Source organism: Rhamphochromis longiceps, linkage group LG14, assembly GCF_057381845.1.
Source record: "Rhamphochromis longiceps isolate RC_006_pf linkage group LG14, R_longiceps_female_GT1.1, whole genome shotgun sequence".
In the NCBI taxonomy this organism is placed as follows: Eukaryota; Metazoa; Chordata; class Actinopteri; order Cichliformes; family Cichlidae; genus Rhamphochromis; species Rhamphochromis longiceps.
The window spans coordinates 26650697-26716127 of record NC_140570.1 but is presented as its reverse complement, the minus strand read 5'-3'; the positions used below and the strand labels follow the sequence as shown (position 1 = coordinate 26716127).

Sequence of the window (65431 nt, the reverse complement as noted above, 5' to 3'; positions counted from 1 at the left end):
TTTTATAAGCTATTTCATAGGGAAAATTCTGAAATTGCTTAATTATATATTATCCGTGTACAGCTAACAGTTATTTTGAAACCAAATGACAAGAAAGTAGGAGAAAATTTAAAAGAGGCTGCATGAGGCTGCAAAAGCATAACGTAAAAAAACAAAACAAAACTGCAATATCAGAAACCTTGACCAGAAGCTATTCCTGATGTTTTCATCAGTTCTCTCTGATTCAAGGACTTTCACCTCCCACTCACAACCTCACTGTTTATGCTGAAACAATAAGGTGCAGGTAAGCCTGCATCAAAATGCAGCATCAGTGGCACTGTGTGAGACCTCTAGTACAATATGTGCACCTCTAAAGAGCACAGCACGATTTCTGAAAATGTAAAAATCCAGAAGGAGATAAAACCACTATATTAAAACCTGAGGCTTTTTATTGGAGGTTTTTGAAATTCATCTGGTCAGGGATTGCTTGTATGGATTACAGCTAGCCCCTAGGGTAACAAACATGGTGTATATATGAGCTGTACACCTGCTACAGTGCTGAAAGGTTCAGGGAATGGAGGCTTGGAGCATATGAAACAGTGCTTTCTTCTTTCATGTCATTTGCTTTCCACAATCCCTCTACTACTCAAAAGGCTTTACTCCCAGTATGTTTTTTAATACCTTCCCCAAGTTTAGCAGTATTTTTTCCTGTATCATTTTCTCTCTGACATCCCTTCATTTTGAATCCCCCATCTGTTCTCTTTAGAGTACCCAGCTGAGATACTGATAGTACTCACAGAGTTCAAAATAATGACAAAGATAAAAGAATTGGCAGCTGAAGCAAAAACATGAGTCACTCCCAACTTAAAGTTTACCCGATCACTGTGGAATTGTTTTCTTTTTTAATGTCCAAAGACACAACTGAATATATTTCTGTCAAAGCTGAACAGGGAGCCTTTGTACAAGCAGGTCCAGTTAGTACTTGATGAAAATGAGATTCTCAAATACAAACTGAAAATAAGATTTTACACAAATTAGTCTTTCACACCAAACTGCTAATAAATCGTTTCATCGTCACAAATCACTATTCTCTGATCTGGGAAACTGTCTTCTTTCAAATGCATCTCCTTAATAACAAAATAGCTGATTGTGGAAGTACTGTGTAAGTATTCATTTCACTGATTATAAAAGGAAATCGTGTCTTTGATGGTTCTGATGATCACAGTGGGCGTGAAAAGAAAAAATTAATTTAAAAGTGGCAAAGCATGATATTTCCTGACAGGAACAGAAAGATTAAGGGTGGGATCTACCCTGTCACCTCCCATGAACATCCTGCACAAATCTTTCACACCACTCTTTCTACTCTCTCATCTGTGAAATGTGCTTCATGGCACAGATAGGGTGTCTATTGCTTTTAATTTGCAGGGCAAAGACACAGAGTAGAGAGAGGTAAACAATAAGGAAAAAGCACAGATTTTCCCCATATGGCATTGCTGCTAATTTGAAATAAGAGAATGCAGAGTATAATCCAATTAGATTTGGAGCATTCAGAAACAGAATCAGTGAACGGTGACGTATGGAAATGTGAAAACACTGTTTGTAACCGCTACAAAAGTCAGATAAAGCCAAAGCAATCAGTGACTGAGGAGATACTTAATAAGAATGTATCACTACTACTACTAATTGTTAATGTTTTAGTTTTCACTTTAAATCTGACAAAAAATTATATTAAAAAACAGTGCTGAAGTGTAGCAGAGAGACCCTTTAAGGTGACAGTCAGCAGTCATGGTGAATCTTTTTCATTTGGCGGCAACCTTTAAGGCCCAGATAGCAGGTCATTCCCTAATGTTCCTTAAACTGCAGTGTACCAGTGTGAACCTGGTACAGCAATTACTTTGACAAGACAGACTGTTTTTGTCTGTGCACAGAGACCCCAGAAGATATTTAGCAATCTAAATAGTCAACAAAAGGTTATTTCAGGGCCGGAACCCTCCTATTAAACTGGTGTTTAATGCATAAACAGATTTAGCAAGACTCTAAACAAATATTTTCTACTTTGGATAATAGATAAAAGTAAGAGGGCATGAGCATCCTCTGTCAAATGACAGAAAAGTACGTGGACAAGTTCAGACTATCGAACTTTGCAACTTGCTCATCGTTAATGAGAAGGTTAATGTGCCAGGGCACTGAGTGAATTAAATTTATTTGCACTTGAACTAATTAAATAAACATCAAAATGAAAAAATGACATGTAAAGAAAACTCATGAAAACTTATGGAAGCATAATTTGTTTCCAGAAAGGCCACTCAGATCATCCGGGGGGGGGGGAATCAATCTTCTATCTTATACAGATGGATATATTATAAAGGATTCTTCAGATTTACCTCCAGATACACAATATAACCATCCCTCCCAAACAGTGGTCACAAATCAGTCCAAATGTGTGGTAGTGGGCACATCTGCCATATTGAGATAATCCATCCCACCTCACAGGTGTGCCACATCAGGATGCTGATCTGACATCATGAGTAGTGCACAGGTGTACCTCAGACTGCCCACAACAAAAGGCCACCCTGGAATGTGCAGTTTTGTCTCACAGCAAAATGCCACAGATGCCACAAGCAATGAGGGAGCGTGCAATTGGCATGCTGACAGCAGGAATGTCAACCAGATCTGTCGCCCGTGCATTGAATGTTCATTTCTCAACCATAAGCCGTCTCCACAGGCGTTTCAGAGAATATGGCAGCACATCCAACCGGCCTCACAACCGCAGACCTCGTGTAACCACACCAGCCCAGGACCTCCACATCCAGCAGGTTCACCTCCAAGATCGTCTGAGACCAGCCACCCAGACAGCTGCTGGAACAATTGGTTTGCACAACCAAACAATTTCTGCACAAACTGTCAGAAACCGTCTCAGGGACGCTCAACTGCATGCCCGTCGTCCTCATCGGGGTCTTGACCTGACTCCAGCTCGTCGCCGTAACAGACTTGTGTGGGCAAATGCTCACATTCGATGGCGTCTGGCACGTTGGAGAGGTGTGCGCTTCACGGATGAATCATGGTTCACATTGTTCAGGGCAGATGGCAGCTGAGAATGTCCCAGTTCTTGCATGGCCAGCATACTCACCGGACATGTCACCCATTGAGCATGTTCGGGATGTGCTTGACCGGCGTATACGACAGCGTGTACCAGTTCCCACGAATATCCAACAACCTCGCACAGCCATTGAAGTGGAGTGGACCAACATTCCACAGGCCACAATTGACAATCTGATAGACTCCATGCGACGATGTGTTGCACTGCATGAGGCAAATGGTGGTCACACCAGATACTGACCGGTTCTGGGTCCCCAGACCCCCAATAGCGCAAAAAACTGCACATTCCAGGGTGGCCTTTTGTTGTGGGCAGTTTGAGGTACACCTGTGCACTACTCATGATGTCAGATCAGCATCCTGATGTGGCACACCTGTGAGGTGGGATGGATTATCTCAATATGGCCGATGTGCCCACTACCACACATTTGGACTGATTTGTGACCACTGTTTGGGAGGGATGGTTATATTGTGTATCTGGAATGAATTTTAGGTCTCTACGTCCATCCCATGGGGAATGGGAGCAGTAACAAAGGTGTTGCGTTTATATTTTTGTTGAGTGTAGATAATGGATATTAAATACCACAGAAATGAAAGTAAAAATTAATTAGAAACTCTTCCTGAATTCTAAATCATGGAGGTGGGAATCTGAGAGTCTACAGTAATATATGTGAACTTGTATTAGTAGTGATGAATTCAGTCTAACTTCATTTCAGAGAAATTTTGGAAGTAAAAAACTTGGCATTCTGCACTTGCCCTACTTCAAGTGTACATCTTCAAAAAAAGAAGCAGTTTTTTTTTATGTATTTTAATTTGTCACATGACCCCAGAGGTTATGCTGAAAACACACTTTTAGTGTGTTTTTAAAATGTATTATGTCATTTTAAAATCTGGAAAAGAATAAAATTATACTTTTATGCTGTTTAAATGTTATTCAGTGAATAATTTACATAAATATTTTATGGATTCCCTGAGAGACATCCTGTTCATAATCTCTGGGGTTTAATAGCACACCCTTTGCAGCTATAACAGCTTTAACTCTTTTCAAAAGGCTTTCAACAAAGTGTGTTTGGGAGTTTTTGACTATTCTTTCAGAAGCGCATTTATGAGGTCAGACGCTGATGTTGGGTGAGAACAACGTATTGTATGTAAAAATGCATAGGGTTTAATAAATGCATTAAAATGGCACAATAACCTATCATAAAAACAAGAAAAAATGTCAAAAAAATGTTTACAACTAAAAATTATATTATTATTTATTAGGTACATAGCAAACTGAACTCATGTTTTTATGCCCAAATTTGAGCTTCAGGAATTAATCAAGCATAACACTTAACTACAAAAGTTTTTTTTTTCACCTCTTCAGGAATGCAAGCAAATAGCTGTAACTTGGCATCTTAATCAAAAAATAATATTAGCAATACATATATATTTTGAGTGACAATTTGATTAACTATTATAAAAGCACAAGTATAATTACCAATACTATTAATTTTGGGCAGCTCTGATATAACTCTTACATTCGGTGATGGTCTAATAAACTTGTTAAGCACTGCTAGAAATTATACAAGTAACAGGACTGAATGCTTTAGTAATACAATAATTCAGAGGCAAATAGTTATGTTTAAAGGTTAGTGGTAAAATGTCAGTGTCCTGATCTACACAGTAAATCATAACAAATTGCATAAAAAATAAACTGGAAATTTGAACTGAAATACACATTTGTATGCTAATTACTATGATAACTTCGTTTGAAGAAGTCAGCTAGATTTAGAAAGCAGCGTTTAAAACGGTAATATGGAGAGCAACCAATCCTAGAGCGCCACGTCAATATCTAGTTGCTGAAAATGTTGACGGCATTATTATGCGACATGCCAGATGGAAAACAGCAAGTATCTCGGATGTGACACTTTTTCAAGGGGATGTTGTTGTTTAATAAGTGAGTTAGAGGGGCGCAATTTAGGTTTGGGGTGTAGTTATCGAGAACCCAACTGTCAGTGGCTACGTGAGTGTCACCGCATATTTTTGAAGTGAAATATTTAGTTCGTAAATCCACTGAATATTGCTGGTTAGCGAGTAGCTGTAAGCCGTTAATTGAACGCAGGTTAACGGACGTTACCGTTGCCTGCCTCTAACCGCAACATGAGCTATGGATATGGCGGCGGTGGAGGAGGAAGAAGAGGTAGAAGAGGAGGTCGCGGGCACAGAGATGACAGCAGAGAAAGATGGGAAAGGGGAGGTGGAGGAGGCTCGAGAGGAAACATGTCCGAATTTGACCCGGATCGGGGAGGAGGTGGGCAAAGAGACCGTCCTCCTCCACACCTGAAGGGCCGTGAGATTGGACTGTGGTACGCAAGATATGGAGCCGTTAGGAGGAAGCAAGCTGACCGGAGATCGGTATGGACTGTGCTTGAAGTCATGCTCATTGTAAACATGGAAGGTCTGTCTGTATAACTGCAGTCACCCTGTTAGCAGGGGCGGATCTAGAGAAATTTTCTTAGGGTGGCATGAGGGTGGCAAAGAAATCAAATGGGGTGGCAAAATCAAAGCCTTTCCCCCCCCAAACACATATGCAGGTGGTTACATATGGTTAAAATGACTTAAATGCAGTAAGTATACACATTTTTCATATAAATATTTTCTATAACTTAATTATTCTCTGTAGTCCACATAATTAAACACTTTAGTTACATAAAACATGTGAGTTTTGATTGTATGTACTGTATAGCCTGTATAATAAATAAATAAATATGTAGCCCAATAAGTATAAAATCCAGAAAGCTACACAACATGGGGCGGTTCATTTACAAACACAAGTCTAACTTAAGTTTCACACTGTTTTTTGTTAGAAAACAATCACATTGTTAGATGCTTAAATTACACAATATGTCAGAAATCTGCACTGTCATGAACAAAAATGTAAACCTAATTTTTCATGATTTGTTGGATCAACCCACAGAGGTCTGTAATACAACAGCCGTTTTTGACTCCTTTTGAGTTTATGTTTGTATTTCACCCTCAAATTGTTTCATTTTATTTTTTCCCCCTTGCCTTGTTTGGTGTCATTCTTTTCAGCTCAACTGAATTTAGTTGTTCTTTCACTGACATACTGCATTAGTATTACTGATCTGAAATCACACAAATAACTTAAAATCCTAGTAGCATTTTTTTTTTACTGTAAAAAAAACCACAGACATGTTGAGTAAATTTTTATAACCTGAAATGCAAATATAAATTGTACATTTTGTAAATGTATACAACTATTTATCTAAAAATGCAGCCAATACACCTGCTGGTTTTTTTTTTTTTCATTTTATGCAACCATTTAAAAATATTACTAAAACTAAAATGAGAGAACAATCAGGTTTCGCAATAAGATGCCCCACAAATGATGTGTGCCAGTAAAAAAAAAAAGTTTGTCCACCAAAAGACAGGAGAGCAGCACGGATAAATCTGCAGGCCTGACAGCAGGGCCCTATTTCAGGAAGCCGGTTTAGAAAACTCAGAGTGAAAAACGATACTCAGGGTTGAGTAACCCCGAACTGTCCAACTCGGAATATTCGGTTTCAGAAAGGCTGATAACAATTAGTTCAATCAACGCGGAGTTGCTTTAACCCCAAATTAAGCGCGCGCACGAGGATACATAAAGCCCTGATTAGTGGAGCACAGATTAAGCGAGTCACCATGGAGACGGAGGGAAAGAAGGCGCGGTCAATGTATTTTACAGCGCTTGAGGCCGAAATTCTGATGGCAGTATATGCCGATAACATGCAAATTTTGCAGAAAAAAAGTAACACAGGCTCAGCTGCAAAAGAAAGGGAGCATGCATGGCAAAACATAGCCGACAGAGTCAATGCGTGAGTGTTAATTTAAACATTGATCTAGGGATTTCCCACCCATTTAACACGTTATTTTATTATATTTTATTTTTTATTTTATACATTTTATTTTGTGATGTGATGTGAGTGCAGGTGCAACCCAACAGGCCCCAAACGTTCCTGGCAGCAAGTAAAAATGAAATATAAAAATATAGTCCAAACAGGTATGGTGTAATTGTATTATGAGCCATAGTGTCTGTTTGTCCGATGTAAATCAATTGCAGTTAGAGGCTACATTAATTTCCCCTCTGTAAGCACTTATTGAAATTATCTGAGCATTACAAGTACATATTTGCTTAGTCTGTATGCTCAAATGTGACCCGTTATGGCCACTAGAAAAAAAGCGGAGGCCCGAAAAACAGGTGGGGGTCCTCCACCACCACCACTCACAGAGCCTGGCCACTTGGCTTCCACATTTGTGATAATGTTGGCAGCATCACATATGATCTTCACAGTGCAGAGAACACAAATTAGCATCCATTACTAATAATGAAATAATTTGTTAGTTTGAAATGCTACAGGGAGCTATGTACCTGCACATTAATGCTGTGGAAAGACTTCCTGTTCACATAGTCTCCTTCATTTACTGAAGGAGCAATGATTGGAATGCGAGTGCCATCTATACAGCCAATCACGCCTGGGAACCGTGAGAATAAATGTAAAATTTAAGCAGTAGTTTAAGTATCACCACATCATGAATTAAGTTTTGTTCATCCTGCTACCTGCAATTTTGTGGCATCCCTCTTTGATAAATCTTGTGGGTCTATGACCGGGGAACACCACAAACGAGTACAGGAGACGTTTCAGTGCAACTGTAACATTCCTGACTGCCCGACAGACGGTAGCCTTGGAAACGTGCTCAGCGTCACCAATATTATACAGAAAGCTCCCGTTTGCAAAAAACCGAAGTGCGATACAAATAATATGTACAGAACTGAGAGGATGTCCACGATGTGTCACATGAGCAATATATGGCCTGAGGATGTTATTCAAATAAATTGTAGATTGTGCTGAAAAACGGTAACGTTCACACAGGAAATCATCAGGAAATGATAAAATGTCCAAACGCGCTCTAATCACTCTCTCCCGGCGGAGAGCTCTGCGGAGAATTTGGGCTTCAACATCTACTGGCTCTTCAAGGAAGGGACACGCCATGTCTGACACTTCCTACAGTCAGGTTTCCGACAAAGAGGCGGAGAACGTCAGGGTTAGTTGAAGTAAACCTGCTAGGGGGCAGGTTAGCTTCACGGAGTGTGTCGTCATAGTAACTCACTCAGAATTAATCTAAACTCACTTTGTGAAACCGAAAACCCAGAGTTTTCGTTAACTCAGGGTATACTTACTCAGAGTTTGCACTAAACCGGCTTCCTGAAATAGGGCCCAGGTGTATCACTCCGCTGGTTTTCTACTTAGTGACAGTGTTTACACTGCAATGTGCCTTTGTGAAATTCATTAGTGCCCTCACTGACACACAAAACAAAACGACTACACAACAGAATGCAGAACTACACAAGACAACCCAACACACTAAGTATACACTCCACACTAAACGTCACAAATGGCCACATCTAAAAACTCTCTCTAACTCGCTGTCTCTCTCTCTCCCTTGCTCGCTCTGTCTCGCTGCCGTTACCGTCACTCCTAAAACTTTTCCCTCTTCCTAAACAACCAAATCCCACATGTTGACTTTTTTTTTTTTTTTTTTAAATTGGTCGACATGGTACATATTTCCAGCGATAGGAAAGAGGTGGCTTTTTTCCTTTCTTTACTGTTTTCGCGCTGTCCTTACAAAACGCTTAAAACACACACACACACACACACACACACACACACACACACACACACACACACACACACACACACACACAAACGTGACGACAGTATTTAGAAAAAAGCGTGGCTTATATATATTATTGTAACTCTGGATTTACTGGCCTGTAATTAAAATTTAAAAACTTTGAAGTCCAAACTTTCAATGTGGGCTGAAATAGAGACCCAGCGTGGCTGCAACTTGTTGCTATGTCAGCTTAAAATAGTCATGTGATTTAGAGGTGCAGCGTGTCGGTGGACCACAGGGGGTTCATAACACTCACCTTCATTCCATTTCCAGAGTGTAACATCCACCCACCTGTGTAAAATCCGAAATTCCCATGGTGTTGTTCAGAATGTGCTCTGGCACAATCATAAGCATCGCTTGCTACTGAAAACAAGGAAAAAGCCGGTCCTGTTGTGGGCTGAACCATTTGTTAATGGTGGAGCGGGGGGACACTATGCAATATATACAGTTTTAGCATTTATATTCACTGTTGACTGTAACTACGCTCAAACTGTTAATGCTATCGTATTGTAATTAACAACACTGTCATATGCAAAACTGGGGTGGCAAGGGATCATTTTAGGGTGGCACTTGCCACCCCATGCCACCCTTCTAGATCTGCCCCTGCCTGTTAGGAGCAGATCTTTGAGCACATCAAAGTGTGGGAAGCTGATTGGAAAATTGCTCACTGTGTGCACAGAAAGTATTCACACTGATCTGAACATGGGCAGTAAGTCACATTTTCCCCTGCTGGTTAACAGACAGTTGCTTGTACAATATATAAGAATGGTAATAATTATATATAAAATATTATTAATAATAATACTAATAATACAAACACACCACCACCACCATCATTATATACTGAATAAATATCCAATCTGTCATTGTGTTTAAAAAAAAAAAAAGGATTACTTACACAGCACAATTCAAAACTACATCTACAACAGTAAGTATTTCTGTTACATATTTATCTTCTTACATCAGGAATTAGTCCGAGACAGGTCCCTGTCTTCAAAGTGTTAATGAGTAGTATTTTCTTTTTCAGTGGTATAAAGGGAAATTTGGAAAAACACTGTTGCAAGGTCATAGCTAACTTTCCTTTTCCCATTTGCTTGTGCAGCGGGCAGTGGTCCAGATGGATGAGGCAAGAGAGCAACACATTACCAAACTGCTTAACTCTGTCCAGAATGACCAGCTCGGCCCAGAAAGGGGCCGCAGGGATGAAAGAGCCTCGACCTCTGACAGCTGGCAAACAGCTGCCAGGGATAGTGCCCACTGGTGAGAGAGGCTTGTATAGCTTTATCAATTGTTGTTACTAACTTATAATGAATTAATAGGAAAGCTAGACAGAATAGTAAAATTTCAGTTATTTCTTCCCCTTTGACTGCTGACATCATGACTAATTTAGTGTGTTTATCATCATTAGTTACTTTGATGGGGATTTGCCTGAAGAGGAAAAAACTAAGACTGAGGTCAAATGGGAGGAAGAAGAAGGTAGTCCAGGCCAGAAGAAAGCAACTGGCAAATCACAAAGGTAACTTTGTGTAAAAATGTGTGATTTTTTTATTTTTTTATTTTTTTTAAATCATTTAGAAATTCTGCAGAACAAATAGTAATGTAAGGTTTTCCAGGTAATATTGGATGTTTATACCGCTGAATGTTTTTTTTTTCTTCTAGTCACTCTACAACAGCGGTTAAAGATGAGCCGCCAGATCAATGGGATGAAGAAGATCAGGAAGAGGAGGCGGCGAAACCAGTTATTAAAGATAAGGATCTGGAGTTCTTACATCAAGAAGTAGTCCGAGACAGGTCCCTGGATGACTACTTGAAGAGAGATCTGCAGAGTAAGAAATCAGATGGAAAGTACAAAGAAATGCTGGTAAGAGTTTTCAGTGGTATAAAATCTAGGTTTAAGTTTCTAGCATGAACATATTTATTAAAATAGCTAAGGTGGGGACAAGGTGGGATTTTTTTGGTAGTTTAGCATGTTTAGTGCCTTTAGATAACAACATTACTACTATACTAGTCATTTGTTGTCATTTAATGTCCAAAAGTCCAATTTAATTAATTAATTAGTGTTTTTAATAAGAAAAATAAAAAGTAATGGGTTTCATTCAGTTGAAAGGTTCTATGTTTGGGGAAAAAAAAAAAAAAAAAAAAAGAATGTTGCCCAAATGCATTGCTGCATTGGCTGTATGTAAGTAGCTTTTGTTTATGTTTGTGTAAATAAGTAAATGTTTATTATATTTATACATTTAAATTGTTTAGTGCAAAATTTTACTGTGGAAATAGGTGTGCAAAGTTTAATTTATGTACAAGATGATGTGTAATGGAAAAGTCTTCTTACCAAGTATTCAATCAATTTATCATAATGTTATCATGCTACATCATTTCAAGTGGTTACCACTGTATTAGTGAGGTACTGCGCAGAGTCAGTATTTATCTTTGGTTATTAGAATTGGATAACTTCTGATGTGCTAGGACTGTTCCCATTATGGAATTTTTCTTTTTAAAGTATCTGTTCCTAATTTTATTGAATTTTTATCTCATTATTTTACTCCTCATCTGTTCTTTTTGTCTTCAGAAATTCAGGGAAAAACTACCATCTTATGGGAAAAAAGAGGCAAGTATTTCACATGCAAATGTGCTTTTATCATGAATCACTAGTTCTGCTAAGACTTCATTACTGGTTTTCAGATTTGATTTATTTATTTTTTTGTTATTGTTTGCTTTCCTGCCTCATCTGTAAATCACTCCTCTTCAACCTCCTGATCTCAGGAGCTGGTAACGCTGATCAATTCTAACCGTGTCCTAGTGGTGAGTGGGGAAACAGGATGTGGCAAAACCACTCAGGTCACTCAGTTCATCCTGGATGACTATATCAACAGAGGCATGGGCTCAATGTGCCGTGTGGTCTGCACACAGCCTCGACGCATCAGTGCCATCTCGGTATGTACTCTGCTGGCCTCTGAAGGATTATATGTTGTTGTGTGCCTACTGATTTTAATGTGGTTGCCATGGCAATGCTTCTGTTATGCTGCTTCTCTATGGGATAGGTCAGGCAGTCATTTTTGATTCCTAGCAGACCTGTTGGTTCTCTGTCCAAGGCTAGCTTCTCTGCCATCAAATGTGTCTTTATAACCAATCAGAATTAGGCTTATGCATAGAGGCATCACTGTTCAGTGTTAGCTGTTAATAAGAGTGCATGCACATGTGCCTCTAAGCCACTGCATAGGTTAAATACTAAGAACCTTTGTCACTGTGAGCCAGAGAGCAGTGCAAATTTACACAAACACAGCACCATGAGTCCAGCCACACACACACACACACACACAATAACAGTAGAGAACCTATGAAAGAATGTGATCTGTCTGTGAATGAATGCAAAGTACAAACTTCCACACTTAACTAAAATTAAACAATGAAATAAAAGGGCAAAATAATTAGTTTGATTAAAAAAAGATATGGATATATTTTTAAAATCTTTTTATTGTGGAAAATATTTGTCTCCTTCCTGATTTCTTGCATATTTATATTGAATAAATAAATGGCAAATGCACTGTTTCCTTACATCGCCCTTTTCTACTCTACACAAGCCTACATGACATGTCTCATTCACCTAAGTGCTTTCTATGTCCAAGGATACTATGGCATGCAGACTGGAGTAAACAGGGAACGAACCACCAGCTTTCTGACTAGTGAATGATCTGCTCTACTCCCTGAGCTATATTTCATAAATACAAAATGCAGAACTTGAGTGATGATTTTCTTTAATAAGGGGAAAGCTTAAAACCTCCATGGCCCTGTTCGAAAAAGCAATTGCTCCTTAAACATAACAACTGGTTGTTACTTTGATGACATAAAAATAATGCGATGCATTTGCATACAGCAAAATTTCGGCATCGCTCATATAGAAATTATTACTTTTTTGCAATACAATGCTGTCTCTCCTCTTAAATCCTATTTGTGTGTGTGTGCTCTTCCTATCAGGTTGCAGAGCGTGTAGCGGCTGAGAGGGCAGAAAGTGTTGGGAATGGGAATTCATGTGGTTACCAAATCCGCCTGCAGAGGTACACAACACTTTCGAGAAGTGCTCATGCTTAAAATTCTTTCTCCTGAAACTTGAGATCTGGTCAATGTGGAGGCCATTTGACTACAGTGAACTCATTGTCATGTTTAGGATGTTTAAGAAAGACCAGACAAAGATTTTCCATTTTTCCGTTTTCTAATTTTGATGAGCTGCTGTGAATTGTGGCCTCAATTTCCTGTTCTGAACCAAGAGAGTAGTGGCACTCGTGGCCCATCAGTTTTAGGCTGACCTGTTGTGCTTTCAGAGATGCTCTTTTTTTATTTTATTTGAGTTACTTTTACCTTCGTATTAGCTCGAAGCAGACTGGCCTTTCTCTTCTGACCAGCTAAGGATTTTCACCCAGAGAACTGCTGCTTACTGGATTATCTTTTTCTGACCATTTGCTGTCCATTGAAGATAGTTGCTCTCTTGGCTATGTCTACATGCCCGAATGCATTAAGTTGCTACTATATGAGCAAATATCTAATTGGCTGATTAGATATTTGCATTAACAAGCAGTTGAACAGTCATGCCTAACAAAGTGGCCAGGGATTGTATGAAGGTGAAATTAGGCTCACTGTATATTTAATTGACATTCTGTAATTGGTTTAGAGGCTAAGAAACCAAAAGCAATACTTATGTTTAGAAAGCTCATTTCCCTTAGATCTGATATGGTTAAGAGTCCAGCCACAGCAGGTTAAATTGATGGGAGCGCTGTTGCAGAAATCAGACTGTTTTATTTCCCTCCCTGATTACGTCTGTCTATTTCAGACTGAGCTTGCTGTTTTCAAGGTTGGCGGTAACAGCTGAGGCTTTGTGGTTTAGACTGAAGTTGGTGATATCAGCCAGCATGATCAGAGTAGGAACAGATTTAGACATCTTAAACACAGATTTTGACATAGTTAGCAGTTTTAACACATGACATATGTTATAGCTCATTAATATTTAAATTAAAAGCTTACTGAGCTCAGATGTTCTGCATGAGATCTACAGCGTGTTATATTTTTTATGTATACATAGTCTACATAGACTTGGTGAAAGGACTCAAGATGGATACATGAAATGTGTGGGTTAATGAACGCCATAAAATGATTTTTCTTAAAAACACACACATTAAACATCTGCAGCAAGAATTTAACAAAAGCAATTTGCTGTTGTGCAGCCTGAGCGAACAGTGATTTATACAATAGGGGAGTATGCTGATTTCTATTGGATATTTTTCTATAATAAAATACCCAATTCTGCTTGTTATTTACTGGCTGATTTTTCACAATTGATTTAGCTTACTGATAGTAGTCAGTACTCACTCCATAGGCTATCATTGCCAAAGTCATGTTGGTTAATCCACTACTCACAGTCACTGATGAAAATGAAGGTGACAGAATCTTCTCACTATGTGCAAGGTTTGGGTAACAGCCAGGTAAAGCAGCCAGCTGTGTCAGTGCTAGAGTGTTTGTGAAACAGGATCCAGAGTATTTGTGAATAAATACGCAGTGAACATGTTGCTCTGCAATACTACAGTATAGAAATGTGTGGTTACAACTGTATTCTACTATGAATGTCTTGCCATTGATACATGTTGCTCTGTATTTATATACCAGTCCAGAAGACTCACTGTTTTTCGTGGTGCTTTTGCTGGTTTTACTCTCTTTTGATTTTTGTGAAATATACATTAATTCTTTGGACTTCAGGCTTCACAAAAAAAGAAAAGAATATTATATCGTGTAATTAGTCTCCTCTTCTTGGCACATTAATCTTGCATCAGTTATACAACAAACCCTTTTAGAAGGCTCAGTTGTTAATGAATTTTGTTTTATCAGATATCATATGAAAGGCAGTTCCTACAGTGATAACTTTAAAATAAGAGAAGCTATTTTGTAATTAATTGAATAAACCTTTCAGCATTAGTACATAAACAAAGCATGGATAAATCTTCTTACTGTAGTGCACTGTAGCATACTACAATTCCGTTACATATTGTAGTATAATATTTGGTATCAGCAACATTTTATTTTCACTTCTATGTAAAGGTTAAACATAAAAGTGGTGCTTATTTAAAGTAAAGTAGCAAAAATAGTGGAAATGCAACACAGTTAACTGTTACAAAACCTAAGTTCATTTCTCAGAGAAGTCCTGCTTTTATTTTGGTGACCTTACTTTAAATTTTCTAAATTGCACAGATGTAAGAGTATCTTTTTCTTTCTTTTTTTTTTCTCCCATTTTCCAGCCGGTTACCAAGGAGACAAGGTTCGATCCTGTACTGTACAACAGGCATTATTCTTCAGTGGCTTCGCTCAGACCCGTGAGTTTGCTTCCACCTCTGCCTTCTCATCCTGTATACATCTTTTCCCTGTACATCTTCTCTGCTTTTTCCCCTATATCTCCACTCCAGCCATTCCTTTGTTTGTCACTCTGTTTTGTCCCCATTGATTTGGGGTTGACGCTACTGTTTGTGGAAGATTCATTAGTATGGGTCCCCATTTTCTGTTGACTCATTCCTCCATGCTCGTCTTTGCATTCTAAGTGCCTTCAGAAAAAGAAATACAGACTAAGTGAAAGTGCCAGCTTTTCCTTGTTGTCTCACTTCATGCTCTTTCGTTAGCACGACTCTAGTGAGTCATTTCAGGGCTACCCTTTTCTGACTAAACTGCATTTTTGGTGTTAAGCTAAATTCGCACATCACTTTGCTTACAAGTGGACGTCTGTATGGACTGTAGCTCTGTTAAATACTTTCTAAAAAAATTATTTTTGGGTAACGTCTGTGCCTTGTGAAATTATTTTAAATAATTTAAATCTCACTTAAAAGTACTTAAAAATGTAGTACCATTAATTGAAACTTGTAAGATCTTTAAAGAGAAACAAGAGAGAATTTGTAAAAAGAAGAAAAAAAGTCAACCAATATTGTTTTTTTTTGTTTGTTTTTTTAACTCTTTAGACAGAAAAAGGCAAAAAAAATAAAAAATTGCTCACCTTTTTTGCTTTTATTGTCAGATTGTTGTCGAGTATCAGTCACCTGGTGCTGGACGAAATCCATGAGAGAAACCTGCAATCAGACGTTTTGCTCATCATTGTAAAGGACTTACTCAACCTCCGAGATGACCTTAAGATCATTCTCATGAGTGCCACGCTCAACGCAGAGAAGTTTTCCCAATATTTTGGTGTGTAGCTCACTAATTTCTTCACCAAATTGTCAGCAAAAGTTTTGCAGTTCTAATAAGTTGAGCTGTTCCTCTTTCTCGCCGCTCACGGTTTTGTTCTCGGTTTAGACAACTGCCCAATGATCCACATTCCTGGTTTGACGTTCCCAGTGGAGGAGTTCCTACTTGAGGACATTATAGAGATGACCAGGTAGAACCACTTTTCTACCAAACACACATGTACATGCACAAAGACACATTGGGACCTCGTATAAACTAGGCTGGGTTTCTCTGCTAGGTATCGCCCCCAGAATCAGGACCGTCGCCCCTCATGGAAGAGAGGTTTTTGGCAGGGGCGAAACTCCAGACCTGAGAAAGAGGCTGAATACAAGGAAAGCTGGCCATGTTACGCACGAACACTACAGGGCAGGTGAGTTGGTGAGAAAATCAGGCTACTTAAATTGGAAGAACAGCTGCCAGTTTTTTGGGGGTTTTTTAGGTAGGAAGCAGGAGGATTTGTGAGACTCGTAGTTTTGAGTAAATACATTTCTTTTAAAGTTCTGATTTAATGAAGATTAAATATAGAGAATTATGGTTTTGATCTACAAACAGTAAGAGAAAGATGAGTGCTTGAAACTGATGTCTGATGCATTTGTTACATAAACACAGCTACAATTAAAGTGCACCATCACAGACAGTTCCAAGGTCTGCTTAGTACAGACACAGCAACACTGTAGCTTAGTTGCTTTTGTTCAAAACATAATTACAGCTGTGAAGGACTTTGCTTTGCCAATTTGACACTTACTAAATTTTTTGGGTGCAAATTTCTCTCTAATAACTGCTTTAAAATTTTTAAGACAATCCCACAACACAACAGAATGGAGATAAGATGCCACTAGACACACCTGCAATATAACAACAGAGGCTCTAAACAGGAGACAGAAGATTGTTCATGTCTACGTGACTGGATTCCACTTCAAAAACTATTTCAGTTTAATTTTAAAGTAATCCTGGACATGATCCAGTTTGAATACTATAGGTAAGGAATTCGATATGTTGATACCCTGAACAGAAAAGGCTATTTTTCTCAAGTGAGAATTCTTGTAATAACACTTGAAGTTTCCAAAATGCTTTGTCTTACTGAACTGAAAGCTTTAAGAAGAATCACAATATTACTGAGAACTGAGGAGCCCGATCATTTATAAAATAGCGTAATATTAACAAATATTTTTTTAAATGTCTTGGCATATTCAATGTTGGTTTGTTTTGCCAGTGTTTAGTTTTGTTATTAAAAAATAATTAAGTCCTAAATTCACAACATGGCATCCAGTCTATTGTGTAACTAGGCAGAAATATTACTTTGAACACTGTCGGTGTGCTTGCAAAATTAGTTTTCTGGTGATTTCAAATGGTTTCAACATAAAACACATTTTTGTATTAAGACCTACTGGAATACATTTTTTAAAAAACAGAAATACTGCTTTTATAATTGAACACGACACAGATGTTTCTCTTTTTCTCATTCTAAAGGGAAAAAAAGACAAAGGAACCAATTATTAATATGTTACTGATCACCAGTGCTATTACCACAACAAAGAAAAAGTATCAACTGTAACTCAAAGCTATTCTGCATTTTTGTACTAAAGCATAGCATGTGAAAATATTTATAAACCTGTTGTAGCCATATTACAGCGTGTGACACCTCCAGCAACAAGTAAGGGGAGAGCAGGAGCACTTATGTTGCCATGTCCATGTCCTGTGTTTTACAGGTACTCTGACACAACCATTGAGGCTCTCGAGATATTAGACAGAGATGAGAAGATTGATCTGGACCTAATTCTGGCACTAATTCGTTATATTGTGCTCAATGAGGAGGTGAGTCTAACCTTTTAGTTGTGGTTTGAGTGCAGCTGGCATAAATTGGCCAAATTCTAGACGATGCGTTTTATTTAAAAAAAACAACAACAACAAACTGAATTTGTACTTTATGAAAATGTCAAAATGAATGTTTCTGTAACAGGAGCTTGCCTTTGAAGATTGTCATTTTTGGACATCATGTTCTTTAATCATTGACAAAAAGTTGCCTATGTGAAAGGTGGCTTGATATTAAATGGAAACTAATAGTTAATGGAGACTCTTAGGCTGGCAAAGTACAGTACATTCCTAGATGGAGCAGATGGAGGGAGCAGGCGGGCTAGCTGCCAAACACAGACATTAGATCAGAGAAAATGACACAGATCCTGGCAGCAAATTTCTGCTAATGAGTGATTGAACAGATGCTCTCCCGCTGCACCTCCATTCCCTTTTTTCTTTTTCCAGTTCTGGTTAACTTTCCTTTTTGGATGTCGGCATCATTTCAGTGCACAGTTGTTAGCTTTGTGAATACAGTGTCACCTGTGTGACTTGAAAGTAGAAAGTTTTAATTTTTGTAACTGCTGGCCCAGTAGCTTTTCTAGGAAGTGGTAAAATGGTTATTATGAAAAAATATATGTCCATACTTCAGCTGCTTATCTAGAGCCTGGAGCCTATCCCAGCTATTATACAATGGGGCAAAAAAGTATTTAGTCAGCCACCGATTGTGCAAGTTCCCCCACCTAAAATGATGACAGAGGTCAGTAATTTGCACCAGAGGTACACTTCAACTGTGAGAGACAGAATGTGAAAAAAAAATCCATGAATCCACATGGTAGGATTTGTAAAGAATTTATTCGTAAATCAGGGTATTTAATAAGTATTTGGTCAATAACAAAAATACAACTCAATACTTTGTAACATAACCTTTGTTGGCAATAACAGAGGTCAAACGTTTACTATAGGTCTTTACCAGGTTTGCACACACAGTAGCTGGTATTTTGGCCCATTCCTCCATGCAGATCTTCTCGAGAGCAGTGATGTTTTGGGGCTGTCGCCGAGCAACACGGACTTTCAACTCCAGCCACAGATTTTCTATGGGGTTGAGGTCTGGAGACTGGCTAGGCCACTCCAGGACTTTCAAATGCTTCTTACGGAGCCACTCCTTTGTTGCCCGGGCGGTGTGTTTTGGATCATTGTCATGTTGGAAGACCCAGCCTCGTTTCATCTTCAAAGTTCTCACTGATGGAAGGAGGTTTTGGCTCAAAATCTCACAATACATGGCCCCATTCATTCTGTCCTTAACACGGATCAGTCGTCCTGTCCCCTTGGCAGAAAAACAGCCCCATAGCATGATGTTTCCACCCCCATGCTTCACAGTAGGTATGGTGTTCTTCGGATGCAACTCAGTATTCTTCTTCCTCCAAACACGACGAGTTGAGTTTATACCAAAAAGTTCTACTTTGGTTTCATCTGACCACATGACATTCTCCCAATCCTCTGCTGTATCATCCATGTGCTCTCTGGCAAACTTCAGACGGGCCTGGACATGCACTGGCTTCAGCAGCGGAACACGTCTGGCACTGCGGGATTTGATTCCCTGCCGTTGTAGTGTGTTACTGATGGTGACCTTTGTTACTTTGGTCCCAGCTCTCTGCAGGTCATTCACCAGGTCCCCCCGTGTGGTTCTGGGATCTTTGCTCACCGTTCTCATGATCATTTTGACCCCACGGGATGAGATCTTGCGTGGAGCCCCAGATCGAGGGAGATTATCAGTGGTCTTGTATGTCTTCCATTTTCTGATGATTGCTCCCACAGTTGATTTTTTCACACCAAGCTGCTTGCCTATTGTAGATTCACTCTTCCCAGTCTGGTGCAGGTCTACGATACTTTTCCTGGTGTCCTTCGAAAGCTCTTTGGTCTTGGCCATGGCGGAGTTTGGAGTCTGACTGTTTGAGGCTGTGGACAGGTGTCTTTTATACAGATGATGAGTTCAAACAGGTGCCATTCATACAGGTAACGAGTGGGGGACAGAAAAGCTTCTTACAGAAGACGTTACAGGTCTGTGAGAGCCAGAGATTTTCCTTGTTTGAGGTGACCAAATACTTATTTTCCACCCTGATTTACGAATAAATTCTTTACAAATCCTACCATGTGGATTCATGGATTTTTTTTTTTTTCACATTCTGTCTCTCACAGTTGAAGTGTACCTCTGGTGCAAATTACTGACCTCTGTCATCATTTTAAGTGAGGGAACTTGCACAATCGGTGGCTGACTAAATACTTTTTTGCCCCACCGTAGGTCAAGGGCAGGGTACACCTTATACAGGTCGTCTGTCCATCACAGATCTAACACAGAGAGACAAACAAAGACACAAACCTACAGAGACAGTTTAGCGTCTATAATTTACAGCCAGCACCCAAAGAAAGCCAACACAGGCACAGGGAGACATGCACACTCCACAGAAATCCCCCCTGCTGACCAGGAGGCGATTCAGGGTAGACTACTATTAATGAGAGAAGAATGATTAGTTTACTACCATTTTAAAAAGTTAAGTGCTATGACTGAATGAAGTAAAATAGTTTTGGATGTATAAATAAACAAGAGAGTGAAAAAGAAGAAGAACACGGAGTGACTAACAGAGGCAGACAGAATAATTATACTTTCCCATATGAAGCTGTATCTCCATCAGTCACGGCCACACTGAGCCAGTCAACCAGCTGATTTGTTGTGGCGTTGTCAAATGGCTGTGAGAGAACTGGCTGATTCACCATGATGGTAATCTGAACCAAGGATATGGGCCATCTGCTGAGCTTTTGACTGGGATGATTGGTTAATTATGTTGCAGGGTTCTGTGATTATACACCTAGGGGTTTAACATACAGGCATTAATGAATGCCTGCTGGGTGCAACTGTATGTGGGTGGTTTGCTGTGTGTGTTTGTGTGTGCTGTCATAGAGTAGACTCTCCAGAGCTTACTGTACTGTACTGTCACTTAATTTTTAGTTAGAATTAATTAGAGTGTGTTTCTTCCTGGATGCGTGTAATTTGTCAGGTTGTAGCTAGGCAGCCGACCTTCATCTCTTTCACAAATACACATGCAGAGACTTTAACATACATACAGTCCCATGTGAGTGCCAGTGGTTGAGAACTGGGGATAATAATTAGCTTTAATTAAAAAGTTGGGGAAACCAAGGCCTAGAAGCTACTTTTTATGCCTTCCCTTCATTTCTCGGAGGAAATGAATAGCATGGTGCTTTTTATAGAATCGATTTTTATAGCAGCTTAATTTTAGCTAGAGAATACTTTGTTTAAATCTGGATAGGATGAAAACGAGTTTGCTGAAACTCTGCTCTGTATTATAGCTCTGTACAGTCTGTATAACTGTATATTTATTAAAGACAGATTTGACTAATTTTATCTTTGACCTTTCCAGCATGGCTCCATGGGCTAGCATTGACTGCCTTGTGTAATTTTTTGTGTCACAAACTGTAACCTTCATATTTGTGTCACTGATTTCTGTCAAAACTTTGAGTATTTAGTGTTGAGACAACAACTGTGGTAATAGCTTGTATGGAAAGAAATGAAACAGTACTGCACCATAAACAATTGACTGATTTTTGACTTTGTCTCATTCTTTGTCTCCTTCTCTCTATTCTATTCTTTGCTGCTGCAATGACTGAGCTCTTCATCAGTCATTAAAGGAGTCTTTTTCAGCTTTTTTTTTTTTTAAAACCATTACAGCATTACTGTAATGGATTTTGGCTTTGTGAATGAGGCGCCGATGCCTGATATCCATTAAGTGGTCAGCAATCTGCAGCCACTGACAAAAGAGCTCAATGCGCAGAGATTTCCTCACCATTTAGTCTTCTCTTCTTATGTTTTCACAGCTAGCGTTTCTGTGTCTGTACTTTTTCATGTGACTTATCGATTTCCTTTTCTCTTTGCTATTGTGGGGAAAATTAAGTCAGTGCTTTTGTTAATGTTAATCAGATGCTCTCCTGTACTATAAAGATGCATTTGTCATAAAGATGTTGGAGTTTCAGTGGCTATTTTGTGTCTGAATGTGAATGTAGAGGTTGGGAGCTGAGAGCAAATCATATCTACAGTATCTGCCTCAGCTCAGCTCCTCTGAGGTCATGGGCATCTTGTTTGCTGGACCCGCAATCTACTGAGACCCTGCTGGATTTTGTGACTTACAGCTGTGTTGAGAGTTTTGTATCATGTCTTGGACAGGAAGGAGCAATCTTGGTGTTCTTGCCTGGTTGGGACAATATCAGTACTCTCAATGACCTTCTCATGGCTCAGCAAATGTTCCGATCAGGTATGCAAACAGAAACACACATTCAGGATGTACAGCATGGAAGTGAATGCACGTCGGTGTCTTGCAATTTTTCTTTCTTGCTTTGACTATACAGTTTTCTGTTCCACAGTTGAGAAATCCATCCTTTGATTTTCTTAACCACTTATTGAATTCAGGGTCGCAGCAATATAAAAGCCTATTACAGCTGTCATAGAGCAAGAAGCAGGGTACACTGAACTGGTCGTCAGTCTATCACAAGGCGAGAGAGACGACAACCATTCATAGTTCACACTTAAGGCCGATTTAGAATCGCCACGTAACCTAACAAGTATGTCTTGGAACTGTGCGAGAAAGATGGAGTACCCGGAGCGGACTGACACAGGCAGATTCAAACCCAGGATCTTCTTACCATGACGAGACAGCACTCATCATTGCGCCACTTTGTTGAAATACACCCATTTTCTTAACTGCTTATGGCTTAGTCTCACTGGAGTCAAAATGAGGGTGGTTTCCCGATTGCTGGTTTTGCATTTGGTGACAGATTACAAATAGAGTTTGACTGCAATAGTCAACTGGTCTCTTTGTCAGTTGTGATATACAGTTAACTCTGAAAGTTTAGCAAAGGTTTGGAAATAAAGGCTCTATATTATAAAAGATTTGTCTTCCAGCTTATATTTTCGCAAAAGATGACTTGACTCCGCTGGTTGCTGATTGCTTGTATTTTGCGTATATTTGTATGTAAAGACAAAGTTGCTAAACACGTATGTCATTTTAAGTTAAGTGGACTCCAGCAACTATGTCACTATTTGTGGTGCAATTTTTCCATTCATCCGTTATCTTCCACCTATCTGAAGTAGGGGTGCTGTGGCTGTAGAATTCTCCATGGTTTTATGATACTTGTTGTTATAGAACACATAATTGTTCAGCCTATGGACTAGTTGTATCTTAAATTGACAGTCAGTGTTTTATTTGAGTTTTTCTTTTGTGTCCTGTTACATTTCAGACCGGTTTGTTATCATCCCTTTACACTCCCTCATGCCAACTGTTAATCAGACACAGGTCAGTATTCTTCAGTTTCTCTTTTTTCTCTTTCTCGGACCATCTCTTTGTCAATTGTGTCCTACTTTAGTCCCCTTTCAATATCACAAATGTCCTGCTCAATTTTTCTCTCTAATTCTTCTCAGGTTTTTAAAAGGCCTCCTCCTGGAGTTCGAAAGATTGTGATTGCTACCAATATAGCTGAGACCAGGTTTGTAAGAGCATGCGTCTGTGGTAAAAGCTTGTCCAGTCTTTGCATTTGTACTTTGGAAAGTGTTTAAAGGTTTAGAAAAAACACAGACCTTTTTATGACATTCCGTCATATATCTGTTTTCTGTGTGTGCCAGTGCCTCAGTCAGGAATGAGGCCTACAACTGGATTGGAGCTAATTAGCATACATCTCTTGGATTGATTACAAATACTGTCATATTGGTTTGGATGAGAAAACTCTGACAGGCAATTTGTTAATGCGTTCAGAGTGCTGCATTCACACAAACGAGCAGAGCAAATTAAGGAGCTGCCTGCCCTCAGCACTCCCCTCATATCACTCCACTAAATATAGACTCTAAACTAGAGTTGGATGTCTCGAGACCACTTTTACTTGGTCTTGGTCTCGTCTTGGTCTCGACGGACTTTTGTCCTGGTCTCGGTCTTGGTCTCGCTGTTTCGGTCCTGCGTTCTCAAATCTAAATTCTCTAAATCGGTTTCAGTTGTGTACTGATGTACACAACAATGGACATAAGGAGCTTCTTTCAAAGAAAAAACTCAGGTAGATGTTATTTTATATATTATGCTTTGGATGTTGTTCAGTATATCTATGCAAAACAAGAGGAATTTCAATACACAGCAGTATATTCACAGTTGAAACCAGATATTTACACACACTTTATGGAGAAAACATAAACTTTTTTTTACTGTTAAACATCAATTTAGAGTAAACTTTTGTTTTAGATAAATAAATGTTGAAATATCTTTTGAATTAGTGAAATGTCAGAATAAAAAGAGGGAGCTGTCTATTTTAATCACTTTCATCAAATTTAGGAGCACATGTACACTAAGTTTATGGTTAATTAATAAGAAAACTCCAGACGATTCCATTCTGAGCTGAAGAAGCTTCTGGTTGGTTAGTAGAGTCCATGTGAGTAAATTGGTGGCACAGTTGTGGATGCATATAAGGCAAAACACAGAGCCTGTTTCTTTGACACGGGAAAAATCCAGAGATGTCAACCAAAACACCAGGAAAAGAACTGTGGAGCTCCATAAGTGTGGCTCAATTTTGAATACAATTTGGTGCCATTTGCAATTAAGAAATACAGATAGTTTCTCTCTTTACTCTTAAAGTTAACAAATATGTTTTTTATATTTATCAATCTAAAAAAATAAACATTTAGTTTGATTTGATGTTACAATTAAAAAAGTGTTTGTGTTTTTATCTGAAGAGTACATAAATATCTGGTTTCAACTGTATATTTGATGATGATGGAGTTTGGCTTGATTGTCAGCACAAAGAGGGAGAGAGAGGAACAGAGAGGGAGAGAGAGGAACAGAGAGGGAGAGAGAGGAACAGAGAGGGAGAGAGAGGAACAGAGAGGGAGAGAGAGGAACAGAGAGGGAGAGAGAGAATGAGGACAGAACAGAGATGGAATAAGAGCAGGTGAGACACACATGTTAGTCAAATGGTTGTTTGCCAAAACTCATCAGAACATGTACCTAGTGTTTCTTTTTAGATACCATTTGTTACTTTTCAAATTCTATATTTATTAAGTTATGCAGGCTTGTTTGCACAACAAGGCTAAATAATTATATAAACTTTTCTCAATCTAAATATTGTACTTTGGTAGAATTAAAAAATAAGTGTAGTGCAGGTCTATGGTGATTTTTAGTGCTACTATCATCTAGTTCTGATTCTGGTTCTGTCTTGGTTACTGTTGTAGTCCTGTTTTAATTCCGGATCAGTTCTGGGTCTGGTTGAATTGGGGTTTAGTCCCTGTGTCTTGATACAGGCCCGACTTTGTTCTGCCTTGCTGCTTAATTAAAAAACTAGTTTAAGGTGTCCTGCATATGTATATAGAATAGCATCTGGCTGCAGTTTAAAGACTTTTTTTGTCTCGGTCTCGGTCTCGTCTCAACTTGGTCTTGGTCTTGTCTTGGTCTCGGATTAGGCGGTCTTGACTACAAGTCTACTCAGAAACCTACCAAAGGGCTGGATTTTATTTTTTACTTCTAAGTGATTGTGTAAGAGTCTTAACTAGGAATTCTTGAGAGTCTACTTTCAATAGGGCTGTGCGATATGACCAAAATCTCATATCCCGATATAAGAATTCTGTCGTCCTGATAACGATATAAATCACAAAAATGTAACATTTTCTGTAAATTCTGTGACTCTCGGGCAGCTCGTCTTGCGGGAAGTGTTTCCAGCTGCGCGTCATGTAGCTGGAGTCGAGTGTTTTAACAGATGTATGAAACGATACATTTTTAGACATAAGTTGTAGCAGCCGCCGTTTTCTCTGTGAGTATTTATTACACAGCGTGCTGCGGGGAAAAGCCTGTTCTAACGTTTGAGTCTAAGGTTTATTTTCTAGCACCTGGCGGCTCTTTTCTACTTCTTATCCGTAAATAATCTGCTCTTTCACGTGATTCAGTTTATTTTGAAAAGTCTCAACAGGATCTTGAGCTTTATCGTGAAAGGTTTATGTGGAACGTAAACAAGCGGACACGCGATAGTGTTACCGTCGTTGTTGCTAACCACAACGCATAAAAACAGGCGCTTGTCCGTCCATAGTGTGGTTATATTAAATATAAGAGAAAGAGAGAACTTTAAGAAATTAATATAGCCACTACAGTGACCATCAAAACGATGAAAAAATATTGCCGCAAACAGTTTATTTTTGCGACACCACCAAACAAACGATAGCGTAAAATGAAACGATATATATCGTTATATCGAACAGCCCTAACTTTGAAGTGTTTTTTCTGTATTATTACGTGCAACTTATGTTTTCCCCCCTTTCTCTCTCGCCTGCTCCTCACAGCATCACCATCGATGATGTTGTTTATGTGATAGATGGAGGCAAAATTAAGGAGACCAACTTTGACACCAGCAATAACATCAGCACCATGATGGCTGAGTGGGTTAGCTTGGCCAATGCCAAACAGAGGAAAGGACGTGCTGGCAGGTGTGTGTGTGTTTATGTGTGCGTTTGTGTCTACACGTGGGTATATTTGTAGATTATAATATAATGAGGGCATACTTTATATTAGTGCCTCTGGGTATGCAATATGGGATAATTAGCTTCCCATCTATTTGTCATCTGAGCTCTCCATCACTCTTCCCTGTAAGACCACTCTGTCCTGCTTTCCCATCTGTAACCACTCAGAAAGGCAAAGTGTAGTCACTCTCAGGTTGTTTCCAGTCTTTTACTTGAGACGTCTGTTCTGTTATATAGCTCTGACATCAAAGTGCAGCAAGGCCCAATTAGCAGAGCTGCTTACTGTGTGCAGTTTCATCCCACTGATTTTTAAAGTAAGCCCTTGTCACAGGGCCTGTAAAACATTTAACCTCTTTTCCTTCTCTGTCTCTCTAACAACTCTCTTCTCTAAATATCCAGAGTGTGTCCGGGGAAATGCTATCACCTGTACAACGGTCTGAGGGCCAGCCTGTTGGATGCCTATCAATTACCTGAAATTATGAGGACACCACTGGAGGAGCTGTGCTTGCAGATCAAGGTTGTATATGCGGAGAGAAAGAGGGATAGACTGACAGAGAGAGAGACAGATAGATGTGGGTTTGGGAGTTTAGATGAGGACAAGATTGCTCTCAATGAGTTTTGTGAGTGCAGGGGCGGAACGAGGACAGTGCTGCTGTTTTTGGTGTTGTGCTGAATTACAGCCTCTCCTCTCTAATGAGAACTGGGGATGAGCATCCCGGGCTGACTCATGCCCTCTCCCGCTCTTACTCTCATTTTTTACAGACAGTATAATTACTTTTCTACACATTTTTTTTTCTCTTATATAAACAGTCTTTTTCTTCTTTGGTTGCTTACTTTTTTTTTTCGCGTTCTCTTTTGAAATCCTCACGCTCCACTCAGACATATTTTAAACAGTGCTAATGGAAAATTAAGCCAAAGGTCATTTAGATGTAGTGTTTGCTGTGATTGTTCTCACCAGTTGCTGTATTGGATATGCATTTTAGTGTGTCTCCCCCACTCTCTGTGCTGGATGTATTTGAGTATGTGTGTGATATGGTTTTTGAAGCTAGTGGGTGAGAGTTGCACAATGCATCAGACAGTCCTTAAAGTGAGACAAACACTGACAACATGCTAACCTTGACCTGGCTCTCTAATGCACAAACACTTCAACATCACATTGTTAGTCAGACATAGAGATGTGGCTGTTTCATTGCTCTGCAGTTAGCCACAAGTAAATGTTCCTTTTGAATGTGGAAATGAACGTGCATTTAGCCAAACCAAACCATGTGATCACATTCATTTCGCGTAGCATTCAGTGAATTGCGTTAGTTAAGATTAGAAGTAAGCACTAACATCTTTGTTGTTCTGTCACAAAAAGCAATATGAGCAAGTCATTCAAAGCTAACTGTACTTGATCTTACTATATCTATAGTACTGTGAAAATGTCTTGAGTGATCCCTTATTTCTTTATCTTTTGCCTCCAATAAGTCAGACTTTCTTGTAATTTTAAAGCAGTCTTTAGTAGTAGTTCTCCAGGCTTTTAGGTCTTTTAAAGTTTTCCTTTAAACATTGAGGAACTTTTTCTTGTTTGTTTTGGGGGGGGGGTTTCCGCTTTGTCTATTAAGTCACTTAGCACTGGCGTATAATTAATTAAGGTTTTTGTTTTGGGGTTTTTTGTTAAAAGGCACCTAACTTAAGGGATAAACCAGTGTTGTCTACACATAACAAATAACTTAATCAGTTTCAAAAAGTACTTTAGGCACTTTTTTATTATCTGACTGTCATTAAAACTCATAATTTTGAAAGACTTAAAATAATATTTCTGAGGTATATTAGTTATTAACTGAAATATTTGCATAACTCAGTATGTGCAGTGTGTTCTCAAAAAGAGAAGTGGCAGAAGAAAAACTGTCTACAGCAGATGAACACCTCAAAGTAATGAAGAGAAGTACAAAAAAGTCCTGCAAAGACCTGACACAGGACCTGAAAGGTAGATCTGACCTTTTGATTTATCTACTGTTCACTGAAGCCTCATCAGAAATGGTCTCAGAGGACAGGTGGCTTTCAAGAAGCCATTCATAAGGAAGAGAAGAGTTAGAAAAGAATGAGGTATGCCAAATTACATAAGAACTGGACTTAAAATAAATGGCTACAGGTTTTATGGGGTGATGAGTCCAAATTTGTCATTTTTGGTTAAAACTGGTGTCAGTATGTACAGAGGTGGGCAGGAGAGAGGAGCAACAGGTAGTGCCTCCATTTGTAAAACACAGTGAAGGCTCGGTCATGTTTTGTAGCTGGATCTCAGCCAGTGGTAATAGAGGTATTATCAACATTGCCCAAATTATGAACACAGAAAAACACAGTCATACTCTGATCCACCATGAAGTACCATCTGGAAAGCATCTGATTGGCATGTTTCATCATGACAGCCATCCCAAATACACTGCCAGTGCAGTAAAAGCGTACCTTGATTGAAAAACACACAGTGGAACACTATTAGTCATGGATTGGCCTTCTCAGAGCCCAGATCTTAACATTATTGATGCAGTGTGGGATCATCTTGACAGAGAACAGAGCAGAGGACAGCCAACATCTAAAGAAGAGCTTTGAACGTCCATCAAGAGGCCTGGAGAAATATTCCTGAAGATTATTTAAAGAAATAATAAGAAAGCTGCACAAGAGAGTTCAGGCTGTTTTGAAGAACAAAAGTGGTCATACTGAATGTCAAAATATGAAGAAATGGGGAGTGGCTCAAGACTTTTCCACAGTACTGTGTGTCTATAAATCAATGTTTTCCATAGTTAACAGCCCACCTGATTAAGTAAAGGGAATTATGTGGAAAAAATTATGACATGCTTGTGCTGATCAAAGCAAAATATCACATACACTCCCTAGATACTGAAGCTTGGGTCTATAGGTCGATTCCTGGAGAAAGCCTTGGACCGTCCCACTGAAAAGGCTGTCAGCCTCGCCATCAAGAATCTCACAGAACTGGTAAGAAAGTAACTAAAAGGGTTTTTAAGAGATTGTTACGAATCAGAGTATCAATTGCATGCTGGGCTGTGACCAAAGATTACATAATATACTAGTAACTTAATATATTAGTAACTAACTAAAAAGCCCTTACAAATTCAGTAACTTGTGTTGCAGCAGCAAACTGAGAAATTAGTATTTACCCAGATAAAAATGAGCTTTCAGGCTAATGAGGTTAAACTTGTTAAAATAAAATAAAATTGTGAGATAGTTATTATGCACATGTTTCTGAATGCCCTTTCTTATGGATATGATGACATTGTTTTGTCAGAACGCCCTGGACCAAAGAGAGAATCTTACAGCATTGGGTTTCCACCTGGCTCGCCTGCCTGTGGAACCTCACATTGGCAAGCTCATCCTGTTTGGAGCTCTGTTGGGCTGCCTTGACCCTGTACTCACTATTGCTGCTTCCCTCAGCTTCAAAGACCCTTTTTTCATACCCCTGGTAGGTAGAGCTGAGTTCACAGACAGCTTATGAAAGCTTACGCTGTATACTATCTTTGAACTTGTGTGTGTGTGCATTTTTTTTTTTTTTTTTACGTATCTGTTTGTCTTAGGGTAAAGAGAAGATGGCAGACATGAGGCGGAAGGCCCTCTCTAGAAACTCGAGGAGTGACCACCTCACTATTGTCAATGCTTTCCAGGTAGAACAGCCCACATGGGTGACTCCTGATTTTGTACTCACAGATGTGTCTGCTGTATGAATTGATCCTATCTTAATTTATCATGCATTGATTTACCCAGGGCTGGGAGGATGCAAAGCAGCGTGGAGGCAGGTATGAAAGGGAATACTGCTGGGACAACTTCCTGTCTGCCAACACACTCCAGGTGAGTCGGGATGATTCTGCGTGACTATATTTTAAATATGGACTTCTTTCTGTGAAGTCAAAGGTGTGCTGTATTATTAGAAGCAACTTGTCCTTTCATCATTCAGATGCTGCAAAACATGAAGGGTCAGTTTGCCGAACATCTCATGCATGCAGGCTTTGTCAGCAGCAACGATCCCAAAGACCCCAAATCTAATGTCAACTCGGGTAAGTAAGAAGTTTTTCTGTTTGTTTGTTGTTTTTTAACTGGTCATGATATCTGGGCTGTGAAGCAGTAGCAAAGTATGATATGAAGCATTTAAGTTTAATATTTTCTTTTTCATTTGTTCTTTATCTGTCACTTTTTTTCCCCTCAGGCAATGAAAAATTAATCAAGGCAGTGATTGTAGCAGGTCTGTACCCTAAGGTGGCCATGATCAGACCATCTCACAGCAAAAAGAGGCCAGGGTAAGTTTGCTAATCCAAAGGAGGAGATGAGCAATGACAGACAGGAAAGGGCTGCACAGGCCAAGATAGAGAGGTGCACAATCAGTCTTATTGATCTCCAGAGAGAAAAATAGCCTTCACACTGCAATATCTCATCATACGTCCTGGTAAGAGTGCTCTGTAAGGGCACTGTGACAATTACCCCAGGCTGTGCAGAGGCCACGTTTGGATGATTGTCAAAAACAAAGGCACTTTTGCAGCTCAAGATCAATGCAGTCATCATAAAATTGCCCAAAGGCAGCTGTCATAAGCGGTGGCTGTGACCTGCGTGCAAAAGACAGACACGCACAACAGGGGCACAGACTCTTTCACAGCAGGCTGTCACTTTTATTGTTTATCTCGTTGACAGCTTTAGACCTAGGTGCACAGTCATTTCCCAGGGTCATTTCCTTTGTATAAGTAATTCGTAACACCAAGCAAGTTTTTAAATGTTTATGTCCGCACCACGGCTCTCCACTTAATGAATTCAGTGCTTGATTAAGCACTTGCAACAGAATACAAAGTGGTGTACGTTGAGCTGCAAAAGAGAGACGGGCTATTTGTCTGACGCTTAAGGCACTTTGTGTAAATAGCAGAATCCATTTTCTTTTTTTTTCTGGATTATATTGAAAACAAAGTAATCTGTATATAATCTCCTCTCTCTTATGGGTTAAGTGCATAACAGAAGGTTAGAACTTGTTCCCTGTAGTGAAACAGTTGGTTTTCTTTGGCCAACATACTGGTGTGTGGAACACAGTGTTACTTTCAGCATTCTGCATACGTTGGATTAAAAAGCCAAAAAACACCTGATAGAATTTAGCTCTTGAACAGCTAAATTCTGAGTTATTTTAGCAAAAATTATACTATATTACTTTTTCCTGGCAACCCAAACAAGCCAACAAGCAAGCGATACATGACTCTCCACTAATTTTAGAAAATTAGTGTTTTTCTAATTGTACTCTCATTAACTTTAACATTTGACATACTATCTGAGGCTGGTAGAGTTTGAGGTGGAGGAGTTTCATTTTTTTTTTCACTTCCTCTGTGCATTGCAAGGTCATGTGCATGACCTTGGGGTGAGTTTGTCAGGGCGTATAACATGTCTCGAATATTTTCCACTGAATAATTTACTGTGGAATGCTGGACTCTTAGATCATTGCTGATTTCTTTCCACCGTTTTATTGTTTTAACACAGACCAACAAACTGCAAACACTTATGTAGCGGTGTTCACACTTAATGATCAGTTAATCAGTCACATTTGATTAGGAGTACCTGGCTCCTACTTGCCTCCTTAATTCTTATAGAAATACTTAGGTTTTGACACACTAGTCCTTGGTATTCCACTGCTCATCTCTGCCTCAGAGATCACACCAGATTGTAGTGTTTGCATATAATCGTTATTTTTATCCAAACTTTTTGAATAATTTGTCTATAAAAATGTAATCAAAAGGGGGGGGGGGGGGGGGGTGTTCATAACTGTTGCAATTTCTTATTTTTTTTTTAACTGTTTTCCATCTTCTGCTGTGATAAATTGTCTTTTTTTCATCATTTATTAAGATGACAATTTTAATAAAAAATATGTTGTAAAGTATGAAGAATGTGAATATTCCCAGCTCTATAAAACACACAGACTCACTCACATCTGATCTTTTGCAGTGTCAAAGTGTACACTCAGGCTGACGGAAAAGTGTGTATCCACCCAAAATCTGTCAATGCCGAAGAGACGGAATTCAACTATACTTGGCTTATCTATCACCTAAAGATGAGAACAAGTAGTGTGAGTATCTTACATGGTGGAGTAATCTATCTCCCCTAGTAAATGTTATATTGTTCTGTAAATGTTATTTATTTATTTTTACATTTGAGTCTGTGTTGCTTTGTGTCTTCTTGAGTTTGCATGTGTCCCTCGAATGGTGCATATGAGTGGAAAAGAGGGCCAGTGGTTAAAGGTTGGCAGTGGTGCCACACCAGCTTTGCACTTAATGAATATTTGATTAAAACACTGCCTTTCAAGTCCCTCTCAAAGGCTCTTGTGCTTCAAAGCTTCCAGATACAATGTAGTAGTTGGTGGTGGGGTGCAAAACAGTCAGTGCTGTTTGCTGACTGCTGCCTTTTTCTATATTCTCTCTTTTTTTTTTCTTTCTTCCCCTCTTCACACCCGTTTCCCCTCCCTTGCATCTCTTTGTCTTTGTTCTTTCTGTGCTCTCTTTTTGTGAATGTTTCTATTCTGCAGGAAAACACCTTTTATGTCCTCTCTGATGGCCGCCTGTGCTTTTTGTCTTTAAGGGAAAATAAATGATTTGCTGCATTTCACTGTCATTATTGTTGCCATTAAATGATTTTTTTTTTTCTTGTCGCATGTAAGTGGTTTTGAGCACAATGACATGGTAAAAATAAGGTATTCTGAGAGTGCGAGGTTTTCAAGGTTATTTGTTTACCCTGAGAAGAAAGCAGAAGTCCAGGGCTGTAGATAGGACAAAAAAGAATAAAACTGAAGGATGACGTCCAGACTTTATCTTCTCTGACGCACTTGCCCTCGGTGAGACATAACATTACACATTCATGGAGTAAATGCAGTCGTCTCTGCTGTCTCCTCGCTTTTTTTCTCTTTTTCTTCTCTCTTCTCTCTCCATCTTTTTCTACTTCTCCCTTTTAATACTATGGTCTTCAACCTTCAAAGCTGAAATAGTTTTTGTTTGCTGTTTATCCCGCGTCTTTGACTTTTGACCTGAGAGCAAAGGAGTTTTTTGTTAGTGTGTACCCACAGAGTGATTTATAGTGCACCTATATATGACACCTTTTTCTGCCAGCAGTCTTTAGAATTTAACTATAAATAACTAAAAAAATAATAATTTGCATTATCATTAGTAGGAATGGGTATCGTTTAGGTTTTATCCGATACCGGTGCCAAACCGGTACTTTTGAAACGGTGCCGGTGCTTAAACAGTGCTCGAACCAATGCTTAAAGAATAGAGAACACAAACTTTGTCCAAAAACCTCTCATGTTTTTATTTTTAGAAGTCTCTTTTTTTTCTGCAAAATGATAACCAAGTTAGCCTTTTCTGTTGATACAGCATACCTCCTTTGGTTGGAACCAGTGCTTAAACAACGGAAAACACAAACTTTGTCCAAAAACCCCTCATGTTTAGCTGTTTTTTGTTTTGTTTTGTTTTTTTGTAAAAAGATAACAATTTTAGCCTTTTTTGCAGCTATAGGGCATATATAGTATCACTCTATCAAACATTTTTTAATCTGTAGCTCTGCTCTAAAAGAACGTACGTACCTGGGCTCGCCTACTATCCTTGGAAAGGTAAAATGATTGGCTAGAATCCAAAGTGTGTGACATCTCAGGAAACAAAAAGCACCGAAATGTGCGCTGCTTTTCGGTCTGGTTACTAACGTTTATGTCAGAACCGGTGCCGTAATGGCACCGGATACCGGTACCCATCCCTAATCATTAATCAGTCTCCTTCAAACACAGAAGAAAAATGGATGAGGTGTAATACATAAGTTAAAGTCACAGATTGGTCAAGATGACATTTCTCTTGAAACACATTTCAAACTCCACAGCCTCTCCTTACTAATGGGACACTTTCAGCCCACACCACAGAATAGCTGTCAGGCAGGGTGTGCCGTAATGATGCTGCTCTCTGTCACCAAATGTGTTGACGTGTTTGTTGTAATGGCCCTGTCGTCGCGCGTTACTGATATCTCTGTGCTCCCTCAGATCTTTCTATACGACTGCACTGAGGTGTCACCATTCTCACTGCTGTTCTTTGGAGGAGACATTACCATCCAAAAAGACGAGGACCAGGAAACCATCGCAGTGGACCAGTGGATTGTCTTTAGATCCCCTGCACGCATTGCTCACCTTGTTAAGGTAAACGACACACACATGCACATCAACAACACATCTGTCTTTTTGAAATTTCTTTTGTATTAATCTCTCCTTCCTGTCTGTCCTGCAGAGTTTAAAGAAAGAGCTGGATTCTCTGCTGCAGGACAAAATTTGTAATCCTGCTCCTGTAGACTGGCAAAACCGTCAATCCAAAGACTGTGCTGTGATCACAGCCATCATAGACCTCATCACGACCCAGGAGAAGCCCACAGGCAGCAGTAGGGGCTATGGCAGAACGTGGGCGTCGGCCCCAAGAGGAGAGCATGTTTACTTCAATGACGAAGATGATGACGATGATTAAAAGTGGATAGAGATTTGGCTGTCTCTGAAAAGAAGATGCCATGAAGTTACTGCCTGCGTCCTTGGACACAGGGTCTAGTTGGATTATTTATGATAACCAGCTGGCCTTCTTGATGGTTCTGCTTGATTGAAATTTTGCTGCTCCTGAAGGCCAAATACAGGCCACTGCTATTAAAAAGAAAGGCAAAAAAAAGGCCTGCATTTGATTCCCATAATTTTTTTTTCACCTCTTAGATCAAAGGACCAGTCTTTCTCTGAATTCTTTCTGTAACTTTATCTTGTTAGTGAACCTCTTGTTTGGATAAGTTTATTTTCACCTGTTGCCACAGGCCTGTGCAATAAAGAGAAGGTGTACCATCATGCGGCTTAACTTCATCCGCCTTGCCGGGCTGAGATGTGGAAAATCTCAAATATTGCTGGTTTTACGATGAGAGAACATAATTTGTTCTGAGCTTTAAGATCATCTGGGTAATATGATATTTCACACCCTCGATTTAATAGCTCCAATCTGAGAAAGGTGCAAATGTCCAGAGGATTTATCTGATTATCCTTCATTAAATGTTCAGAAAGAATGTAATTTATTGTCCCAAGTTTTATTCCTAGAGTGGTCTCTGCTGATGTGTAAAAAAAAAAAAAAGAAAAAGAAAAAAGTCATTGATCAGACTAAATGATGGGCAATTCAGCTTTTATTAGGAGTTGCTGATTAAAAATATAGAAGGCTGAATAATCAAGTTGCTTCAATATAATCTGTATTTACGAAAACATACATTACACATTTTAAGCCGTTTTACATATTTACATGTACAAAGGTAATTTACACTAGATACAAGAGAGGAAATGACTTAAACAAGACCGGCTCCTGCTTATGTGTGTGGTGCCAAAGCTAATGTTCCCTGAGAGCAAATGCAAAGCTGTTCTCTTTGAAAGTCTGGATACTTGTGTCCTTCCTCATGGCAGCACTGCCGACCGCCATAGCTTGGTTCGTGTGGCTCAACAGTTATGGTTGTCATTTGGACTGAGTCCAGAGCAGTTGGCTTGATAGATGGTGTTATCTTCATCCTTTGACCAAGTCATTTTTCTTCTTTAGCTGGGCAACACTAAAAAGATGACTCATGCTGGGCAATACCATTAAGAGCAGGGCTGTTCTCTATCTTCCGATCTTGCCATCAGCACACAAAATTAATTTTACCATCCTTCTATAACACAATAAATATGAAGGGGTGGGAGGGTGTACACCCAATATCAGTGCCAGTCCACGCCATTAAAGCCACCTGTCTAATACTGTGTTATACCACATACTTAAACTACTCTTTGGGCAGTTTAAGTATGTGTCAAAGCAACACCTATATGAATGCCACAGACAGCTCAAGATGATTTTAAAGTTGTAGCTGGCTGCTGCATATACCTGTGTCTGAGACCGATCTTGTGTATTTGTGCTTGTAAAATATTTCAAACAATCAAAATCATTGAGTGAATGGAGCGTCTAATAATATTTGTGACATGAATGAATCATTGATTCATGATGGTGGCATTAACAGGAGACAAGAGGGTAGACAGACTACCTTCTGTTATGCACTTAACCCATAAGAGAGAGGAGATTATATACAGATTACTTTGTTTTCAATATAATCCAGGAAAAAAAAGAAAATGGATTCTGCTATTTACACAAAGTGCCTTAAGCTTCAGACAAATAGCCCGTCTCTCTTTTGCAGCTCAACGTACACCACTTTGTATTCTGTTGCAAATATTGTCATAGTTTCACATGCCATCAGAGGCTGATTAAACACTCACAGGAGTTTCCACATTAACCCACACACTTTACATAAGCTGCCAATCACACCCTCCTTCCTTATTATCACTTTCACAATCAACAAGATGCTGGCAAAGCTTCAATCACATGGCCTGAGAAGCCTCATTAACAGAGCGCATGCCAGGCTGTTGTTAGTTTCACACAATTTAGCCTGTTTTACCTCTTACAGTATTACTGTACTCTCATTTTAATTGCACATTATAAAGCGTATTCTTTGTAAATGAACAACAACAACAAAAAAGCATTTACAAATTTCATACCAGCTATTGCTGTGTGGTAGGGTGCTAAAAAAGCAGTGACTTTGGCTGTGGGTGTGAAGTTTTACTAACCAGGCTAGGGAATTAATCAGTGTGACAGATCCCACTGTCAAAATGTCCCACCTGCACAGAGACAAATCAGTTATTAGGGAAATCCGTCTTCCACGTGTTTGTTTTTAGTCTTTCCTTTGAAACTTAGACAGTGTGGCTGATATTTATTGATGATTGTGGCTCCATCTTTATTCCACTGTGAGGGCCTAGCAGCCGCAAGGCTCTCATAGATGTCCAGTTGTCCCCTGGAGACAGGTCAGTGGTATGGTTATTGAACTCATTCGTCTGAGTTCAGTGCTTAAAAAGGCAGGTCACTGGTGTGTTGAGGGTTCACTAATGGCCAGGGAAAAGCCCCATGTAGGTTAAGCAGTCTGCTCATCGTCCTGTCACACATTAGTCTCAAGGCCCTGCAGGCGGTCCATTCTCTGCATGTTGCGTTCAATAGTGGCCTGGCATGTAATTGGTTCAGCACACTCGCTTAGAAACCATCCCCTCTCTCCATCACGCAGCCGCTCGCCTTCGTACCAGCCTAAGAAGAGAAACTGGCTTTAAATGAAAACAGAAGAATGTGTTGTGTGGTACTTTATGCTTTTACTGGCTCTTCTTTTTTGGTTCTGTCTGTTATTTAATGTGAAAAAGGCTTCCATGTGTTTGCACAGATGTGAAACCACATCTTCAAACAGGTATCAGATCCATTATGTGGAAAAAGTAAATGCAGACTTTGAAAGAGAGATGGAGAGTATGTAAAAGTAAATGATGAAAGGAAACCGTTGAAACAGGAAGGTGGAAAATGAGAGGAATATTAAAGAGTATGAGTGAGGATATATGAAGATATGAGGGAGGCAGAGAGAGCTGACATACCATCTTCTACAGTCTGCCAGACAAGCACCACATCAGCCACCTGCAGAGACAACTCGTCTGGCTGCCTGGCGGTGTAAGTTCTGATCATCTCCACCTGCATGAGATCTGAAAGAGCACATCTGAATCATTTTAGAGAAGTCACACTGGCACTTTAAATATCTTTTGACAGGCTAATTTCAACCAACTCAGCATGAGGAAACTGTTTCAACTCATAACCACAAGGTGGCGCAACAGGCTAAATAGAGAAGTCAGGACAGAGCGTCCATGTGAATTATGTGTTGTGGAAACTCACTGGTTCGGTCCTGAGTCTTCTTATTGTTGTCATTATTGTTCAGAGCACTGATCCACCGAGCACGCTCATTCCTGAAAGAAAACGTAATGGCACATGAGGAACTATTAAAGGACTTTATAGTGTTCCCAAAGTTTAATAACACCACAACTCTCAAAATTTTGCTCTACTATGGGAGTTCCTCGCTGCTTTAATTTCAGTCGAAGATGCTTTATTGTTCAGATTTTGTATCATAGATACAAAGGGCGGTCAGAATCAACTTAAAGAAAATAAAATGAGGTGGAGTTGCACGCAAACAGCTTTACAGGCTAGTGTGAGCCGCACAGGAAGCTTAGTGTTCCCTCGCTATCCTCTGTCCCGTGTTATTGAGAGGGCACAGAGGTGTGTTTTGTAGTCAGAGGGAACTGAAGGGAACAAGCACAAAGGCTTGTTCTCAGAAAAGAACTGCCCTGCTTTGCTTTGCTTTTTTTCTTTCTTGTTTGAGTTTCACAGCGAGGAAAAGTGGGCGGAGTTGCACAGATCAGGTTCCATGAAAATCCACCTCTCATTTCACCTGTTCTAAAGGATTTGGAAAGGGAGAGAGGATGAGATAAAGAAGCCTACGGAAATGAACCTGCGGGGGTTTGCTGAGGCCCTCTGTGACTCAGCACTGCTGGCCCTGGATCTTGCAGATGAGAACAAAATGCACAATTGTATGGACCCTCTTCACAGGGGCCTCAAACGGGACGTGAAGAGACGAAGCCCATGAGTCAGACATCATTACTGCATTTCAATCTGTTCTGGTTCTTTTCAGGGGGGAAATATCTTGGCCATGTCAACAACTAACTTGACAATGATATAGGTCAGTAGAGATTGGATAACAATTACTTTTAATAAAATCGTGAAATTAAGAGAACGGGGCGTACCCACACTGCAATATCAATGCCTGTCACACGGTGTGACCTTTGGATTTGGTGGATACATTTCATAACGATCAACTGTTGAACCAATCACCTCTCTTTATCACCTGTCGGTGTGCTTGAAAGCAACCCTGCATTTTTGTCACTTGATGGCCTTTTTAAAAATAGGACAGAGTTTTGCCTTTGTTCATTTCTGTGCTAAAGATGCAGGTTCTTTACATTCATTCGAGCTGCTCTGTGGGGAAAGACAGCTGTTAGTTGTTGCTTCTGACAGCTGGAGGTGCATGCCAGATACAGATACATGTGTGCAAACAATCACAGCAAGTCACCTCGCACTAAAGCTGCTGAGATGCCTGTTTGAACCCACTTTCATTTATGGGTTCAAATATAACAAGCACAGGCTCTAGGCGAGCATCATAAATCCAGAGGACTTTGTTTCACTCCTTTTCCATTGTAAAATGTCTTTACATATTACAGATAAGAAGAAATGACTGCCTCTTTCTAATCTTCCATCCCCTGACAACTTCAGCAGCACGCTACTGCTTTTCATCTTTACATCTTCTTTCCTTCCTGTCAGTTTGTTTACTCCGATCGCTCCTGTTCCCACCCTTAACTGACAGTATTTGGGTACAATTCCTACTTCTCAGACTGAAACGCGGCATATCTCAGCACGGAGCAACGCAGCCAGGGAATTTCCCAAACCAAGGGGAACAATCTGCAACTACTTTTTTTTTCTTCATTATTATCACTTAAAATGAAAGTAGAAAGAGTAAGAAAACCAGAGTGCAACAGGAATACAGTCTCTCTGGTAGAGACCGTCACATAATCTCTGCTGCTTTGTGTTGTAGCTGCATATCTGACAAGCAGAACTGTTTTGCTGCAGACCTCTGTAGCGTCTCTGTTTCACTAATAGAGAAGAGCTATTCACTGACGACGAGACACAGCATCAAGGTCATGGGAAAGACACGTTGACATGAGCACAGCAAACAAAAGGATACACAGAAAAGAAAAGAAAAGAAAAGGAAGAGGGCACAGACAGAGAAGAGGAGAATCATAAACACTGCCACAGACAGCAAAACAAGCCACACTGAGGTCCCTGTGCCATCTCAAATCCAGCTGTCTGTGTGAATTCCTGATGCATTACATCGCTGCTAAGGTTAGAGGTCATTGTGTTGTATGTAAGCTTCTTAGACCTTGCACAAAATACTCAAATTAAACTAAGGCATCAGCTTAAAAGGTCGGCAGGTAGAGAAAAAATGAACTGAAAGCAGAAATAACCACACTGACAATAACAGTCCATTTCCACAGTTTCATTTCAACAAAAACAGACCTGCCTCGAGTCAGAATGTGTGGAATTTCCCTTTGGAATATGGAGAATATAGAGAAGGGTTTTTTCTTTTTGTTTTTTTTAATGTTTGTATATTTGTGTTAACACTCATTAACAGATAAATCATGCACAGACCTGCATTTTGTCATTAGCACTTTTGTGACAGTGACAGGAAAAGCAAATCAAGTCCCTGCCCCACCCTATCCAGTTAGCAGCTGCATGTCTAGGCTTTCACTTTGGAAAGATTAAAAAACATGATTGGGACCAACCTCATCCAATACGTGTAAACGATGTATGAAAATTATTTGATTGCACTGCCTCTTTAAGAAACTGCCTCGTACCTTGCTAATTATTGTATAATATTTCATTATGTCAGTCATGTGAGTGAGAGCCACAAAAGAAAAATGTACACATCGACCTGTTTTAGTGTTTGCATTCAATCTGCTCAAAAGATGGTGACTTATGTTGGAAGATGTCATTTTCATAGTGGTTGTTTTATTTTGATACTGTGGCATAATATTGTGTGTAATATTAGGACATTTAGTCAGCTATGATGGAGGGAACAAATGTTTAAACTGAACAAAAATGCTTTTTGGGGCTCTTCCTGTGCTGCTTTGTATCCAGTATGAAATGAATAGTGGATGCTTCATCTTTTCTTATTGCATTCACAGGCTGCACAAACTGGCATGCAGGCTACTCGATGAGAACCTAAAACTGTTTTTTGTCATGCAAATAATGTCAGAATTTTATTTAAATGGAACATTTTCACAATTTTACGTCATTTAACCGAGTCTTATAGATAAACTAGTACTTTCAAAAAGTTTCTGCATTACTGTTCACCAAAATGAAGATCAAGTCACCCGGGTGAACAGAATTATCGAACAATATTTTATGGACTTGTGTTTAAAATTTTTATAAAAGTGGTTAAGTTTATATTCTGAGATCCTGTAGTCATGTTAATGTCCACTGTGACACCAGTTTCCGAGGCCCAGCATCTATTTATCTGTCTTATTTGCTTCATTTAGCTCGTAAACAGGCTGGCTAATGAAACAACACTGTGTGTCAGGCTGGGTTAAATCGCCAAATTGGGATGAATGAATGGAGGAAAAGGAATTTATCCACTGATTTAAAAACAAAACAAAGCGAAGACATTGGCTGCTGTTGAAGTGATGAGACAGGACGGTGAGGAAGAATCGGGAAGAGTTAAGTTGCAGGCAGGGGGAAGGATAGTCGTGGGAAAAAGCCTGCTTGGCAGTGGATTGTTGCTAGGCAACAACTTCAACAATGACTAGAAACCACTGTAACAATGGACAGTTGCCAGAGTGCCCCCCCCCCCCACCTCTCTTCTTAGCTCATTCAGGACTACAGTGAGTGAAGCGCTGACCCTCCACATACATACCCACACATCTCATCATCTGAGCCAAGGGCCCCAAATACATCAAAAAGGGAGTCTAGGGGGTTTCCGCAACAAGCTATACTACATAGAGGAGGCACTCAGATTGGGTGGGGGATCACAATTATGCATGCCAGAGTAGTAGGTCAAGGCATCAGCAGGCGGTGCATTTAAGGAAGTCCACTGAATCTGCCTCCCGTGCATTCACACATAGTACTATTACATAATACTACTGCAGATACTTTGCCAGGTTTTTGCACTTAGTAAAAGTGCAGAAACAAATCATTTAAAATGAAGGCTTTTGTTTTAATGACGTACTGTGTGAGGTGTCGTGTTTTGGAAACAGTCGTTTTTATTACCCAATAATCTGTTGAATATTTTCTTCATTAATCACATCATGTTTAGTCTGCAAAACGATGAGCCGAGTTAACAAGTTTGTGCTCATTTGGAGATTATTCTCAAAATAGCATTTCAAGTTTAAAGTCATTACAGTTGCTGCTGTACGTACAAAACTCCTTCTGCAGATGGAGTTGGTAAAATATGTCGACCAACTTTTCAAAACATATATCCTCTTGACTCCATGAGGATATAAAAAAATAAAAATTAAAAACTCAGTATCGTTGCATCTGTCCACTGCCAGCCATTTTATTTTGCACTTCCAAATTTGTGTTGTTTTTCCTGCTGACTTGATGCAGCTTTCTGCACCATATCTCCAACGTCCTTACACTTATCACCACACTGTGTTTATGTGCTTAAAGAGAAATTATTTCCTCGTTACTAAAACTGGTTTATGAAGCACTGATTTCAGTAACTACTCTAAACGAGGCATTTTGTAGAGAGTTTAAGCTTTGGGAGTTGTTTGACTTGAAACGACCACTTTAATCTCCATATTTCAACTTTATTCTGAAACTGATCGATGTGTTTTTCTTAATTTGGCACTATTACCTCTTCTTAGACATTTGCCTCCCATACAATAATTAATAAAGGCTCAAACTATCACTGAAACTAACAGAGACTAAGCTAAAACTAAACATTTTGAAACAGTAAAAAATTAACTGAAACAAGCAAAGTTACTCTGGAAAAACTGAAATTAAAGTGAAAGCAAAAAGTCAAAAGGAAATAAAATAAAACCAGACCGGTCTCTCACATATGGATGCTTAAAGCACTTGTCATTTTAAAATTCGCTTGGTTAATGTTTTGCCGATAACAGTCATTATGAATTACTTTTAAGAACCTAAACCAATGTTTGGTGGGGAAACAGGCTCCTGGTAGACAAATTTTTGACTTGCAACTGCCACCCCCCAAACCTCTTAATGAGGACTTTAGAGAGAATTGTTATCGCTCTGCTTCTAAGATTACAGCCGGTACGTCAGTGACACCTTGTGTGCATGCCTCTGACGCAAGAGGTGTCGGCAGTTCGGCAGAATCTGCTACCCTGAGCTGAGAATGGTATTAGGGTGGGGTTGTAACTTTAGAAATAACCAAAAAACACTCATCCAGTGTGAAAACAGATTCATTTTCTGTAGGTCATCTAACCCTGGAACTTTAAACCCTCGCACTTATTTGCCTGTACTGGCCAACTTCCATCAGGACTGAAAAATAACTATTAATCTTTTGAATGCTTGACTTGATGGCTTGCTGTAAGGTATCCATGTTTAGTTATTGCTGACTAAATCCAGGTTTAAACATGTAGTATTTTTATCAATAAAATGTAATTGCACACCTGTAGTCACCAAAACAAGGCAATAATATTATAAACAGTAAATGGTACAAGTCGAAAGACATTTTTAAGGTTGCAATTTGCAGTGTAGACGTGCCATATACACAGCCTACACAGAGAAACCACAGCTTCTGTAAAGGCAACAGACAGGGAGGTTCTCTAACTACACAGGAATGAGGGGGAACCGGCCCCGTACATATGAAAACACTCCTTACAGTATCAAACCACAGCAACAAGATGCGTGCGCAAACGCCTGTGCATTCATCGAAGTGCGCATGTGTGCATAAGCTGCAGCTCCCAGTACTCAAAAGAACAAATAAACCTTGCAGGAAGCCCAGTGCATAGCTGATCCCTTTTGTTTGTGTGGGTTATACAAGCAGCCTTTAAATATTTTTGTTGTACTAAGACACAGAATCCAAAGCTCCAGCTACACTGACTGTATTTGTGAGTAAATATTTAAGTGGCACATGCGACAAATTTCTGAACCAACCCCTTAGACTATAAATAAAGAGAGCCGCTTCTATTTAGAATACATGATTGTTTTGTTGACTTTATTCCAACCCAATCATCTGATACAGCCGGTCTGTTTCAGAGTACAACTCCAGACAGTACGACTGTATAATGGAACAGCAGACTTTATTTAACAGTGCGCCCATCTCTTCCTTAAGTAACAAAATATCCCTGTGACTTGTAATGGTGCAAAAAGAGACTATAAAATAAGAACCATGAATCTTCTTTGCTTGAAGTTAAAAGGTGTATTGGAGCACATACAGAAAAGATAAGGGAGCAGAAATTTGATCCAAGCTCCCTCGCAGAGAAGAGTAGACATGCTGGTCTTAAAATTTTAAGAGATTGAGCCTTATTGTGTGGTTCAAAGTGAAATCACACGGCTACTCTAGTTTCCCAAAATGATGATAGAATACACATGAGTGTTTTAATGAGAGTCAAAAATGACTCATAGTTCCTTATCGCCATGCCTCATAAATCTGTGACAAGTGAAATGCAAGTGAAACGAAAACAGCACATTTAAGAGGGACAAAGGTTACAAAAAAAAGCACTTACAGCAACTCTGTTCCAACGATCATGGTCACCTTGTCACCAGAGCAGTTGCTAGGGAAACTCAGTCGAAAGAGGTGGTTGGCGCCAGCTTGCCGTGAGCTCAGCATGCTGGTGGTGCTTCTGATCGGTGACCGGTTGAAATCGCTGGGTTGACAAAAATCCACACTGATCTGATTCCTCAGAGCGTAGTCTATGACAGTGTAACTGTCCTCACTGACAAGAAAGACAACAAAGTGATCATTGCATGAAAATTCAGTGTACTTAGTCCACATCACTTACAAAGCAAGCCATACAATTCTATGAATCATGAAGTGGGAAAGACTGTACTATGGTATTTAATGAAGAAAATGTTCAATTATCCCTCAGATTTGGTTCCAATCAAAAGTCCAAATGTGCAACTGTCTATATATCCTACGACTGCACTCTGTTTTTGCTTGTTTAACTGCATGCCTACATTTCCCACGACTTTTTCAAAAAATCTAGTAGCAGCTGCAGTTGGTCAGAAACATCTGGAGCTGATTGTGAAACACTGCACCCCTGACATGGCACTGAACCTGAAGAGAAAGTGTGTGTGTGTGTGTGTGTGTATTCATAGTGTTAAGGAGCTGAAGTCCAGCTCATGTTTTATCAACCTGAGACTGAAACAGCAGCCAAGCCGAGAAGCTACTGGACAGCAGCTAGCTTGTGCATTACATAAACTCAAACAGATGCCAGCAGTGAGCACGTCTGACTTATACATGATGTAAAGTGAGTGCCAAAGCCAAGCAGCAGAGGCATGCTCCATGGATTTTCCACACAAAACTCTGAAACTCACGGTTGTGACTTCTTTGAGAATCCAGTCATGGTTGGGAGGCTCACAAGGTTTAACCGACACCTACTCTCCAACTATCACCCACAAGTTAAAACCTTTTTCCCCACTACGTAACACTTCTTGGAAGAGGTAGCTTTAAGAGACACTGCACTGTGTGTCTGTGTATAAGATGGATGTAAGACAAGCACAAATCTAACTGTGACTAGACACTTCTCACAACTTCTTAAAGGAGTTGTTTAAAGGAATAATAATAATAATAATAATATGATACCCACGGGAAATTTGCATTCCTGCAGATTTAGAATGCAATTCGTGTCTATAGAATGGTGTTAGTTAGCTTAGCTTAACAAAAGACTGAAAATGAACTAATAAAAGTCAACTTTTCATGATTACTGGTTAGATTTTTCATACTTGTCAGATATTGAAAAATAAAATGTTCTCTGCTGAGCATTAGAGGTATAATTCGAGTGATTACAAAAGCAGGATAATCATCTACCATTATGTTGAGTTACCCTAAACAGTCCATTTATCGTTCCAGATTCAAAATGTGCATTTTACCAAAACCTATTTTTAACTATGTAATGTCAGTTTTAACCTCTGTTATCTCCTATGCTCATTGAGGAATGGAGATTATATTTGAGGAAGTCAGACTGCCACTGTTGACAGTGACAGGCCTGCTGCCCTTCACGACTGAAGGAACATGAATTATGTGAATATTTCTGCTTTGCCTGCATTATTATATTATATTATATTATATACTCTATTTATCTAAAAAAAAATGCTTTTCCTGAGCTCTCTGACCTCGACATGCACATTAATTGTCATTTCAACACTTATCCAGGAATGGGGATATGAGCAAATGCAACAAATAGAAGCAGGAAAGTGTTACTGATAAGAGAAAAGTAGGAAAAGGAAGAGAACCCTAGAGGGACAGACAAAGAGTGACAGGATGGAGGCAACAGAGGTGTGTCTGTGTGTGTTTGTGCGTGCGTGCGTGCTTCAGCAAATTTTCCAGTTATTATAAGATATTTTGAACCCTTTATCGTAAAGCTATATTGTGACAGTTATTTCTCAAGAAGGTCTGGTGCTCTCCATTTAGAGCTATTCTGTGTACGTGTATGAACACATTCCTGTATGTGTGTAATTTTTAAAGAAAAAAAAATTGAGCATCAAAACAAGCTGATAAAGGCCCACCAAACATTTGTTCCCAGCTGTCTGTAACTTGTAACGTGATCTGGGCATGCCTATGGGCAGAATGGATAACGGAAATAACAAACGTCTTTCAATTCCTACACAGATTTTTTTTTCGTATGTAAGGGTAAAGCCTTTGAATTCCACTCAGCTGACAAACAAGTTAAGCTGCATTTCACTTTATCTTTTTTTTTGGCTGAAAAATTAAATCGATGAATTTAATCACCTAAAACAATCTAAGATAATCTTCAAATGTGACCATTAATTGCAATTAGAGATACTAAAATAGTGTTTGGAATTTGAATCTCTTCAAACACACAAAAATGAAGCGTTAACAAGATAAAACATCAAACACGCCATTAGCATCATTAGCTTTTTGGCTCCTGACTGACCTACAGGTGAAATGCCTGGAATGCCATTGACATCATGACACTGGGAATGCGATGGGTGGGGAAACTGCATGCTTGAGGTTTGAGTTTTTTTGCATGTGTGTCAGATCATTGCCAAATGGCAGATGAATTGAGGTGGGGAATCGCCGTGATATGCTTTGTCAACATGTGGGAGAGAAACGTTAAATTCTTAAACAATTTTATAAAGAAAACCCAAGTTGTGGCTTTCCTTTTCCTGGACACCCACACACACCCACACACACACCCCCACACACACACACACACACACACACACACACACACACACACACCCTTCTAGTAGCAGGAAAAATTCATTATCACAGCTGTAATAAAGAACAAACAGTTCAAGAAACAAGCAAAACTAATATAAACCTTTAAAGACATGTTGAGATAGAACTCCATGTAAATGGATACGTGCCCACACACAAAATAAGAGTATAATGCTGAAAGCTGAGCCTATGACCCAAAAAAAAAGGAGAATAGACTAGACACAGGCACATACAGCAAAAAACACAAACAAACCATAAGATCAAGAGGAAAAGAATGAGAGAAAAAAAGCAAAAATAAAAAGAATAGATGGAAATCTCAACATGAATTAATGTTTAGATGATGCCCAGCATTTACACAGGAACATGGGGGGGATGAGAACGAAGCCAGCTGGAGTGTTATGTAAGTGTTCCTGCGAGCCAGAGTCCAGCAGAGCAACACTTTACCAGTGCATGACACAAGGCCCAGCCTGACAAAGGGATGGTCCATAGTTTAAAGTCAATAAAACAAGAAGATTGTCTCGTCTCTTCTTAATGGCTATATTGTCCTCTCCATTACAGATTTAGCAGTGGGTGATGTACAAAAACAACTAACTTTTTTCAGATATCATGTTTTATGTGTGGAACTGTACAAATCTAAGATGATTATAAAAATAATAGTGAACATCGGTAAGCACACAGCATACTAAAAACTTACAAACAGCTTAGTTACTTTTGAATACATGGAGTCAAATGACAGGCAAACAGATTTAGCCTTTCTTTCTTCAGATAGCACAGGGTTATATATACACTCTCAAATGGCTCTAAGGTCATGCCTATGCTTTCTCTAGCCTACTGTGTAAGTAAGTGCTTTGGCTCTGACCTTTTCACCCCTTTCTTGTGGTTTTGACAGAATCCTAAAAATGTTAAAGTGAGACAAGACTGAACTTGCAAAATATACCACTCAAACTATAAGTCTTAATTTCAACAGAAAAGGCCATTCTGCCATTATACCTACAAGCGCTTGTGATCTAGGAGTGCCTGGATAGCCTTGTGTGCCCCTGGTGAGCTTTTGTTTGGATTACTGCAGATGGAGTGCAGCAGAGTAGCGTGCCACAGCTGGACTTCAGCGCTCTCCACAGTACAAACCAATATTATAACAGCTTCCCCCATCCAAACGTACGCACACACATAAATACACACTGTGATTCCGGAGCCCTCCCTTTTCCCGAATCCGTCTTCCAAACACAGGCTTGACACCACACACTGCTGGAGTCTGCTGTGGCAGATCAGATTCCCAGAAAAATATCATATGGAACGTTTCTTTTCTTTTATACAGTTCTGAGGAATTCTTAGTCTGCGAGTGGCGGGATTATTACTTCCAGACACTAAGGAGATGGCCGGGAATTTTTGTTTTGGCAAAAACAGACAAGCAGGCGCACGCATGCACACACAAACACACAAATGAAAGTCATATCAAGGATGTCCTCTTTATAGCTTTTCTTTTTCTTTTCTTTTCTCCATGGTATTGCCTAAAACTAGAGGAAATAGGGGAAGAGGAAAGCAGACTCACTGACGGGTCTGACAATAGAGCAGGTTTCACAGCTCCAGGTGATTCATGGCAACAAGACATGTCAAGAGCCAAAAAAACCTCTCATAGTGCCAAATAGCAACAGGTTCAGGTATCTGCACCTGATCTACCTAAAAACACACGTGATAATGTTGCCAGGGTGGAAGTGCAGTCTACATCTGCGGTGGCATCAAACTCCTTTAACGGTCTCTAAACCCTGCTACCAACACTTCTCGTGGTTTGCTTTCGGTTTGCACAGAAATATTGTTTTGCTTTGTTTTGTTTTTTTTAAACAGGCTCATTTCCCAGGACGAGTTCAAACATGACGACAGAGAAGACAAATCTACACACCCTGCACTCAGGATCTCGGTCACATACAGTGCTCACACGCAGTGAAAACCTGAAGACTTACGGTTAAACTTTCACACTCAACATGCCACGACATGTGAATTATGAGCAGAGCCAGCAGACCAAGCTCAAACTCACACCAAGTAAATCAGATGCAGACCCTCCCATGCATGGCCTGGCAGTTCTCTACAACTTCGACGAGACTCACCTTTTCTTCCTGGTGACAATGAGGACATCATTGAAGAGGAAGAAATAGACCTGCTGCCGTGATGTTCGCTTGTAAAAGATGTTGTTGTCCACAAATGCAGTCAGTTCCCCTCTTTTTACCATCCACCTGGAGGATGAGACCAGGGGGAAAGGCTAGAGGAGCATAAGAAAGAAAATATGGTGAACAGGGGAAGATGGTGAATCTAATTAATCAAAGAAATTTTAAAATGTCTGTAATGTTGGGGATGAACAGCTGGAGAATGAAAAACGGTTCACTAGGCATCCGTGCGCTCCAAATGTGCCAACAGCAATTTCCCACATGGCTTACGCACACTTAAACCTACCAAACCCCGTGTTTACTGTCGATACTCATGACAATACAGGGGTGAGTTCTTCTTTTTGACAGATACGTGTACATACGTGTTAGCATGCACCACTTGCTAAATATGATCAGCAGATGTGGCCTATTAGCATTAAAACTGACTGTGATACACTTAGCATACAACTCTATACAAAAACATGGTGGGTTAACACTACCACCTCACAGTGAGAGGTACATGAGTCAAACCCAGGCAGAGCTGTTCTGTGTGGAGTTTGTATGTTTTTCACAAGCCTGCACGAATTTTCTCTAGAAACTCCACTTTGTCACGCCATCAAAACACATGTTATGTTAATGAAGCCTAACTGGGACAAGCACACTGTTACAGTTAAGGGTGACAGACTAGCTCTTTCCTCATGTTATTTCCCTGCAGTCTCCCATAACAGGAAAGCCTCAGTGAGATGTGTTATCATTGACCAGTTAGTCTTGTGGTTAGTCAGCCAGGTTTTCTTGAATGTGGTGGAGAACATAGGAGCAGATAATGTCATGGGAGTCTTTCCAGAGGGTTGCCGTTCCCTAACTGCCTTTGAACTCTAGTGATATCGGTGCATACACATCCATCACCAGTATCTGTTTAACCCTAGAACTACTAGGGAGGGTCATTTTGACCCCATGCTGCAACAATAGCAGTAGGAATTTCTTGAAGAAAGTAAGTTGTAAATTTTTCTCAAATTTTTCCACAGTGTGCATCCCTTTACCTCCTCACACCTGAAACCCATTTGACTCAGCTGGTCTGCTGCAGATTTCACCGTTCGCTTACTTGGATTAGTTCTCCACACTCTGTACTCTGCTCCGTTCAGCTAAAGTTGCCGTAATGCTTTTCACAGCCAGCAACTCATCCAGTTGTCCACGGGTCCGTCCTCCACTCTGCCACGGCTCAATAACCATCCCCGACCCATTCAGCTCTGCGATAATTACTTGCCTTTTATCTAACTACAGTTCCCTTTATATTCCTCTAGCAACCTTATCTAGCTAGCTCTAGCAGCCTTCATAACAAAGTGTATGAATGATATGTCTGTTGCTAGGCAACCAAGCCCGAAGCAATTAAAAAAAATGTATCTTTCAGCAGTTGAAGGTATAATTTTTCTAAACTTTTATTTTCTCTTTTATCCAACTTACTTCAGAATTCACTATGTGATGAACAAACCTGTTGTACACGTACAATGACAATAAAGGGCTATTCTATTATTGTCATTTGTTAATCAAAAATATTTTTGCTTGCCAAAAAACTGAAAAAACCCACATACCTTAATCTTGAACTCCAGTTGAGAGTTGATGGTGTACATCATTTCTGTTCTCTCCATCGTCCGAGCTCCTTCATTGCACTTTCTAACCACCTATTAATGCACACACACATAAAATGTGTAAAAACGTCAACATGCAGGCACTCTGCTTGTCATTTCATATCCACATATCAAAATTAAGAGTACAAGAAAGCTAGATTAGCTTTTTTTGCATAGTAATTAATCATTTCCTGTTGTGGCTCACAGTGATACAACAGAACAGGAACTGTTACTCTAGTTTTACAAACTAATTGTCTAAATAATAACCGTACGTCAATAATAATTTTGTTAAATAATTTAACAAAGGTGCAAGCCATTAACATTGAACTTTTGTTTAACAGTGCCCTCACCTTGCTAACTGCTTGTAAAGCCTTCTTACAAGCTTCATATTGCGGTGAGTCTTTGGCTGTCTTCTGACAAATTGTCTGTAAAACATGGATTCACACAGGTTGTATAATTAAAAACACACATTAAAGTCATTAGTTCACAACAACCCACAACAGCTCACTGGACTCATGCACGTCACTCTCAGCAGCCTGATCACATATTGAAGCTGTGGGAAGAAATGAATGGAAACCAAACTTTCTCAGGATCCAAACCCTCCAAATGTAAAAGCATAAACCCAAGAGGTCCCTAAGGAGACAATGACGGAAGGAAGAGAAGAGGGGGATAAAAGCAGAACAAGCGAAAGGAAGAAAGGGAAGCAAAGCAAAAATGGAATAATGCTCTGCCAAAGTAAGCATGAAAGTGAAGAAGAAGAAAAACATTACAAATCAGTTAAGATTATTAAAGAATTATGTAAGGTCAAAGAAAGATCTTTAACACTAGAACAAACCATGTGTTGACTTAACAAGGGCAACACAGATAAACAAACTGTTGTGCAAGAGGCAGTCTTGTAATTCCTAAGCTAGCCCTGCTGTATGTTTTCAGTGCACTTACATCCATGAGCAAGGGAAGGCGAGTGATCCTCTGCATGGGCAGGATAAGGAAGGAGATCATGGGGAGGTTCCTGCAGTCAGGGTGGCCCTCTATCCTGGTCAGCACCTCCTTAAATGTTGGATTCTTGGAGCTGTATGGGAATAAGGAGGCAGATGCAGCACTGGGTGAAAAAAGTGAACTTGGTCGAGGCAAAAGTGGAACAGCCATGTTGGATCAAATCCACGAATGATAAGATAAGAGCGTATATGTGTGTGATTGCTCGGTCACTCACACCAGCCTCTGCAGGGTCCTCTGTTGGTAGACCTCATTGGAACAGTATGTAATATATGGATCAAAGCTAGACTGGGAATGCTTGCAAACGATGTCAGTGATGTCATCGATCACTATATTCTGTTCATGTTTTTTCTCCAGTTCCTTGAAAAACCTAGACACCAAAGTGGAAGTGAAAGAATAAAGGTTAGTGTGACTCACTAACTTGAGTCATTCCCTACTGAGGAATAATATAGAATAGTAAAATGACAACGTCCGGTAGACAAGGAGAGCTGCCAACAACTTACTTCTAAAGTCACCATAAGATGACAAAAGAGGAACTCTCCACCACTTAAAATAGACATAGCAAGCCATTAGCCATAACACAGAGGCTTTTCCTCTTCCTGAGCAGCAGCAGATGGCCATTTCAAAAGGCATGCCACATGTCCAACTAAGGTGATAAACAGGAAACTTGCACAGACACAGGATGTGGACCTTGACCAAGCTGGAACAGGTTCCTGCTCATCTGCAGAAGCACCTCTAGAGCCTTTAACCAGACCCCCCATACCTACTCCACATACACACACAGTGACTATCTATGGAAAAAAAAAAACTTTTTGTGGCTATGTAGCCTTGTGCCCATGCCTGACCCAGTACGCTTAACCTTTTGATGAAGGCATGTGCACACGAGATAACAAAAAAGAAAGAAACACATGCTAATTCACATCCTAAACGATGTATTTGGGACATTTACAGGTCAAAGCTGTTCATTCTGAGGCAAAGCATCTCCTGATGGATGTCCTCAGGAGGATCGAGGTCACGGTAAATGAGTCAAATCAACAGTGTAAAATAATTTAATTATTCAAACTTAGACCTCTAATCGAGGATCATGAGTGAAGTCAAGTGAAATGAAATCTGGTCTACCTCCAAGTGCAGAAGAATTCCTCATTTTATACACTGCGTCACAGATGCTGCATTAGGAATACAGTCCGATTTATGAAATGTGGTGGGACTAAAGCATGTAATAGCCCGAGAACACAAGTCAAATATAATCAGTAACACATCTGCATATAAAATACACAACAGCCCTCCTACTTGCTATCACACACAGACTACACAGAAGGCTGAAAATAGATTGATATTCAGGTATGTTTTAAGATAATAACCTCAAAGCTGTTCCTAGTAAAGCATCTGGTTTAACCAGTGCTACAGGGCTCTGTGTATCTTAAGATCTGCCTTCCCAAGTATCAAGGGTAGTTTCTCATTACTGTGTCTGGCCTGTGTGTAAGATTATTCTCAAGAAATTCAAACATATTAGTATGATGTAAAAATATTGAGGAGGACGTATGCGTACTGGAGATGCACCAGGTATATGTGTACTATATACCAGGGGTGAAATCTTCCATGTAAAGTTGTAATCTTCATCAAATGTCATGAATAACTGGTAGTTTCTATGCATATGTGCACACACACATCTCACTGAGCAGTATTAAGATAATTTGGTTGTTTTTGCATTTTAGCCCCAAACCAACAAGCGCCCTAGGAGACTGGAAAATGACAGCATAATCTCATTTCATGCTCAGATTTTTTTTAATCTGAGATTTTAATGCAAATCTGATTAAAGAGTCAAACTTGAAAATTAAACATCAGGATTATCATATTCAAAATACTCTTGATTTTGAAGTGATTTACTTAAAAGTATTGTACATCTTGTGCTAATTGTGGTCTTAACCAAAGTGAAATCACATGTTTCTAAAACAGGTGAAGGAAGAAACAGGACTGCACTAAAAGTGAACAGTGATTTGAGAGAATTTTACCATCATATAGAAACACTGATGTGATAATATTAACAGGCTGAATTGCAGCTGAACGTTCAACCTTTGTCATATTGATATCATGGAAAGCGTCTAAGAAATGATGTCATATCTAAAAGTGGCCTCGGAGATAAACTCGAGGAAGAGCAACTGGCGGCCAGAAACTGCTCTGCCAATCATTCGTAGAAATAATGGAGTCGGATCCACCAGAGTAATTGCTGAGCCATCACAGTTTTCATCAGTCTCAGCTTTCATGGCCTCTCATGCATGATTGTTTCCATCACTTTATACGATTTTTGGAAGGTCATGCTACGTGGCCAGGAATGTTATTAAACAGTGAACTATAAAGTCATGATGGACAGGTAACCTCAGAGGATCCATAGCAGCAATTTTTCATAGACGCATAAAAAATCCCCAGACATGCTGCCTGTTTCAGTGCTTTCAATCAGTGAGGAATGTTCACTTTAACAATGCAACCATAATTATGAGGAAGACTTCTTTGTTCCTTGTCGTTTCACTCAATTTGCCCCTTGCTTCTTCTCCATGTCTGCTTTTCGTCAATCAGCATGCGACTTCACTTACACTCGCATCCAGAAAAGAGCTCAGCGCAGCGTAAACACAAATCCTTTGACAATGAAAACAACCCTTACTGAAGGGAGGAGAGTAGCTGAAAGTCTGTATTAGCATACACTGGATAGTTAAGCATGCCAAATTATCCAGCTAATTAAGCAAAACCAAGGTGATGAAAGACACCTGAAGCCTAAAAATTAAACAACCAACCAATTCCCCTAAATCAGTGATGCCAAACTCTTTAAATCGTGGGCCACATGCAGCCTACTTTGATCTTAAGGGGGCCGGACCAGTGAAACTCCCCTTTGTATAAATGTAAAAACATTTAACAACACATTGAAAATCTTTCAGGAAAAGCAAGTGCAATTGCATGAATAAGTCTCAGTTTTTTTTTAACATGATAAAGAAATGCTGCTGTACTAAATGAAAGAAATCTGTCAGCAAGAATAAATAAATCTGTAAAATTACAGAGAAACTTCTGATAGCTCACCTGTAATCACAAAACTGAAGATTTTTGTGAATTCATAAAAAAATGTACTTTTGTTTATTATTTATTTATTTTACTGTGGACCAATAATAATTCAGTTCAATTCAATTTTATTTATACAGTGCCAAATCACAACAACAGTCGCCTCAAGGCGCTTTATATTGTAAGGTAGATCGTACAATAATAGATTCAGAGAAAACCCAACACTCATATGACGCCCTATGAGCAAGCAAGTAGTAGTAGAAAAATATACATATTCTATAGTAGATAGAAGTGAAAAAACTGGAACTTTTATGGTATTTAATTGTTTATCTACTAATAAATTACTTTAGTGTAGTACAAATTACTATGGGGGGGGGGATGGGGGGGTCTTTATCAGTAGGCCAAGCTGTAAAACAACTTAAAGTCTAAAATCTATGTCCTCCTTCACTTTTCCAAAGCCATTCAGTGGGCCGGACAGAAGTCTTTCCCAGGCCAATTCCGGCCCCTGTGTCTTATGTTTGATACGCCTGCTCTAAACCAACAAATTCTTTAAACCAACAGCATGACTACCAAATATGAAGACGAATAAAGGTGCTCATCTGATAACAAATGTACTTACAAAACAGCAACACTCACTTTTTGCTAGCCTCACAGACATCAGTGATATTGGAGAACAGGTGATGGTGTTCAGTCTTGGTCATGGTCTCCCTGAGCTCTGGAGAATCCTTGAACATGCGGATCAGGATCTCGAGACTGTGGAGATAGGAGTGCTCCGACGAGATCACCTCAAAAATGGCCTAAGGAGGAGCAAGAGACACATCAACCGAGAGGAAACATAAAAGTCAGATATATGGGATTCTGTCATCCTACTAGGTCCTGGTAACGATGACCCTGGGTTTCAATCACATGAGGTATGCGTTTAAACTAATTACACATCTAAGTACTTAAAGTATGAATCGGAAAAAATAACTTAAAATGAGCTAGAAAGAATGACTCGTACCTCTTGTCTTTTGCGTTCTTCTTGACTTATCTGCTCACACAGGCCACTTTTCTTAACCTAAACAGAACAATAAGTCAGAAACATTTCTTGCATCATTTTTGATAGACACTTGTTTAACTACATGCAATCAGAGCACAGGTGTAGGCTGTGGCTTTTTTTTTCATATCTAAGAAGCACAAAGAAAGGCAGTCTTTGCAAGAAACACTACAGGAGTATCGAAATTTGTTGGATCCAAACACTAAGATTAAACAGGAACCACTTCTGCTCATTTTGAAAGTGGAATATAGCTGAAAGGAAACTGCATTGGTATGTGGCTGGAGAGCTTTGGTCGAAAGATGTTTGAATGAGAATGAAACAAAGCAACGTTTTGAAAGGGACTGGGTGCGGAGTGCTATTGAATTAATCAGCCTGTGGCTTTGTCAAACTGAATATGAGGCTGAGTAATAAACACCTTCTTTCGTTACACCAGATTTAATCAATATGACCTGGGGCTCAACCACATTATACTTTACCGATACATGTAAGTAATGAGAAATCCTGAAGATAGTTTCCCTTACTTGCACTAGCTCCTCAACCCATTTTTGTGCAAAGCAATAAGGAAGAGATACTCCTGCAGGAGTATCTGCCCCACAGCTCTCCAAACACTGAGAACAAATAAACCTGAAGCAGGTCAAACACACACTATTTGATTTCTTTCACACATACAGCCATCAGTGTTACTAGATATTGCTCCTACTTTCCTGGCAGCCCATTTTTGAATTGCTCTGTATGAGCAAAGAGGTTTTATCCAATTGAGCATCGTCCTTCTCTGGTTGAAATTGAGCATAATTAATCAGGTGTCATTATAAAATGGCAACTATTTATTCCTTTTTTCCACTTGATCAGGTTGCCTTCAGGTAATTTAGAAACAATTGCGCAAGTTAGCTCCAAAACAGCCGCACCTTCTGAAAGCGTGAATGGTAATTCTTAGAACCATGATAATTCTGGGATGTGACATTTCATCAAAAAGATGAGACACTGATAGTAGAAGGGTGGAGCTGCTCAGATTCAGGATTAAGCAAGAGTCACAAGATGACAACTTGTACATTCGGTTCTCGGCTCCACTGGAAAAAAAAAAAATTCCCGTCACACCAGGACAGTGACCAATCACACAAGTATTCCTGAATCTGTAGGGTGAAGAAAATTCTTCAGAACTAGATCACAGGCTGAAGGCTCTAACGCATTCACAAAGACGAACAGCTGTAAAGCAGCTGTGATAGAAAGAACGCTTACTTTGCCAGAATCCTGGGCAGTCTGTGCCCAGTTCACTTTAGTGTCTGGCTGACATAAATATAAACAAAACAAAAAGTCTCTCTACAATGTTTTCAGCCTTCAGTCCAATCTCCTACTTATTATAGACCATGTGCAGACAGTACAATCCTCAATTCCTCAATCTGGGCTATGGCCTGCTTTTGCTCCCACACGTTCCATCTTCTACCAGTAAACAAACAGATGGGGCTGCATTAGTAGAAAGCTAAATTAGCCAATTCCCCTTATATTCCTCTGCTGCTCAATTCCAATCACTAACTACATTATGTAATGCAAAGCCACCACAACTCTCCCCGGAGGCAACATTTTAGGCATATTTGCAGTCTGACGAGCGTACAGAGTTTGCCAACACATTGGCATTAATCCCAGAAGTGCTTCCAAGACTTCCTGTAGGCCTGGCTGACTGTCTGACTCCCAGCCTGCACAAGCCCTTGACAAACTGCTCCTGTACTCCCTGATAAACAAAGTGAGGGGCAAAGGAAAGCAGAAAACAGTGGGAGGATGGGTACAGATGGTGGCCAAACTGGATATGACAGCATTCTTTGGAGCACTAGCATTCCAAAACTACACAACCACACTCCAAGATCCAGAAAGGATTTAAAATATAAGAGGAAGAACAGAGACTACTATTGTGCCTGTGTGTGTTATGTCTTACCACACTAAGCTGGCTCCAGGAGGTACGTATGGGCCTGTACTGCACTACAATGTTGTTATCGGGTTTGGGTTCCCTGGAATCGGGATCCTCATCTGAGTCATTATGTAATGCATTCTCCTTGTAGTTCTGGTAAAGCTCTTCCTCTGCAAAATCACAGGTTTTTTTTATTCTGATCTTTTATAGCAAAAATATAACACAGAAACGCAAACAGAATTTCTCACCCTCGCTGTCAAAAGTCAGCTGACTGGTCAAAACCTTCTTCTTATCTGGACTCTGAAACAGACAAAAAACAGCATAATGAGTTTAATGAACTCTGAAAAACCAAGTAGGGACACATGCAAACCATTAAAGAAAGAAACTTGTTTCACCTGTTCACTACCTGTCCGTACCCTTTTGCAAGTTGCCTCCTCCAGTGACCCCTGTCTAATTACAGAGCCTCAGTGTGTTTAAGTGTATGTGTCACATTGCGTCATGTCTTCCATCAACCACATTAATTGTTTCTTTGTAAGGCCTTGTTCTAACCTCTGCAGCTGTTGCCACCAAGCTTGTTCCACTGTACTTTTACTGGTTGTGTTGTAATTTTCCAATTTGAGCTTTACCCCTCCCCCTTCCCCCAGATAACAAAAGTCCACCATGAAGCAATCTTTGTGCACAATTAAATATAAAACCATCAGAGGGATTGTTGCCGAGTTGAGAAATCTTAATGTGCTGCAGAACGGGGGGGAAAGTAATGCCAAAAGTTCACACAGTATTCATTGACAAATATCATTTGCTAAAGGCTTGCTTTTCTAAAATTGATCACTTATGGCACTTCTCTACAGCTTGTTCTCTGAAGTCACCTGAATATACTAAAATACACAATAATTCATTCTATTAATTATATTATATATAAACTTCATGTTTTTTCAACTGTTTTCTGAAAAAACAACACGGTTAAAATTAATTTCTAGATATTAAGACATTGATTCGAATATTAAAATTTCTCCTACTCCCCTATAAGTGAATGACAAATGTGTTAAATATGTGCGATTTCTTAACACGTACAATTTGAACCCACTCTCTTCTTTGAAACTGATTTACTCACCTTGTTTTTCCCATTGCTTTTAGTCTTTTCCGTTCCAAGGCTAGGCTTTGAATTCTTGGTGCTGACATCTTTGGGTGTCATGGGGCTGTCAGGCTTGTTGGTTGCAACACTTGGCAGACTGATAGAGCCAGGACTTGTTGGGCTAACTAGTGAATCTAATTTATCCCTGCCTAGCCCTCTGATGACGGGCTGGGACAGCCGATGGCCTTTGGGATCTGCTGTTGATACTTCTGAGTCTACTCCACTCACAACTGCTCTCCTGTACGATGTACTCCTCAAGCCTCTTCTAAGAGCCCCTGGACTCTCACTTTCACCATCTTCCCCCTCATTGTGGCCTCCTGTAGAAAAGTAGCTTCCAGTTTCCACCATGCTCAGGGCTTTCAAGGAACGTTTGGAATGATCCCATCCCAGCAGCCCTGCCGATCCTTGAGCTTGTGTCCCAGGGGAAGGTGCCTTGCTTTGCCGAATATCGGATGCTAAGCCCTTGGGAATAAGCTGCTGGGTGCCCATCTTGAGAGCAGCCGCGCTATGGGTGCTTAGGACAATGCCGTTATAGGGACAGATGGATGGGGAGAGTGACGGTGAGGGTGATGTGGAGGACATGGAAGAAGATGAAGAGGTATGCCTGGTGTCCTGTGGGGATATAGGTGAGGATGACTGGGACTGACTGAGCAGTGCCTGCCCTCTGTCTTCTGGCGATGGAGATCGAGGGGTTGGGGGGTCTGAGGAGGTTAAGGAGTTGAGGGAGGGGATGCTGGAGGTGGAGCTGTAGGAGGGGGTGAGCATGCGATGGGTTGGAGGAGATGAGCTGCATGTGGATGAAAGGGAGGACAGTTCAGGTTGATTGTAGTTGTTGTTAGGAGTGTCTGGTGAAAAGACAGGTGAGGAACCATTAAGAGGAGTATTTTCTGTTGAAGGTGAATTCTTCTGAAATGCGATCTGGCCCTTCTGAGAACTCTGACTTAACGGACAGGACATGCATGTCTGTGAATCCCAGAGATGCTTTTCAGGCCATATCATCTCCCCATTACTCGCTTTCACCCCATCAGAGTTCCTATTATATACCCTATTGTCCAGTGAAGCAGATTTGCTATCCTCAGACCTAAATTTGGACAACAAGCGTCCATTGGAGAAGTGGCTGATGCTGATGCTTCGAACCACTCTGTTTTTCTTTGAGGGTTTATGCAAAACATGCTTTAACACCGCTGTGTTATTGTCAACACACTGGGGTGTGACCACAAGTCTCTCAGCAGGCTGGCTCAAGGTAAAGGAACATTTGTTGTCCTCCTCGGTGAAGTTTGTCTTCATGACCCCATTTATGTGGCAACTGTGGGGCCGCAGTTTAGGATTGCTTGAGTCCTGGGGCCTTTTACTGTTATCAGTGCGGAGTTTCCACAAAGGCATGATATTATTGTTGGACAAATCTACATCATTGCCATAATCCATGGTTGAAATGCGAGCGTCTCTTTTTCCCTATTCGTGTCCAACCTCACAAGCTCACGGAGTCGGGAGGAAAAAAACCCTGAAAACAAACAAGAGAGAGATACCAATCAATATCAAAGAACTCAGTGTGGTGTCCAAATTCCCAGAGTTTAATCATTAACAGGGATTTAGTGCTGATACTGGCAGCTAAACTTAAAGAACACACATAAGCAAGCCAGTGAGGAGAGAAACAGCCCTTTTGTAAATGTTCACTGAGGTGAAATGCCCCAATTACAAGACAATGTTGCAATTAAACTACTATAAAAGGGCAACAATGTTAAGCAGCAGCAGTGCCTTTACAGACCACATTTGTTTTTAATCTTCTCAGAATCTTTATTCACAATTTTCTTTTTTTAACTGTGTTTTTCTGTCTGCAAAAATGCGTATAGCTATAAAGAGGCGTGTAACTGAGAGCTTTTCAGCGAGATTTTAAAAGATTTTTTCCACAGGTTAATTAGTGTCTCCAACTTACCTTTAATCAGTCGATCCAATGCAGAATCCGTTCATCCTCCCTGCCCTCTCGAGTGGCGGCCCTCTTTAGCGAAACTGATAAAATTAACGTGCTTTCAGCGCGGAATCAACAAAAGGTTTGTGAAACCGGAGTTACGAAAGTTACTAACCGACTCCCGTGCGGGGCACTGAACGCGTCTGAAGCGCTTCTGTGCGCGCTGGGGAGTTTCTATGACTGAGAGGAGGGGAAGGGAGGGGAGCAAGAACAGTAAGAAAAAAAAAATGGCACTCCCAAGTTCACAGGAATTCACCTGCTAGGCGATTCATAACGATTCATACTACGGATCAGCAGAGACTTCCATGAAAGACAGACAGTGCGGTTTGATCGTAAACGTGAAAACATTCTGACAGTAAAGTAGCAGGAAACACTTTATATGAATCAAATAATAAAGCGTTGTTAGATTTTAAAAGGTTTTATTCAGCAAGCTCAATATGAAAAGAGGAGCAAACACGTTTGACAGCAGTATTTTCCTCTCTCTTTTTAAAGGAATCTATTTTGTATGTTTGGAACTGCTGCTTTTTGGAAATAAGGAGTCTAACGTCATTAACGAATGAAAAGTTTTGACGCTTTTTAAGCTTAAGAGTACATTCGGGGCCAGTCAAAAGATGTTGTTGCGTGACGTTAAAGGGAACAAAAACAAGTCTAAATACCTAAAGCGCCGTATTACCTCTAAAGAGTGGAGTACGGAATGTGGCCACTGAAAGCATATAAACAACATTACCTGTTGCTGCTGTGCGCCATCGTGTGTTCTGTGATGCAACTGCAACAGGCCTTCTCAGTCGTGATGATCTGTGATAAACAGTCAATGGAAATCATTTGCACAGCACGGATGAGTGCAAAGGTAGTTGTCAAAGCTGTTGGAGGCAGCTGGAAATATCGGGAAAATATACCCCCTCCTCCCGGTTTGTAAAACCACCGGTGTTTACCCCCAAATTCTTGCTCCATAATAAACCCATGGCGTTTTAAGCTTCTTCTAGCAGTGGAATTCATAGAATGTCCCCGCCGTTTTGTTGTTTTGCAATGGCATTTGCTAAGCCTAATAAAAATACCGAGTAAATAAAGCCCCCTAAAGGATTTATAGTTTTTCATTCCCACTCAAATAAAATGTGTTTTGCAACCCGTGGTTGTGGTTAAATCACAACCAGTATTTGCGTTGCGTAATACTGTCAGCGGAATAAGTTTTCTCTTTTTTCTCTCATTATACAAACGCATTAAACAAGATGCTCCACTTTCAACTTCAAAAACTTGACTCACAGTTTAACCGCTCACGAAATCTTCTAAGCACATGCCAAATGTTATGTGCTTACTGATTAGGGCGTAATGTGTGGCGCATTCAGCTTGCCAGTACTTAATGTGTTTGACCAACAAGGGGCGCGATTGTCGCGCTTACTGCTCATCACTGCTCTTAAAACTGAAGTGTACTCTGAGGAGACTTCAGAAGGTCGACCATCATTACACACACTGGGAAACCTATTAAGTGTAAACCGAGTTCAAGTTATTTATAGCCTGCACTGATCACATGCTACACTCTGTATGCTTGCAGTCCGCCAAAACACGTGTCTACACTTTCTCCATAACCTGTGAATCATCCGTAAGAGTGGGCCTGCTGCTGTTTGACAAGGTGGTGTTGAAATAATAACATGCTCAGGATTAAAAGTGTCCCCTACACAATAATACACAAAAAGAAAAAAAAATGGCTCCTACAGAATTTTGCAAAGCTTGCTCCTACAGCCAGTTGTCAGTATTGTTGTGTACTGCCGTGTTTTAAACACATATAGTGCTGTGCAACATTTTTGAGCCAGCCCTCATTTCTTTCTTTTCTTACCAGATTATCTTCTGTCTTCTCAAAACCTTTCAAAATGTTTATTTGCCCCCCCCTCCCCTCCCCTCCCCTCCCCTCCATGGCATGGTGTGTACTGTGCCCTTAAAAAATTGAGGAAGCTGGGCAAGTGGAGAACAAAAGAAGTGTGTTACGTTCCCCTAAAAGGGTCCAGGCGATTAGGGAAAGTAACAAAAAGTGTCCGGGTCGCAAGAAGGAGACAGAGAGGCAAAATGGTTAAATTAAAGAGTTTTATTAAAGTTTCTATTAATAACTCAACTAAAAGAGACAGACAAGCCGCTATCCCCATTTAAAGAAACAAAACAAAACTCAAACGTCGGTCGGTAAACTGAGAAGTAAGTCAGAAAAGGGTTAGTAACCAAACACACTCCTCCCCACCAAGCAGGAGCATACAATCACAAAATACAGCTCACTAGCTGCAACAGCTCAAATGGCACTCTGGCCCAGAGCTCACCTTTCTCTGGGCTTAAATACCTTCAATTGGTGATGGGAGTCAGCTGTATAAAATAAAAAGGTGGCACCCAAGACAAGAGAGATGGTAGGACACGCCCACACAGGCAACTTCAGGAGGAGGCCCTGCTAGGGCCGTAACAAAGTGTCAAGCATAACAAAAGAGAAAAAGAAAAAACTTATATCAGACCAACCAAACTGATAAACAGCAGCTTAACCCTTTACAGCCGATCGGATCAGATTTTTTTACTATTTAATTTGTAAAAATGTGTATACACACACACACACACACACACACGTAGGAAAATATTTAGTATACACATCCAGAAATGCATATACTATTATGGTAAATGGTAAATGGCCTGTATTTGTATAGCGCTTTTCTAGTCCCTAAGGACCCCAAAGCGCTTTACACAACCTGTCATCCACCCATTCACACACACATTCACACACTTATATATTGTACATATATTTATTAATTTCAGGTTGGCCATTCTTGTATTTTGCTCGTTTGTGTTGTTGTGTTTGCACATCTCTGTTGCTTGTGGGGCTCGCACACAAGAATTTCACTCGCATGTGCTGTGCCAGTGTGCCTGCACATGTGATGTGACAATAAAAGTGATTTGATTTGATTTGATTTGATTTGATTTGATTTGATTTGATTTGATTTGATTTGATTTGAGCGGGCACGCTCCATTTTGCGTAACTATTTTTAAATCCCGGTGTTCCAGATCTACTGGCGTTTAGATCAACTGGCGTTGGTCGAACAGATGTGTGTCAGTCTTGCGTTTCAGGAGCTGCTACCGACAAACCAGCAAAAAAACGCCAAATGTGTCATCTGTGACATTTGTGAGGTTGTCTCAAACACACTCCGTCAGTCTTGATGCTGTTGAACAACAAAATGCTTAAAAATGTGGCGAGTTTACCTGGTGATATCCTCATGCGCGACGCGATCGCGAAAACAGCAAACAAGTAACACCACGCCGTTGTTGTTCACAGGACACAAAGAGTAAACGATCGGGAGACTCTTGTCGTCGTCATCGTTCCCCTCGCACGGTTTATTTCTCCGAATTCAGCGTTTTTGCTTCACAACTACAGCGTGCTGTTTACTTTGTGCACTAACATGGAGTCGAGTCAACCAGCGCCACCTCTGGCCAAGTGCCACAGCCTACAGCCAGATCAACCTGTGACACACATCTGCACCACGTTTGAATTCGTGTCATGCACATTTGTACCTTTCAATTGTGTCTGTTTGTGCGTCATGCAAATAAACCTTTGAAAAGAATGAAATGATATCATATATTTATTATCAGCCTACATTTGTACAAAATTCCAAATTATATACACAAAGTCATAGAAATCACCACTCCAATTGGTCATCATGATTTTGATATTCTCTTTTTCCATAACAATGAAATACGCCTTGGACAAATATGACACATCAATATTTCATTAGTGTTGTAACATCACATGTCGCTAGCATAGTCTGTCTGTGTCTTTTCCCTGAAAATGAATATTTCAAGCCAATATAGGCAATTCATCAACATGGCTGGAGTTATATACAGTCTGTATAAGTGTGGTTAATCTAATGAAGATTTGTAAGGAGACGGCAGTTACTGTGGATTCACAGCAGTTACACAGTGATTAGTAATAAACAGCCAGTGAGAGTGAGTGGATATGACTGTTCCCACCACTAACACATGACCATAGCCCACTACTAGATTAACTTGTGACACATCTGCACCTGCTGCTATGATCACAGTGAGTAGAGGCTGAGTGGCTGCACTTACCCCTGGTACATCCAAATCTGCCCACAAACATGTTGAAAGATGCAATGCCAGCAATGTGGATTGTCAACACTGAAAACAATCAGTAAGCAAAGACAACAGGGATCACTTTTTTCTGTTTATTTAGCACCCACAACATTTGTAGTCGCCTTCTGCACAGGGGAAGTCCACACACACCGTGTGGTACCACTTTCCACAGAAGGTGCAATCTGCAAGATTGAATGAGATTGTCAGAGTCATTGTCTGGCTGTTTATTACTAATCACCTGCTGTACATTCAC

At 40.0% G+C, this 65431-nt stretch overlaps 2 protein-coding genes across 8 annotated transcripts; one reads left to right on the top strand and one right to left on the bottom strand.

Annotated features, from left to right (window-relative positions):
- Window positions 1-4953: 4953 nt before the first annotated feature.
- On the top strand, window positions 4954-35417 carry dhx36 (DEAH (Asp-Glu-Ala-His) box polypeptide 36). Its single transcript, XM_085380518.1, has 26 exons — window positions 4954-5472; window positions 9893-10050; window positions 10199-10306; window positions 10450-10651; window positions 11357-11395; window positions 11551-11721; window positions 12763-12842; window positions 15069-15143; window positions 15833-15999; window positions 16108-16189; window positions 16277-16408; window positions 17748-17853; window positions 22067-22154; window positions 23137-23192; window positions 23318-23382; window positions 26204-26347; window positions 26780-26897; window positions 29255-29353; window positions 29664-29837; window positions 29950-30036; window positions 30137-30220; window positions 30327-30426; window positions 30576-30666; window positions 32342-32462; window positions 34413-34565; window positions 34654-35417. Exons 1-26 carry the CDS (start codon window positions 5218-5220, stop codon window positions 34882-34884), a joined length of 3186 nt encoding a protein of 1061 aa, XP_085236644.1. The 5' UTR covers window positions 4954-5217; the 3' UTR covers window positions 34885-35417.
- Window positions 35418-35556: 139 nt separating this feature from the next.
- LOC146654195 (rho guanine nucleotide exchange factor 26-like) lies at window positions 35557-64620 on the bottom strand. Of its 7 annotated transcripts, none has more exons than XM_085380522.1 (17): window positions 64291-64619; window positions 61796-61863; window positions 61036-61248; window positions 59082-60603; window positions 58219-58270; window positions 57998-58140; window positions 56035-56091; window positions 55671-55831; window positions 52204-52356; window positions 51933-52062; window positions 51344-51418; window positions 50958-51047; window positions 49333-49484; window positions 44553-44762; window positions 38155-38225; window positions 37863-37967; window positions 35557-37530 (listed from the first exon to the last, which is right to left on the bottom strand). In XM_085380522.1, exons 4-17 carry the CDS (start codon window positions 60525-60527, stop codon window positions 37388-37390), a joined length of 2988 nt encoding a protein of 995 aa, XP_085236648.1. In that variant the 5' UTR covers window positions 60528-60603; window positions 61036-61248; window positions 61796-61863; window positions 64291-64619; the 3' UTR covers window positions 35557-37387. The 7 variants fall into 7 exon arrangements, with proteins under 7 accessions (XP_085236648.1, XP_085236651.1, XP_085236650.1 ...); XM_085380525.1 differs by having other exon boundaries at window positions 61036-61109; XM_085380524.1 differs by lacking the exon at window positions 64291-64619 and having other exon boundaries at window positions 61036-61109; window positions 61184-61248; window positions 61796-62949.
- Between the last annotated feature and the right edge of the window lie 811 nt (window positions 64621-65431).

Bases quoted from the DNA above. Each gene is read 5' to 3' on its own strand.
- dhx36 (XM_085380518.1), top strand. From the start codon at position 5,218: ATGAGCTATGGATATGGCGGCGGTGGAGGAGGAAGAAGAGGTAGAAGA. The intron at 26,348-26,779 runs GTGTGTGTGTGT...CTAAATATCCAG, and splicing joins AGGAAAGGACGTGCTGGCAG to AGTGTGTCCGGGGAAATGCT. The intron at 26,898-29,254 runs GTTGTATATGCG...TACACTCCCTAG, and splicing joins AGCTGTGCTTGCAGATCAAG to ATACTGAAGCTTGGGTCTAT.
- LOC146654195 (XM_085380526.1), bottom strand. From the start codon at position 60,527: ATGGATTATGGCAATGATGTAGATTTGTCCAACAATAATATCATGCCT. The intron at 51,419-51,932 runs GTAAGTGCACTG...CATGTTTTACAG, and splicing joins GCCTTCCCTTGCTCATGGAT to ACAATTTGTCAGAAGACAGC. The intron at 38,226-44,552 runs GTAAGTGCTTTT...GTTTTCTTTCAG, and splicing joins ATCGTTGGAACAGAGTTGCT to GAATGAGCGTGCTCGGTGGA.